Source organism: Micromys minutus (assembly GCF_963924665.1).
Source record: "Micromys minutus genome assembly, chromosome: 3".
Taxonomy (NCBI): domain Eukaryota; kingdom Metazoa; phylum Chordata; class Mammalia; order Rodentia; family Muridae; genus Micromys; species Micromys minutus.
In genome coordinates this window covers 19,411,683-19,483,771 of record NC_137972.1, presented here as the reverse complement: position 1 = coordinate 19,483,771, position 72,089 = coordinate 19,411,683, and the positions used below count along the sequence as shown (strand labels likewise).

At 43.9% G+C, this 72,089-nt stretch overlaps 1 protein-coding gene across 2 annotated transcripts; it reads left to right on the top strand.

Moving 5' to 3' along the window:
* Positions 1-14,477: 14,477 nt before the first annotated feature.
* Positions 14,478-49,792, top strand: PARP11 (poly(ADP-ribose) polymerase family member 11; the record flags this gene model as incomplete). 2 transcript variants are annotated; one of them, XM_080913887.1, is made up of 9 exons in its annotated part: positions 14,478-14,640; positions 29,586-29,706; positions 31,176-31,301; positions 31,992-32,112; positions 34,631-34,706; positions 38,128-38,200; positions 38,287-38,417; positions 47,573-47,724; positions 49,476-49,792. In XM_080913887.1, exons 3-9 carry the CDS (start codon positions 31,176-31,178, stop codon positions 49,790-49,792), a joined length of 996 nt encoding a protein of 331 aa, XP_080770013.1. In that variant the 5' UTR covers positions 14,478-14,640; positions 29,586-29,706. The 2 variants fall into 2 exon arrangements, with proteins under 2 accessions (XP_080770013.1, XP_080770012.1); XM_080913886.1 differs by having other exon boundaries at positions 31,173-31,301.
* Between the last annotated feature and the right edge of the window lie 22,297 nt (positions 49,793-72,089).

Here is a 72,089-nt window from a genome sequence, read left to right as displayed (position 1 = left end):
GCGCAGATCCAGTCATCACCATATATATGACAGTGCGTGCTACTCACATCAGCCTGGTTCTCACCGCTTTTACACCGTCTTGGCTTTCATTCTGCCTCTCTCCACAGTACACATAGGTACTCCCGTGATGTTTCTGTCTTTCCTACCTCTCCACCATGTACTTGTTCGTTCTAGCGGTGCCTGCTGCCTGCGCCATGAAAGCGGGACAGCCTGCATCCCATCCCCTCCCCCATTTTTAAGGGTATATACATTTTATTTAGTTACTTAATTGTGGATGTATTGATTCATGCTTAAGGTTTAGGAGATGGAATTTTAAAGATCAGACACTCAGGGAGAAGATCATTCGTGTCGGAAAACAGATAGTGTTCAATACCTGGCATGTGCCAGTCGTCAGCCCGCATGCTTGGCATGGCTTATCCCCGTTTCTGTAGAAGATAAATTAATATTTGTCAGCTAGATTTTAAAGATAGAGAAATGAAGCCTTAGAAGACGTCATTGACTGGGGACCCAGAACTGGAAAGCGGCGCTGGGTTCAGTCCGAATCTTACCCGTAGATGCCTGTTGCTATGGAGACGGAAGTGTCGGCTGCTGTTTAACGAGGTTGCTGTTTTGTTCTGACTGCCGCTCAGCTTTCTGTCCCTACCACAGACACCTGAGGGAATGAACTCAGAAGGGAGGTGCGTTTTGGCTCACAGTTCTGGGGATGCTTGCTCCTGGTGGCTTCCCTGCTGCTTTGGACCTGCGACGGCACGTTGCGGAAGAATACAGCGCGGAAGAACATATAATGGCATAAAACCTCAGTTGACGGCTGGCGAGTCAGGCTTCATGGCTGGGACTCCACGACCTCCCTCGAGGATTCAGCCCCAACCTCCCTCAAGCTCCCGGATCTAAATATCTCTTACTAGGTCACCCCTTGAAGGTTCCATAGCCTCTCAATAGCTCTGCTGCTAAATGGCCGAATAGGAAACGTCCTCTACAAGTCTGTGTATTTGAGCACTGTGTATTTGAGCACCTCGCTGCTGGTGCCGTGGGTCACTGGAGACAAGCCCCGTATCTATTCTCTATTCTTATACATGGATGGAAGTTCCTGGAATCAAAAGAAGCTGGGTAGGACACACCTCACAGCAACAAATTATTTTTTTTCTTACATTTAGTGGAAGCCAGATCCGGTCATAAAGGATGCAAAAGCTTCCAGAAATGGATGGCCTGTTTACCTGTCTCTTCCCTAACACTGCCAACATTTTGTGTCAAGGTCTGTGGATCTTTACAGTTTTGCTTTGTTTGTTTGTTTTTTTTTTTTTTTTTTTTTTTTTGGTAGATGAATCTTAAAAACATTATTTTATGTGCATGGCTGTTTTGCCTCCACATAGAGCATTAGATTCCCTGAAACTGAGTTACAGATAGTTGTGAGCCACCTCATAGATGCTGGGAATCAAACTAGGGTCCTCTGCAAGATCCCTACCACTGAGCCATCTCTCTAGCCTCCTGTAGCTGATTTTTTTTTTTTTTTTGAAAGACTTTATTTTTTATGCTTGAGAATGTTCTTTGTCTGGTTCTGGGAGCTGGACTCGGGGCCTCACACAGTCAGTCAGAAAAGCACCCTACCACTGAGCAACACGACCAGCTGCACCGTCTCACCCACGGTGCTAAAGTCTTAACCGACCATCAATGCCATATAAGGTCACAGCAGTGGCAGAAACCTGACTGCTCTGTTTAGAAAGTACTTAATGCTCCTGCAGAGTACCCAGGTTTGGTCCCCAGCACTTGCATACAACCATCTGTAACACTAGTTCCAAGAGGTGCAGTGTCGGGCTGGAGAGATGGCTCAGTGGTTAGAGCACTGACTGCTCTTCCAGAGGTCCCGAGTTCAAGTCCCACAGCCACATGGTGTCTCACAACCATCTGTAATGAGATCTGATGCCCTCTTCTGATGTGTCTAAAGACAGTTATATATAATAAATAAATAAATAAAATCTAAAAAAAAAAAAAGAGGGCCAGTGTCTTCTGAACTTTTCAAGCACCACACACAAACACACCTGATATGAATGCAAGCCCGTGTGCATGCAAAACACTACAATCATTTTACAATTAGAAAAAATAAAGCTGACTTATAAGTTATAACTTCATGAATGTTGCGGAGGCAGTGGTCATTTGCCCTTTCTGTGAATTAATATGATTATACTTCCTATGTTTGCTGGGAGTTATACACTGTATAATACAGGACCCTGGAAAGCTACTTCTCCTTGTCAGTAAGTGTAAGTAGGGATTAGGGACACAGCTCATGTGATGGCCTGTTGCTTCAGAATACACGGAGCCTTGGTTAGATCCCAGCACCGTATAAAACTGGTAGTGCATGCCTAGAATCAAAGGATTGTGAGTACAAGGGCATCCTTGGCTACACAATGACTTCATGGGAAGACTGAGATGCATGAGAGACCCTGACTCAAATAACCAACTAAAACACCACTCACTAAGTACAATACACATTTGGCCTCCAATCTACAGATTGAAGCTACTTCAGTGTTAGGTATTCAGCACAGTGGAGATCATGTTTGCTTGATGTGTGCAAGAGTTTGATGCCCAGCTCAGAGGAGAGGGAGGAGGGGGAGAAGATCAACCATTGAGCTGCTTTGACCCTACAGGAAGGGTGATCTGGGTGAACTTACCGTGAGTTAGACTCAATCCCAACCTGCTGATATTTCCACATATTCTGGGACTCTTCTAAGGGTCGCTCTCATAAAGGAGACGGTGACCCAATTCGATATTTGTTTTCCCTTATATACTAAAATCTTTTCCTTATCGTCAAGTAAAATGGTTTTGTTTTGTTTTTTTAATGTTAATTCATCTTGCAATGACTCTACTTCCTATGAACTCCAAGGTGAAAAATACAAAACATTCTATGCATTAATTGCTCAAACATTCTGATTAGGAGAAAAAATCCTAATGGTGCCTTGTTTAAATTCATGCCATGTTCCTCCAAGAATTTATTGAGTGTCACCCAGAACACTAATCATCTCTGAGTAGGGGAAGGGCAGAAAGACAGGTCTCAGAGTTGTGAATCCATAAGGGGGAAATCCTTAGAGCATCTACACCCTAATGGCACAAGGTATTATGATGAGTTATCAGGGAACACAGATATGTAAGGAGACTGCTGCAGGTCAGGATGTCTATAAAATACCTCCTATAGAAGATTAGAATTCAGTGGGGCATGAGCACGGGGCTGGTATCTGATGGAGAGACACAGCTTCTGAGATAGGCCACCTTAGGGAGCTGACCTTAGCAAAAGGCTCCAGAGTACCATTTGTAGGGTCCAAATACTCAGGATGTGATGCAGGGTGTGAAGTTTTTCCTCCAGAGTAATAGAGGATACAATTGTAATGAATCATTGTGTCCAAATGATATGGTCCCCAAGTGCCACATGGGAGTATCTGGATTTTCAATCAAATGGTGTACAGGGTTGTTGAGGTGGATCAGCAGGAGCTTGCTACTAAGCCTGACTATCTAAGTTCAATCCCTGGGCCCACGTGTTGGAAGGAAAGATTGGCTTGCACAAGTTCTCATCTGGCCTCCAAGGCCTTGCTGTGTGGCATGTTAGCACCCACACGTACACATACAAAATAAATACACGAGAGGCCGTAATAGAATGTGTGCTCAAAATAAAAGAGGGGAGGAAAAAAATTCTATTTCGAGAACATCGAGAGCCAAGCTAAGTAAAGAATGTTAGTAGGAAAATGTTTGCTGATGTGGGACATTGAAGCCATTAGACCTTGATGTGACCTTCAACTTCATCTGCTCCAAAAGCCTCATTTCACAGATGGGGCCAAGTCAGACTCAAACAAAATCAAAAGCTGCCCGTGCTCTCTGGACGAGCAAATGGCAAAGCCAGGGCTGGAAACCAGTGTGGCGCGCTTTTCACCCTCTTAATAAATTCAAACCTCCAGACTTAGACAAATCACGTCCCAGGTTGTTCAAAGGACTCCCAGAGCCATTGTCAATAACCTTTGAAAAGGCATGGAGAATGGGGGGACTGTTAGCAGACAAGAGAAGGACAAAGTTGTCCCCGTTTTCAAAAGGGGGGAAGGGGCATATTACAAAAACTATAAGCCAGTCAGCCCGACAATTACCCCTGGCAGAATTCTAGAACAGAATTTTAAAAAGCTATTTACTCCACAAACATTATTATAATAATAGAAACGAAGGGGAAATAACCCACAATTTCGCCACTTCTGACCCATCAACTGAACAGACGATTAAGTAGACTCTTTGTACGTCTTTAGAAAAGCAGAGATCACTCCGAGCCAACCCCAAATCTTTGAAACAAAACATGTCTTCATTTATTCCTTTTTTGATAGGGATATTAGATTGGTAGAGAGAAGAGACATCAAAACTATCCCTGCTTTCAGCCCGGCCTTTGGCAAGACCCATCATAATTGCAGTGTGATATAAGACAGGAACTGGCTGCTGGCCATAAGGACAGGCGAGGCTGGGCTGGGACTTACACCTGCGAGCACTGATTAGTGTATAGAGAAGCCTGAAGGGAGTCTGGGGCCGGGGGTGGGGCAGGAGTTTTCTTTTACACTTTCCAGAGAATTTTTCTTTTCTTTTTCTTTTCTTTTCTTTCTTTTTTAAAAAATTGTCTTAGAGAAGATATAGTCATCAGATTTTCTTATGACACAAAGGAGAACAGCTGCTATGAGGGCTAAGCTGATAGCTAATTACAGAAACAAATGGTTATTGATTATTCACCAGGTGCTATGAATTGTGGGAAATAGACTTTTTCTAAATAATTATTACATATAACTCGCAAGCAACCTATTAAGAAGGTAGCAATAATCTCTCTGTCCATTTTAGAGGAAGCTTGAAGTAATGAAGTCTTTTGTTCAAGATCACACACAGGGCAGGTGTGTGAGGAAGAATGACTTATGTGTGCCAGCGTATCTGGTAGCCGACCCAGCCCTACACAGTCCTCAGTAAGCTGAAAACCTTATGGCAACATCGGGTTTAACTCTTGTATTCTGGTTTTCGAAATGAATCGTGTGGCTTTCGAAACGACTACGTGAGAGAAGCGCTTACTGTGTAAGCCTGAATCTCTGAGTCTGGACCCCAGCATGTGTAAAAGTTGAATGCTGTGTCACAGGTCTGAGGGAAGAGGGTGACTCTGTAGCTCGCTGGCCAGCCTAGCTGAGTCTGTGAACTAAGAAACCCTGTCTCAAAAATAACCTAGAGAACAACAGAGGAATATAGCCAATATTGACCTCTGGCCTCTCTACATACACACACACACACACACACACACACACACACACACACACACAGAGGATTTCATATGCAACAGTGAGAACAGTTCCTGTCAGGACAGGACAGTCACATGAATGACATAAGACTCTTGGTGGACCAACAATTCCAAAGAAAAGTCAGTGTGGCACAATCCTGAAAGCTAATCATATTTTGGCCCCAATCATAGAAACACAGCAATAGACATGCCACCATTGGCAAGACTGTTACATTTTATGGTAAAGCAGCCACACTTTGGCTCTAAGGAAGAATATTCTAGCTCTTGGAAACATCTAGAAACTCAGTGGGATACTTGCTTCTCTGAGTGAGAAGTTTAAATGTTTGAAAGAGTTTAAACAGATTGTGTGTGGGGGGGGAAAGGGGGCTTATAATGTGGAGATTCATGTGAATAAGGGAGGGAGTCTGAGGCCTGGCAAATTCCTTTCTAATCCCAGCCTTGTCCTCAGATGTTAAGTATCAGAACTTGGTTGATGGTTGTAGATCAAACAGTGAACCGTCTATCAAAGAACCTCCAAATGACTCCATTGCACATTAAAGCAATCTTACTACCCGAGTCTATATTGGCATGAAGTGGTTGAGATAAGTCTATGTCAGAATATAAGACTCATCACTTTTGATCATAGTAACCAGCAAATGCTCCTGACCGCCTACCTCTGATTTTGATAGATTGTTTCTGGTCACCTAAACGTTTTGAAGGGACTTCTAATTTAACTTGTTGAATCTTTCCTTTTAAGTACACATTAGAATTATAATTCCCACCATCCTGGATAAAGAAACATTGACAGCAGAGTCCTTTGGACATGGCGTTCACAAAAGCTAGGCTTGTCCTTCCAAAAACACAGGAATTCTCTGGCTTATTAGAAGGGTTGTGTTTGTGGCTTGCCCTTCTCTTCCTCCTCTTCCTATCAGGAAAACCGTTGCCTGTGTGCTAGCGCCATCTTGTGTTGGAAATAAGCAAGCGTTCCAGCCACAGAGCCAAAGAGACTACCCACTCTGTACCCAGAAAAGACAGGTTGGAAGAAACTCCAAATCAAGTGTTGTATGCCCCAAGTCATCTAGGCAAGATTTGTACAACGTCCCTTGCCGAACATGAATGCATTTTTGTCCTTACTCTGAGTAGAAGACCAGATAACTAGAGCGGTGGGAAACAACCTTCAGATAAACGAAAATGAAAGCATTCAATGTGAGAGATCATAGTGATTTTTTTTTTAAGTTTCGATTTCTTAGAACCCCTGACATGTTCAGACAAGAGAGAAAACGAGACTGGAAGCCTTTGGATGTCACCCTGAAGGGCAAGACTGGAGCTGATACAAGGACCAGACTGAAAGCTGTATCAAATACTCTACAGTAGAGGCTAAGGGTTTCGATTTTTCCCTCAGCACAGCACTTTTTGAGAACTGGTTGCCAGGTAGGTTTTGTTCAATGTCATACCAAACTATTCAAATCATGCTTGCTTTATTGGGCTTTGAGTACACTATGATATGCATTTCTATTGCAGCTTTGGTTTTAGTCAGGGTCTAGAATAATGTCAAGAATCGTCTATTAAAGATAATATATTAGGAGTTATGCCAAATCTTACACTTAGGTGGGGCATGGGACGACTTCCAAGATCCTTTCTCTGTGACTTGGGCCCATCCATGAGGTATGTTATGGTGACCTGTCCCAAAGGGTCCAGCAGGTGGTGGGGTAAGAGTATCCAGGCCACTAGATTTACATCAATGTTAAGTTGGTCTGGACCAGAGATCAGCCCATTCATTCCTGCAGCTTCCTGTCTTCTGTCTCGTTAGAGTGGCTTGTGCCTTTGTAAGCCACTTGTGTGGAAACATTTGAGTCTTCTTCTGTCTGTGGAAAGCTCCTCAAAGACAGGAATAAGAACTTTTATATACCTGTGGGAGCCTTGGTAAGAATTTTGTCTGAGCCTTACATCTGATTGTATCTTACTACAGAGTTCAGGACTTGCCAGCAATCTTGATGACCATCACGACCAAAGCATTCATTTTAGACAGAGATGGAAGCTCGAAAGTAGAACTGGGTTGGCTCGATATCATGCTGTTGGACAGGCCAGAATTTCTGGAGGCTTCTGAAATTTTTACTCACGAACAATGCATCCCAATATCTGCCTTGATTTCCCCAGAAGCATCTAGTCACACAAAAGAAAGGGCTTCAAAGTAGGAGGTGAATGTGGCCTTTTGTGTCCCAAGAGACTGGTTTGTTTAAACAGGAAAGGTTAGATGTTTTTTCTTTTTCTAACAAAGAAAATGGGAACTGAAAGTGTAATGAAAATTTCCTACTCCCACCCAAAGCATAAGCTACACACACTTAGTCAACACAGCGTTGTAACTATAGGCGGTACCCGGGATCTGGGAACGGTGGACTGCTTTCAGAGTGGGGCTCTGGAATCCTGAAAGCCCTGGGAAGGAAGAAGGGAACCAGGAGGAAGAAAATGGGAGGAGAAAAGACAAGATTCTAGCTTTTAAAAAGTACTCCTGCCTGTGGGAGGCACGTGACCATTCCCGGCAACCCTGCAGTGTCATGCTCACTAATGGGAGTTGCTGTCCGTTTCTTTTCAAGTCACTGATTTTAGCGATCATTTTCCCAATTTAGTTTTTGACTTGAACATGTCTTAAGTTTTTGTCCTTTTTGATTAGGTAATCCCATGGAAAACTGTTCAGTGCATGTCTTTGCACTAGGATGGTAAAGCAAGAGAAACAGTTGGAGATTTAGAAGATGCCATTCTGTGGTGGAGGGTGTCCTGAAGGTGTCACACCTTGTGTCCTTTGTCAGGTCCTTCATGATTAGAATATCCATACAGATAAGCTGACTTGAATTGCGTTGAGCAATTTTCCCTCTGTCCTGCGTTTTATGCAGGTATTTGCAGTTGGGTTTTCTCTGGCAGAAAGTGGTTTCACTACTGGTATATTAATAAGCACCGATAGGTTTTCATTCCAGCTCCAAGCACCGTGGTTGGATAACATCCCCCTCAACTTTTTATTATCCTTTAAAGATATTGCATCTTCATATTCTTTACTTAGACAGGATCAGTGCTGCTGTAAATACCGGAATGTTTAAGGTTTTAATTTCACTCCAACCACCATCAGGCGCAGTCCCCTATTTTGTTTACTAAAGGGACATAAGCTTTCTCGTGGTGGCTTCAGAGATTTATAAACGTAAATACTCACTTGGCTGGTCTTTACGATGTGTTTAACTGTGAGGCTACTTAAATACTGTGGATGGGACTCGTCATCCAGTGTTATGTTCTTCGTTGTGTTAAAAACTAAGAAAGAGGGAAGCTGCAGTTTCCAGTGTAGGCTCCCTGGCTGGTAAACTCTCCTCATGAGTTCACTGAACTCTCCTTTTTGCCTCTGGGTGTAGTGGGTTCCCAGGCTTTAATTTGCTAAGGTTGTGCATATATTTAAAAAAAAAAAAAAAGATGATTTTAGGAAGATGTGGTGTAGGATTACTGCTTACGTCAGCTCATAAAGCAGTCATGCTCTTAACACTTAAAAGAAGGCTAGCATTGTTTGCACAAAGAAATTGGTGATTTCCCTCCCCTGAATAGTAACGAAATTACTTCTGTTGAGTAAACTTTTTATGTCATCTCATAATAAAAGCTGAAGATGCAAAAAAAAAAAAAAAAGTAATCGTTCAGATTTATTGATGGATAATTCACTCACCCTACAACATGCCTGTTCACAGTGCTCAGTTTATTAACTTCTAGTATGAAGGTACCCAGCCTTGAGAGAAAAGGTTAAAGAGCATTGTAAGCCAGGAGGTGGGGTGGGGAGGGGGGGCACTGCACCCCTTCCCATGTGGTATCAGAAAAATACAGCTTTAAGATGCAGGTCATGCTTTCTGGCCTCCGACCTGATGGTATTATTAACCAACAGAGGCCCCCCCATTGACTGAGGGGTGGGGAGGCCAAAACTCCTCCCATAGACGTGTGCTTGACTTGGCAAGCGAAGGCCTTGGCCACCAAGGATTAGCTAGTAGGAAAGAGTGCCTCTAAGAGCTGAGAGCCAGGAAGAGGAGCAAAGAGCTAGGGTAAGGGTCATAGGCAATACCATAGCAAGCGAGCAAGCGACAGTTTTCTTTGAGGAAAGAAAAGCATATGTCATTCTTGGGAGGATTCCATAAGGGGTTGGCTTTAAATTACACTGAGAGAGCAAGCGATGAGAGTTTGGGGCTGTGGGGTGAAGTGAGGAAGTTAAGCTTCTTTGCTCTTGAGCACAAGAACTTTTCTGTACCTTGGTTTCCTTGAGAGAAGAACAGGAGTGCTATTTCATGAGATTGCTGGGCCTTATACATATGCCCACCTATAAATTCATGGGCCACACACACACACATACACACACACACACACACACACACACACACACACACACACACAACTCCCAAAGTGCTCCCTCCCTCCCTCCCTCCCTCCCTCCCTCCCTCCCTCCCTCCCTCTCTCTCTCTCTCTCTCTCTCTCTCTCTCTCTCTCTCTCTCTCTCTCATTACCTTGTAGGAGTTTTGTATTGACTGCCTCCTCTACTTGGAACTCATCACTAAGATCTCTATTAATCATCTCCTCTGAGCTGTTCCCAAATGTTCCCCTTCCCAGGTCTTTCTTGGGTCATCACAATGCTATTTACCCTGAACTCTGTAACGAACTTATGTATCACACAACATGTTGATAGCTTCCCCTCTGCGCCAGCTCAAGGCCTTCTGAAGCCTCCCATGTAAATAGCACAAAGGTAGGGTTTTGTTTTTTTACTGCTTACTGACCTATGAGAGAGAGAGGGAGAGAGAGAGACAGAGAGAGAGAGAGAGAGAGAGACAGAGAGAGAGAGAGAGAGAGAGAGACAGAGAGAAAGAGAGAGAGAGAGAAAGAGAGAGAGAGAGAGAGAGAGAGAGAGAGAGAGAGAGAGAGAGAGAGAGAGAGAGAGAGAGAGAGAGAGAGAGAGGGAGGGAGAGACTCAAACATGGAAGGCACCCTCATTTGGACAATGAGGAATTGAGGAATAATTCTAACTAGATAATTGACTGCAATCTCTTGATGTCCCTGCGTGTACTCCTAAGCTGAACCCACAGAACTGGAGTGGACTAACTAAGTGTGGGCAGTCTACCTCCATCAGATCTTTTCTTCACCTCTTCAAAGCTTTCTTTCCCTCACCTTCTCAAATGTTTTTCTAGATCCCTTCTCAGGCTAGCTTTGTGTTTGCAAGCTTTCTGTTTTCCATATCAAAGCCTCAGGCACCCTTTCCTGAGTCCTGTGTGCTAGCTCTGCTCTAGTCTTTCCTTTCAAGTCCAAAAAAAAAACGATCCCACGATGTCCTGATGACCAAAACCTGAATGTGGTGTTCATGGAAGGAAAGCCCCAGCCAGGAATGTGGCGGCTCCAGGGTCTTTTCAGAGCGCTGCATCCTCTAATTAGGATAGACACACATCTCAGCTGCTGCTCTTGCCCGCTGCTGTGAGCTGAATGCTGATGTCCATCTTTGTGCTTGGATAATTTCCCCCAGCAGCTAAAGCTAATAATCACTGGTATTTTCAATAGAGTCCTTCCAGTGAGTGTGGGGAGTTACTTAGCACTTCATTTTTTTTTTTTAAAGGTCGAATTTAATTCCTTGTCATGTTTCCTAATTAAAATCTGTGGGGATTGCATTTTGATGTTTTTAAAAGAGAATTCCTTCCCAGGAATGCTTATCTCAGCTTCTGCAAATGTTTCACCTGCTTCTTTCACCTCTTAATTCCTGTTGGCATTGTTAACTGTCAGATTTCAACAGCAGGGCAGACTCTGGGGCCCTGGCCCCATTGTTGGCTCCTTCTCAGACAGAGGCTGGGTCTTTACATTCAGTAGGTGCAAATGCGCTTTCTCCAGAACTCCCTCACTCTTTTGGCCCCTCCTCTTCCCCTTTGAGCCTTCTTCCAGGCCCCTCTTCTCCTTTCTGATACAAGAATCTGTCCCTCATCTCCTTTCCTAGTGCCCCTCAAGTTCTGGCTATGAATGTGGCTGTTAGAAAAGCAACCAGGGGAAGGGGGTGAGACAGGGAAATAGGGGTGAATATAATCAAAGTATGCTACAGGCAGGTGGGAAATGATCACAATAAAATCCAGCTAATGTGTGATGTTAAAGCTATAGTGTTAACACTGGGGAAACTAAATGGTCTGATGGGAGTCCTGTATAGCATGATCAATAGTTTATCTTTAATTCTATCAAATTAAAAAGCATTCTGAGATCCAAAGGCAGGGAGGCTCACTCAAGTGGGAGGCAAATGAAGACACCTACATTTGGAAAAATGTAAAGGGAATGAGGGAAATGAAAGAAGTGAAAATTATGGTAATAATATTAAAATACTATGCAATGTTACATCCTGTCTCTTACCATTTGCTTGGCTCTCTTTTCTCCTTATTGGCTTAGAAGAAATGCACTCCCCTCCCCCATAACTTCAATCTGAGCCTTCGGATTAGTCAGCGCATCTGATAATTTTCATGTTCCTGAGTGGGGTCCCCTCCCTACTCTTTACCTCTGATCCATCCAGCACTTTCTCCTACCCTCCCCGTGGCATTCAAAGACATAAATCATCTTCCAATCATCCAGTAATCCCTAGGCCAGGTTAGGGCTGACTTATGATAGCTCCACCAACACTGGAACCTGAGAGACAGAAAAAACCAGTCTTCTTTAGAACCACGTGATCACACGGTTGTCAGAGCTCTGGCTCTGGATCCACAGTCCAGTGAAACAGAGACGTGTCCCCTGCTGGGTGTTGTGCTACTACATAAGAAGGGAACTGCACACATTACACATGGAAGGTGGTTCCTGGGAAAGCTGTGAGAGGTTGAACACCAATGATTAGCACCCTCCCCCTGCAGAAACTGGGAGACAGTAATGAAGCCGTTCTCCATATTTTAGAAAGTCTAAGATTCATTTCATTCTTTAGCAATGTAAGATGTTAAGTCTTCCTAACTCACGACCCCAAAATACCTGAAAGGGCCCAAGCAGGTCCAGCGAGGAAGAGAACCAATCTGTGAACTTTAATCATAAAATAATGTTGTCTGCAAATAAGATAATATTCTAAAACCTTGGAAAATTTTCAGATTATAGAACAAAATAATATTCATTCAGTTTTAATGTACTCTCTAAGTACACTATTATTTATAAATCAGTTTCTTTCTGTGCCTCGTTTAGTACATGGAAGGCTATTAAGTGCTATCTGTTGTCTCTTCTATTTCATCATTGTATCTGTTTCAAACGGGGTCATCCATATAACGAATCACACGAACAGATTTACTAATCGCCTACCCATCCTCGCATTCCAGAAGTTAACTGTATTTGTCACAGTGTATTAGTTTTCTAAGACTTTCTTAGTTTAACTTATCTTTTACTGATGATTAACATTTATACTGGGGACTATGGCATGTGACTGCAATCTCAGTCTTTGTGGGGTGGGAACTGTGAGGTGACCTTAAGCTACATGAAGAGTTCCTGGTTGCCTTTAAGAAGCTGCAGTATCCGGAGGGTACTAGCCTTGAAAAGGGAGCAGTAACAATTGAAGCAACTTTGGGATTAGTCTTTTTTTTTTTTTTTTTTTGAAGGCCAAGTGGGTCTCTACAAGGTAAGTTAACTATGGAAGTTAGGACAAAATTCTTTTGTGGGTTAGGAGCTGTACTTCATTACCTGGAAGCCTTAGAGTCTCACGGTGGTATGACATGGTAAGTTTACAAAAGTCAACAGCTTTCGTAAGTTAGACCAATGAAAACTATTTCACTTGGGAAAAAAAAACGCTATAAAATATCCAAAACAAACACATAAGGATTGTTGTAGAAATATCTTCAATGTATTTAAAGATATCAGAGACGTAGGCAGTGGAGGCATAGCTCAGTGGTAGAACAGGTGTTTGGCATGTGAGAGGTTCTGGGCTCATATTCCCAGACCACCCCGACTCCCGACACACAACCTGGATACAGGAAGAACTGTGTTCTGGATGGAAATTCATTATTTTGAAAAAACTGAAAAAGGAAATTAGGAGATAGTCTTCTGAAAGAACAAGTACATTGGAAATCTATATATTATAATAGCATGGAATAGCAAAGAAATAAGCAGATGGTTAGAAGACAGATAAGAATGTTCAGAAATATATATATATATATTCAAAGTAGTAAGTAAAAAATAACTATGCTATGCAATACATATTTGGGCAGCTGGTTAACCATTTGGCAACATTTTCTAATTAAACAGTATCATTTTAAGAATAAGTTCCAAAGAGGTTAATGAATAAACGTCTGAACAAAAATAGTGATTATAATAACTTTTGTTACATAGTAATTTGTGTCTGTCACAGATTATTTCAGGTATGTGTAGAACATGCAAACTATGGCACACTATCAGTCTAAAATAGATTCATACATAGGGAATGAAAAAATCATATTAAAAAAAAACAGGTACTAAATCTGTGGGTATTCTCTGACCTGTTATTAGAAACACGCCTATATTCTCACACTACTTCTTTGCCTTTAAGAATATTCGAGCGTCTTAGCTCTCTTTACCCAGGTGACTTCGGTGTAAGAACCAATTTGTGGCCTTAGTTTTCAAGCATGCTAGGTAAACATGCTTGGAGACCTCCATATTTGCCATGCTGTCTAAAATTTCATGTTATATGTTCTTGGGTTTCCAAACTTTTTGCTTTCTTCTCTCGATTCTAAAATTCACGAGGACAGGGATGACATATATAGCTTTCAAGCCCAGTGACGCATGGCCAATAGCTCACATTTATTTTCTAGATGGCAAACACTTAAGTACTTGATTTCAACAAGCTCATTTACACCCTGAGGTAGAACTACCATCATGTCCAATTCAAGGGAGAAGAAAACAAAAGAGAGGATTGAAGCCTAAACCAATTGCCATTGGTCGAACTGGGCTCCTCTGGCCTAGTACTTGGCCAGTAGACTCCGTATAAGGTGATCTTAATAAACGTAGGTTCTGCATGGAGGAAATGCAACCTGCCAACCTTGAGGACCACATGGTGGAAAGCATGGCGGCTTTAAACAGCTTTATCATACAGGTAAAAGGTCCGCCAGCGACGACAAGCGCGGAAGTTCCAAGGGCGCCGAAGGGGCGGGGCGATTTAGTGGTGGGCGGGACCACCACTGATTGGCTGGATCCAAGCGGAAGTCGGGAGGTTCGATGGTCCGAAGACGCCAGCTTGTGACGGGGAGGGGGAGAAGGAAGGCTTCCATAAAGGGTGCCTTTCGGTCCTTTCGCTCCCGGGGACCCTCGGAAAAAGCCCACCATACCGACCCTACGGCTAGCCCCTCCCCCAGGCTCTCTCCGCTCGATTTCGCACCGTTAAGTGGGAAGCGAATCCGGTGAGTAGCCGGCGGGACGGGGCGGGCCCAGTGGGCGGGGTTGCCTGAGAAGGGCGGGAGGCGTTCCCGGGAACTCGCCCCCGCGGTGCCTCAGGCTCAGGGTTTGCGTTCCGGGGTCGTGGGTGTCCCGGGTCGTGGGGCCTACTGTGGGCCGCGGTCTCGCAGTTTTGAGCCATGGCAGCGTTCAGTGGCCGCTTCCACGCTACTACTTTCCTTTCCCGATTGTTGATTTTACTTCCGGGGGCTTCTCCGTCTTCGTTTTTTCCCTCATTTTCTATTTTTGTATTTTGCTTGAAAAGCCAGTTGAAGTTACTAGCTTTCGAATCTGCTAATTCCTTTCGACCTCCGCCTCCTCATTGTCCCTTCCCTTTTTTTGGAGCTACAGAGCTTTGAGGATCCCCGTTATCAGTGTCAGGGGATGACGTTCTTAAATGTTTTCTTTCCGTGGTTAGAACAATGATCTGAAATCCTTCTTTGTTTGGCTTCAGTAGGTCTTATGTCTGCAGGCATTTTTTTTTTTTTTTTTAAATACTGTGCCTTCGTTCGTTCATTCATTCATTAATTCATTCATTCAAACCCCAAGCCCCTCGAATGAGGACTGAGCTCTATTTATCAAGAATATTCAGATCTTGTTACGGAAATGTAGTAGTGAGAAAAATGTACACTGAAGTTAAAACTTCAGAGTTGATGGGCAGAATAGCATTTCAAGAAGTTTGTGGACTTAGTTTGTGACACTAATTCAGAAGCTGAAATAACCATTAACTTGACTTCAGTAACCCTCTAAGTCAGTACTTGACATAACCCTTTTGCTCTCCCTCACAAAACCAGTAATCGACTTCCTACTTAAATGTATTTCCAATTAAGTGTATCAGTAAATTCATTGATTGGGAGTGGGTCCACATTGTGGTTCTTTTCCATTGCATTCCATCATGACAGTCACCAGATATTTTTGATTTTGTACACTAACACTGTAATCAGATCGGAGCAGAGAAAAGAAGGAGTTTGGATGTGATTTTAGCAAGACGTTTACTATTGGGATAAAACTTGCTTATAACTGTTCATACATATACTCTGTCACTGTCAACTACTAAGTATCTTCATTTCCTATCAGTACCCTATGTGTGTATATATTTGTCTTTCCTTCAAGATCACACTTACGTATCTGTACTGTTTATACCCTGGTGAGAATTACTAAGGATCTAGTGAATGTCTCATGTATTTGGTTTGTTATGAAGCCGTTTTCTTGAAAAGAGGAGGCACCCTTCTGTGAAATCATATGTAAGAAAGATTTTTAAGTTTTGTGAAGCAAGACTTTGTTTATCATAGTGAGCACATAGCCATGTGTTCTTTGTCCTGTGCAGTCCTCATATGGCTGAGTGCTATTTTATTATATGCTGGTACTGGTTTGTTTTGTTTTGTTTTGTTTTTGTTTTTTTGTCTTTTTTTGTTTTCATTGTTTTCCCTTTCTTTTCCTGTGAACATCGGAATGTTGTCAATAAACATAGCTTAGTTTTTGAAAAAAATATTTCATTATATGTGTATGGGTGTTTGATTGCCTAAATTTGTGTACCACACTCATGCAGTGCGCTCAGATGCCAGAAGAGGGCATTAAATCCCCTGGAGTGATGTTAGCTGCCATGTGGTGATGGGAATCAAACCCTGGTCTTCTGGAAGAGCAGCCATTGTCTTAACCATGGAACTATCTCTTTAGCTACCACAGCTTAGTTTTGATTTTATCTTGTTTTTTTAAATAAACTTTGCATTCATGGGTTTCACTAACAGTTTGTGAGTTTCTTTTGATAGAAGGGGCATCTTCGAAGTTTGTGTAGGTTTGCCCAGGTAATAAAATTGACAACCTAAGCCATGAACATCTGGGAAGATTTAAAATTCAAGTAGAAAAGCAAAGCAAACCCTTAGCGATATGTACTTTAAATATCAGTGCAGAGAGCATTTGCTTCCTGACCAGATTTTTTTTGTTATCAGAGAAGGTTTTGTTAAATGATTTTGTATGTTTTTCTCTTGTAGTTTTGGTAGTGTGTGTGTGTGTGTGTGTGTGTGTGTGTGTGTGTGTGTAACAAAAAGTTTTGGTATATATAAGACATAGATAAAGAGAACTGAAAAGTAACAGACATTTGTTTAAGACTTGTCTTAGGGTTTTATTGCTGTGAAGAGACAAAGAATCATGGCAGCTCTGAAAGGAAACTCTTTAATTGGTTCTGGCTTAGGAGCTTTAGTCCATTGTTATCACGGTAAAAAGCATGCCAGTACACAGACAACCATGGTGCTGGAGAAGGAGCAGAGAGTTCTACATCCAGGTTGGTAGTCAGCAGAAGAGAGATGTACTGGGTCTGGCTTGAGCATCTGAAACCTCAAAGCCCACCACCAGTGACACACTTCCTCCCAAAAGCCACACCTACTCTAACAAGGCCACACCTCCTCTAATAGTGTTACTCCCTAGGAGCCTATGGTGGCGGTTTTCATTCAGACCACTGTTTATTACACTGACAACGTCTTTATAGAACTTGTTAAATTTCTCCAAAAGTAGTTTCTGTTTATTGACTCATACTGTTAGAATAATCTAAGTTAGAAAATTGTTTTCCCAGGCTCACAGAGCACAGTCCTTTCTGCTCCGAGCTGATCCTTGGTGCAGTGACAGCTTTCTGGTGTTAGTCCCTGCTTTGTCAGCAGAGCCACCCTTTCCACTATTTTATATTCACAGCTGCTTCCCATTTCCTTGGAGCTGTGCTTTTGTTTCATCCTTTCAGGCTGCTTCAAAGACTGATCATATACCTGTCATTTTAGCCATAGTCCTCTCCTGCAAGCTGGCTTCTGCCAACACTGCTTCTAGGAGGTCCCTACGAGTCTTCAAATCACCACATATAGTGGCATCTTAGGTATCTTTGGCTGATTTAGTTTTTCAGCGACTTGGCTGCCAATTACATATTCCCCCTAAACCTTCCCCTTCATTGTTCCTGGAACTGTACACTTATACTTGGGGTTCTTTTGTTTCCCCTTTTTATTTTTATTGCATTTATTTATTTGTTTAATGTGTGTGGGTGTGTGCACACTCACCATGGTACAGTAAAACATCAGGACAGCTGTGGGAGTCAGTTCTCTCCCTCCACCTTGTATGTGGGTTCAGGGGATTCTGCCTTCTGAATTTCTTCTTCCTGAGATTTGTCTTTTAGTTCCAGTTCTGGGCCAAGCTGCCTGACCTCCTGAAACATCTCATCTTTGTTGTTGTTGATTGGTTGGTAGGTTGGTTGATTGTTTTTCCTCAGCACATCCTTTTCTTGTTAAGTTCCACAGCTCTCCTGTGAACAAGCCTGTTAAGGGTCATCTTTAGACTTGGGTTCTCTTACTGCTTGTCCCTCTGATGAAACTGAACCCTTGGTCATTAGTTCATTTTACCCAGCAAGTCATCAGGCAGTGTTTTCTACATACTAAATAAATGTCATTCTGTACTTGAAGATACTGTACAAACAATCAGAGTCTGCCCCATGAGGACCTTCAGGGTATGCAGTGTGACTTGTGGGAAGGAAGTGGTATCTGAGGGAGTCTGGGCTGCTGGGAAGACCTGTTGAACTAAGATACATTTGGGTAAATCATTCTAGATGGAATCATGTGAGAAGGCCAAAGCAAGCAAAATGACCCAAGCCCAAGAAATGGAAAGTGGGTGTCAAGTAAAGAGAAAGTTCAAAGTCTTGTCTGAGATTCATGGCATTCTCTTAATTGTAACCCCGGTAAAATCAAACTCAAAGGAAACCAAGAACTTTAAACGTACAGTGGCATAGGATAAACACCCCTGTTCCAAAAGGGAAGAAACAGAGCATAATGAGGAATGCTGGACCAAAGCAAGACTGAAAGCCAGCAGGACAAACTCTGAATTCTGTCAGTATGACTGATGTCAAAGGGCTCTTCCTTCAGATCTCCAAGTCCTTTCAGCTTTGTTGACTACATCACACCTTTCTGCATTTGGCTGGTTCCACTCTTGGTCTGCAGCTGCTCTTGGCAGGTGTCCCATGGTTCTGGCACCTGCAACATCTTGGTGTCTCCATTGAGATCCCAGCTTCACCTTCACAGTTTCTCTCCGTGACCTCTCTGGGCCTCCCTGCAGAGACACCCTTGACACACACCTGGCCTCAGGGGCTTTCCTTAGCTGAGGAGGGAGATTCCACCACCCCTTTCTGTACTCTTGACTCTAAAGCTAGAACCACACAGCTGAGCCTCTCAAGTTCTGCTGCTCAGTGGGGCTGGTACTTGGCCCCCTCCTTCAGTTACATTTGCGTTAGCTTTCTGTTGGCAGCAATTCCTTCTTTGCTTAATCTTTTCTTTAATCCCTTTTCACAAATTGCAATCTTTCCCTAGTGTCTTTCCCCAGGGTACCTTTCCTTTTAATTCTACTTAGCATCAAACTTTTCTTTAAGCTTTCTATCTCCATGAACACTGGATTTGGCTTTAACAAAACATTCCCCGGTGCTCCTTTTCTCCTGAGACTACATTTTAGATGGTTCCTTGTCCTGCTTGCTTCTTTCCATTATAGATCTGTGGAAGAGTGGTTACTAATAGCCATACAACATGGTCATTACTAGGCTATCTTGAAACCTTCTCTGCCAACACCATTAATCCAAAACTCTTCAGTTTAGCCTCAGGCAGATTTTTAAGATGAGGGCACAAAGCAACCACATTCTTTGCCAAAATATCACAAGAACAGTGTCTAGGGCACTTACCAATGTTCTTCCCCTGAAACCTCTTGAGCTAGGCCCACCTTGCTTTCATCACTACTATCCTCAGTGTTCCTACTAGGCTCATTAAGTCTCAATTAAAGCATTCAGCTGCTTTCCTAATCCAAACTCCCTAAATCTACATTCACATAACAAAAGCATGGTCAAGCCTTTCACAGCTGTATCCCAGTCCCAGCACCAATTTTGTCTTAGTCACTGTTCTGGGCTGTGAAGAGACACCATCACCAGTTTAATTCATAAAAGAAAGCAGTTAATTGGGGCTTGCCTCCACTTTCAGAGGTTAGTCCATTGTCATCCTGGTGGGAAACATGGCAGCATATAGGCAAGTGCTGGAGCAGTGGTTGTGAATTTTGCATCCTGATCTGAAGGAAGAGAGAGGGAAATGCTGGAAAGGAGAGAGACAGAGATAGACCTGGCAAGAGGCCATTAGGCTTTAGAAACCTCAAAGCCCAACAAGGTCACCTACTCCAGCAAGGCCTCACTCCCAAATCCATCTAATTCTTTCAAACAGTACTCTCCCTGGTGACTACATGATCAAATATATGAACCTATGGGGGGCTATTCTTGTTCAAACCAGGACAAGGGATGTGTTGGCATTGGCAACAGACATGTGGGCTCTTTCCCCTGAGTCAGAAAGTACATTTTACACATATACTCACAGGTTGGGGTGAAAATGGGTATCCTGATGGTGTAGCTTGGTCTCCCAGGATTCTAGGAATAACACAGTTGTTTCTGTATTCTTGACATTCTTTATAATTGGTCTTACAATATTTAGTTAAGGTTAGAGGATAGCCTGAATTTGTAGTTGTTAAGAAACAGAAGCCCTGGATCAGGAACATCAAAACAACAATAGAAGAACACTCAACGGCATTGTATAGCTGGTGTCTTGCTACATAGGGTTGCGCTTGGAATATCTAATATTTCGGTTTTGTAAGAATTGTTAATTATCCTGACCTATGTGCATCATTATACCAGGCCCAAAGCCCAGTAAAATTTCTAAGTACCAACCCATGTTTGAAATCGAGAACTTTCTAGTTCTAGAACACTGACTGGTTCCAGAATGTAGGATATTCATTGAGTGGAAAAGGACCTGTGAGGAATACCTTGGGAGTCAGAGGTCAAGGAAGAATTCCTCATTTATAAACAACCCCAGACTTATATGTGGTACAACACTCATGTTTCTAGAACAGTTTTCTAGTGATCTGTTGCATGATCATGAATAGGGAAGTGATGTGTGTGTCTGCAGGGTTGGTGTGGCAGATTCAGAACAGCATCAAAGAGCCTAAGAGTTAGTGTAGGAAGGGTGGCACATTTAGGATGCAGGCTGAAAACTTGGTTTGTGATAGAGATTGGAGCAATGTATAGCCACCTGACTGAGTCTGGCCCACTGGGTCTAAAATTCGAATGCTAAAATCTTTGGTTTATACAATTCACACTCCACGAACTGAATCTTTGTTAAACTAACCAATGCTAGTACTTGCTTATCTTTATATCCAGCGACCAGTTGATTTCGGGGGTTTACCATTGTCGATTAGGGGTTTTTAGTGGGATGTAGAAAGACAGACCTAACATAAATATTCACAGATAAACCCTAAGTCCAATTATTGGGGGAAAAAAACCTATGAAGGAAAAAGAATGGCAGTGTAGAGAGAGCTCAGGGGTGAGCTAGGAAGTCAGGGAGGGCATCTTGTGATTGTGGTGACTTTTAGAGACACTGAGGACTGCTCAAGAGCTACCCAGAGGAAGGGTGTCTGGGAGGTAGAGCCGCAGGGATAGCACATGAGAAGCTCTTGAGGCCGAATGGAACAGGACTGGTGAGAACCAAACAAGTCTTTGAGGCAGGAACACTGGGAAGCAGGAAGTGGGGCTATACATGGCTCTGTGGAACCTGATTAGAACTTTCAACTTCATGGTGAATGGAAATTCAGCAGTTAATCAGTTTTCCCTCAGATAGAATGATGGCAAATCTTGCTTATTAGTTTGACATACTTGGGAAGAGGGAACCTTCATCAAAGAATCTTCTCCATCAGATTGGTCTGTGGGCATTTTTTGATTGCTAATTGACAGAGGAGGACCAGTCCACTATGGACAGTACTGTCCCTGGGCAGGTGGGCCTGGGCTGTGCAATGTGAGTTTGGGGGCAAGCCAGTAAACAGGGTTTCTGCTTCAAACAGGGTTCCATAATTCCTGCTTCAAGCTCTCACTTTGTCTTCCTTCAGTGATGGGCTGTAAGCTGTGAGGTGAACAAACCCCTTCCTTCCCAAGTTGCTTTTGATCGTGGTGTTTATTGAAGAACAGAAACCAAACCAGGGCAAATAGGGAGATTGGCTTGTTTGACTCAGGTGTGGCCTGACGTAATCACAAGGGGCCTTCTAAGTTCAAGACAGGAGCAAAGAAGCACCAGAACATGAACAAGGCAGAGTGACTTAGGAGGTACAGAGGGGCAGCGAGCCAAGGCTGTTTGGCTTACCTTCGGAAACTGGAGAATCTTGTTTTAAGCCATGATGCTTGTGGTAAGCTTTTCCAGGAGCAGCAGAAGAACGTGAACAGGGAGGAGCCAAGAGGCTTTTAGAGATCAGTTCAGAGGCTCTACTATAGGGCAGATTATCAGAGAATCTACCACAGGGAGGAGTTCTAGACAGTCTACCAAAAGTCAGTGTCAGAGGCTATCCACAGGGAGGAGTGTTAGAGACTCTACCATGGGGCAGAGTAGAGGAGAAAATGGTTTGTACTAGGTAGGTAGTGTTGGGGAGACAGAAAGAGAAATGGAGAGATTCAAGCTGCACTTTGATGAATGCCAGATGCTAGGAATTGAATCCAAGGTCTCAGCATACCAGGACAGTGCTCTACCACTGAGCTGTGTCTTTAGCCCAGAAGTTTTAATATGATTTGAATGAAGTCATACTGTGTTCCTTAAGGGTTCATGTGTTAAAAGCGTGGTCCCCTTGGTAATACTATTACTATCCAGGGCAATGGTTTTTAGCCTGTGGGTCAGGACCCCTTTGGGGATCATATAGCAGATATCCTGAATATCAGATATGTACATTACAATTCATAGAAATTATAGTTATGAGGTAACAACAAAATAATTTTATGGCTGGAGGTCACTATAACATGAGGGAACTATATTAAAGGGTTGCAGCATTAGGAAGGGTGAGAACCATTGGTCTAGGGATTGATTGGTTTTTTTTTTTTCCTGCCAGGTAAAGAATTAAAAGCCAAGAAGAATCTGGAGCTCAGCTTGTAGCACAGGGGGAAATCTGACATAACAGAAAGGAGCAGACGCTGCCAGTGGTAAAGAAAAACTTTTATTAGTGGTGAGGAAACATGCAGCAAGCACACTGAAAGATCCCCCACAAATTTGAGGGGCTCCTCAGGAAACCAAAGCCTGTTGTTTAGGACTGGGCTGTTTTAAAGTCCTTGCAGAGTCTTCTTTCATTTGGGATTCATCAGATTTGAAGAGAGGCATGGTGGCTGAGTGACCGACAACAGTGTGTAACATGTCCTGCTGGCCTCGAACTTGTTGAACCAGGCCATCAGCAGGAGCCTATGGTTGGGAGTAGAAGCCAACAGGCTTTTGTCTCTGTTCAGGAGGGTGAGGAAGAAGCCACCATCTTGGAAGTTGTCCATCCTTATTACATTGCTATGGTTCCTCTCCCATTTAAGGAGTCTGTCTCCCAGCTCCTCAAATGCTATTGGGACATAGTGGGTACTTTAAGAGGCAGAACTTAGTAGGAGTTTCTTAGGTCACTGTGGGTATGGAGAAACTTCCATAAGCCCCTTGAAATCTTACAAGAAAGGATCAAGCCTGGTTCCACCTGTCCTTTGTGCTTCTCTTTGGGGATGCTTGCTTGTTCTTGTAGGCGCTTTCATCATTGTCACCTGCCACCACCATGAGCCAAGAGGCTGATGTAGGTGCTGTTCCTTGAACCTTCTGAACCCTGAGCTTGTAGCCATTCAGGTTATATGTGCCCATTTAGTACAAATACTGAAGTCACGAAGGGAGCTGGGAATTGAAATCTGAGCATTAGCCCCTAAGATTATGAGAGTAGGTGAGATCCTGGGAAAAGCATTCTGTAAACTTTTTGCACTCCTGCAAATAACATCATTTTGTATGTATACATGTTACTATTGTTGCCATTTGGTTTTGTTTTGAGAAAAGATCTCTGGAGCACAGGCTGGTCTCAGACTTGTGGCAATCCTCCTGTTTCAGCCTCTCAAGTACTGTGCTTACCTATATCTACTATTCCGTTTGGATTAGATTGCCATTTTTACATTTTAGATAATATTATCTTATATTATATATATATAATATCACTTAATATTTTTATTATTGAAAAAGGCAGTTTTGCAGCCTCTTATAACGTGCTTATATCTAATTTGATTCTGGATAGTCCAAGGTATAGGTTAGACCCAGATGCTTTGATCCCCCCCCCACACACACTGAGTGTTTTACTAAATTAAAAAGTACCATGCCCTAAGTGCCAGTTGTCAAGACTACATTTACTTGCTCTGTGAGGTGTTTTTGATTGAAGATCAAACACAGCTTGAGATGCCGTGGGAAGATTTCTCCCTGAAGACTCTTTCTAGTGTTCTGTCAAACTAAACAGTCTTACAATATTAAACAGCTCTGGGTGTGTTTCAAGCATAGGAGCAAATGGATTCTTCAGTCATCTCTTGGCTGCCTCAGTGTCAGGAAAGAGTAAAAACTGGGTAGGGTCTGGAAAACCCGATCTCTGCCTTCTCAGCATTAAAACTTGGAGTATTAGGGGGCCTGGGGCTGGAGCTCATTGGTAGAGAGAGCGTGCCCGGCATACACAAGGCCCTGGGTCTTCAAAATTACATAAACTGGGCATGGTGGTACTGGCCTGTAATCCTTTGGCTGGCAGGGTGGAGCCAAGAGGATCAGAAGTCCCAGGTTGTCCCTTTACAGTATATACTGAGTTTGAAGCTAGTCTGACCTGCATAAGATCCTGTCTTTAAAAATGGAATATTTGGGTCTTGAAGTTGTAGGTTGGGGTTCTTTAAAACTCTGTATGTACCGTGGGGTGGAAGGGAAGTCACTGTATGCAAGAGGCGATTACAGCTTGTCTCCATCATGGTCTGGAACTTGAGGAAGTGAGCTTTGCAATGTGTGCCTCAAGAGAAGCACAGGAGCATGTCTGAGGCGTGGGCCTCCTTACACCAGTTTGTCCAGATAGTTTATGCCTGGGTGGATTGTCTGCATTCCCTGGAGATGTGGAGCCTCACACAGGTCACCCACATGGGGACTGTGACTCCAGTGATTCTCAGTAGACGTCCTGCCCCTCAGCTCAGGTGACCTCATGACTGCAGTGTTTTCTGAGAAGCAACTGTGTGCTGTGTTCTGGGAAGGGACACTGAGGTTCGCACATGCTTTTGTCTGGACTTTATCTCCTGTGCTTTGTTCCTTTTTTTTTTCTTTTGAGGATATTGTTCCCTATCCTTGTTCCATAATAAATACCTACAACTTCAACAACTTCTGAGTCCTAGAAAATCATTGACCCTGAAGCAGAATGCCTCAGATATGCAGGAGACAGCTGAAAACAAGACCCAGCTGTGTAGCCCAGGCTGGCTCTGAGCTAATCCTCCTACTTCCGGGATCCCTAATGATGAGATTACAGGTAGGTGCTACCATGTGTGGCTCCTTATGTATGCCTCCGTGAAAGACTCAACACTTCTCCTTAAGGTCAAGAACAGGGCAGGGATGCCCAGTCCTTGGGAATTACTTTAGAAGTTCTGAGATAAGAAAGCAAGACAAGGGAAGGAAGAGATACATGACACACAGTGCAGGGCCCACAGATGTTTGCCGGGAGACAGGAGTAAAGCCCACAGTCGGCTTTCTCAACCTGTGTCCCTGCTGTGAGGTGGTACGGCTGTGTACCCATTGCAGAGTACCCGCCCCTCTGTCTGTAGCCCCGCTGAGTCGCTCCTCCTGGTGGCTTCACTCTGTGAGTCAGTCCCTCTAGTAAGTTTTCCATGAGAGCTATTAACCCTTTCCAAATTTCTAGTTTTCATAATTCCCATTGATGATGTATTTCCGAGCTACTCCAAAGCTAGTACTTGAGAGATGAGTTGTTGGGAAAAGAATCAGCTTTATTCGAGGCCAGAACACTAGGAAAGGGGATGAACCTTCAGTTACATGAGCAGATGTTTATAAGGAGGGAAAGGGGCTCAAGAGGTGGTGTTCTTTGCTCTGACCAGATCGCGACAGTCAGCCTTCGTTCTTGGGACCAATTCCAGTAACTCCATAGACAAACACTATTTTCTACAAGTTAAAACTCAGGGCATTTTACATGCTTTGTGTCAGTCCATGCCCAGATGTTATCTGACAGCTACCAGATGTTTTGGGTTCCATAAATCCCAAGAAAGGATTAGTGTTTTAGTTATTTAAGTGTGACTTTTCTTCAGACTTTAGAATGTTAGACAAGGGAGAGGACATGGCCCTACAAAGGGCCATCCCCAAAGGAACGGCTACTGTTACACTATCTCTTTAACTTAAGATAATTAATTGACAGAGTCTCTTTTTGTAGTCCAGGCTAACCAGGAGCATGCTCTGTAGCCCAGGTTGGCCTTAAACTTTCCAACTTTGTGCCTCGGGATCAGAGACTTGCCACCATGTGTAGTCACCATCTCTTTAGGGATGGTCTCTGTTTAGCGAGACATTTTCATCATTAATTGCCTTGTTTTTAGTTACATATTTTATACATTCTTGTGTGTGTGTGTGTGTGTGTGTGTGTGTGTGTGTGTGTGCGCGCATGCGCACGCTCGTGTGCGCGAGCAGGGGCGCTCATGCACACACACATGTAAGTGAAAACCTGGGTATTCAGTGAAAGTAATTTAATTGTTTATTTTGAGACAGAGCCTCCCTATACAACTTGGGCTAGCTTTAAGCTCATGATCTTCCTGCCTCTGCCTCCTGAGTGTTGGGATCACAGGCAAATAACTCCATGTCCGAACACTGTCTTATTTCATCAATTCTGACCTCTCCTAGTGGCCACTGGACTTTGGGCCCCGTCCCCTTGTGTGGGTTGGGTATTTGGCTGAATTAATGTCTGAGTGCAGCCTTCCTCACAGTGCTCTCACCTCCGCCCTAACTGCAGAGTCAGCACTTGCAGGTTAAGGTTGGCTGAAGTCCCCTAGTGTTTACTCGTTATTTTGGTTGTGTGTGGCTGGGAGACTGCTCTTGCGGTTGAGTGTGTATGGGGTACTATATTACTATTTACCCAGGAAGTAGGTTTCCTTTTGGATCACTCCCAAGAGGACCTAATCCTGGGTTTACCTCATGCGTGTGTGAGTGTAAACCCGGGAATTCAGTCTTCCAAACTGGTGAGGGTAACTGAGCTCTATGTTTAATTTTATGAAAATGCCATAATGAAACCTGTTGCTTTGTAAGCTGACTTATAAGATTAACCCTTGGGGATGGCGAGGTGGTCTAAAGAGCTTTGCTGCCACACTTGATGGCCTGAGTGTGATCGCTGGGATCCACATGGTGGGAGGAGAGAAGTGACTCTTGAAAGTTGTCTCTTACCTCCACACATGAGCCATGACACACAAAGGCACACAGATGCATGTAAGTAAATAACAGCAACCAACCCCTGCTGCACAGCCTTTGCCCATGGATCCGAATGGCTCCCTCTGTAGCCAGTGTTTATCTGAGGGATGTGGAAGCCCTTTGCCTACCTTATGTTTCTTCCTTTGTAGATGGGCATAGATGCCATGTAGGAGCATTTTCGGGTTTTCCTAGTATCTCGCTCCATTCTTTCCTAGATGGGCACAAGCCTAGAGCTCTGAGAGTCCTTTGGTTTCATCAGTTACTGACCTGAGAGGGTCCTTTGCTGCTGTCTCCTCTCCTCTGTAGATCTGATGGCTCTATCGCCCTGCTTCGCTCCACACCTCACTTTCCTTAGCTGTCATGAAGCTGTGCAGTTTCTCAGTATTCCCTTAGTCTCGGGGTCTCTACTCTCTCTTCCACACAGAGCTGCCCCTTCAGGCAGGAATGTACACTTCCTTCCTAGAGTTCATTTGCCCCTGGGCCGGGTCCCAATGTCACTGCACCTGCAGCTGAAGGTGGAAGCCTCTTTTGTAAGTGGCATTGTAATCCTCGAAAAGGCACTAGGTGAGGGAGCTAGCAGCCCCTCACCATGTTGGCTTCCTCTTCTTGGCAGGAAGCCAGTCGTACTGGTCAGGGTATAATGTGAGTTCCTGATAGACCTCCCACCATTTGTGTGAACTAGAAAAGGGAGTTTCTCTTTTGTTGTCCCTCTGAAATGGGGCTATCTTGGGGGCTGAGGAGATGATGAGCACCAGCAGCCCAGCCTTCCTCAGTCTGGGGTGCAGGGGCCCCATCCTTGGCTGAGCACAGAAGAGCCAGCAGGGCAGATGAGACTCGTTTCCCTGGAGAACCTCCTAAGCATACTCGCCAGAGTTAAAGGGTTTGAAAACAGTTTTGCTAGTTGAAGAGCTGATCTTTTGGAAAAGGGTCCCCTTCCAGAGGCCCTTATTCTGTTAGTGTGGAAGGTTCACCCCTTACCAGCATTTAGTAGTAGGTTTTGGAAACACATAAATGTGCAGCATGTGCGTACTCTCGAATCTCCCTCCCTCCCTCCCTCTCTCCCTCCCTCTCCTCTCTCCCTCCTTCCCTCCCCCTCTCCCTCTCTCTCTCTCCCTCCCTCTTTCCTGATGACCTGAGTTCCATTCCTGAGACCCACATGGTGAAAACAGAGAACTGACATTAAGTTGTCTAATGACCTCCACGCATGTGTATGTAATGTGAGTGCTGTGGTTCATGAATGTCTACATACACGCAATAAATAAACAAATGTTACTTTGTGTACATACAGGGAGGTACGTGTGCTTTGAGACAGTGTCTCCCAACATACTTGCCTTGAACCTGTCTTTTCCTGTGACATCCCCAAAAGTCCCGGGAATTCAGCTGTGCCGTGATATCAACTCCTGATTAAAAAATATCTTCATCACCAACTGTGACTTCCTCAAGTATGCTTATGCTGATAACATTCTTACTAGAAATGATAAGTCTAGAATGCAGCATTGCCTTCCGGGATATGGACCAGGATTTGACTTGAACTCATCTGCCCTGTTGCTTTATAGTTGCGTAGTTCAGATGGAGTGTACCCAGGTGCTGTGAACGTGGGTGGATGACCCTGCAGACAGGCTCCACCAGTATGCACATTTGAAACCGTGAAAGATGCTTTGCCACTTGATGCTAGCTGTTTCTTCTTTGCAGCCTTCTGCACAGGAAGTGTCATTTTCTCACAGTTAGAAACAGGAAAATCAGGCCAGATGCGGCATTGAAACTGAACTGGCCTGTTCATCTATCATACGTTAAGTGCTGCCTTTGTGTTGGATGGCTTGCATGTGTTCTTTTGATTACCTGTATACATGTCCTAACTAGAGCTGTCGTTACTATGGTGATAGCATATTAAATTATTTTATTTAAGCCAAATCAAATAGCCTTTCCTTTGGAGAGGAAACCCACTGTAAAACATGCTATGGTTTTTTATGGGATGAAATGAATTGCTTGAAAGAAAGCTAACACATCTGTGAAGCTTGGCGGCAGAGGAGTAGAAGACTGGCTGTCAGTTTAAATGAGACTGTGGTGTGGGCACCTGGAGGGAGCCAGAATTCTAGAAGGCCTCAAGGACTTCTTTAATCTTCTCTGTACTGTACATTCTATGATTCTAGACAAAATAATTATATTATTTTCTGTTTTGTATTTTCTCTGATTTTAATTGGAAAATAATGACCTCTCTCTCCTATATATGAAGCTATGGAGGAGAATGTCGTGTGAATTGTAACCAAGAGTTGGCCTAGCCAATTCTATCCTCCTCCTTCTCTTCCCTTCCTCCCTCCCTCCCCTTTTCCCTCCTTCCTGTTTCCCTGTGTTCCTCAGGTTAACCTTGAACTCAGGTCTTAACCCAGCCTTAGTAGGATAAGCTGGCTTGTAGACTGTCCTGCCATGGGAGCTCAGGCAGAGTCATAGGGCAGAGCACACACTGCTGTAGCCATGGAAGAGACCCTTTCTGTCAACCCTGTTCCTTTCCCAGTAGAGGAAGTAATGAACCTGTAAGCCAGTATTATCTTAGGTATTTGCTTCTAGCTTGTGTTTCCAAAAAACTAAACCTGCCCCTGCCCCTGGCTTTCTTTCTCTATCTCCTGCAGTGAAATGGCCACACAGGGAGAACAGTGCTGGAAGAAGAAAACAGAAGTGTGGAATAGCTAACGGGACAGTGGATTTTACATTTTAAGTCATCGTCTTTATTATCTGGTCAAGACACATAAGGTAAATGATTCATTCTAACCTGAAGCCCCCAATTCCAGGCATTCTGTGCTTTCATTTCTTAGGAGCCAATCAACTTTTAAAACACAAAGGAGTAAAAACAAAGACATAATCAGAAAACCATCCTTGGAGAGTGTCTAGGCATGAATAGACACAATCAAAATAAATGAGCTCCTTTCCCAGAGCTCAGGTACTCACAGTAACCACCCAGTGAGTAAGGAACTTGAGTTTCTGCTTTGTGTGGAGAAGTGTAACCTAGACAAAATGAGGAAAACTTATTCTGGTTACACAGCTTCTATATTTTATATAACAACATACAATTTTTTTTTTAGCTTGACAAGCAATACAGATTCTTTGTTAAAAACAACCAAAGGTATAGGAGATCATATTTTGGCATATGACCAGTATAGGTGTATTCATACAAGATTTTACACCACACTCGCACATACACACACCCTCTGAGATACATTATAAAATGGTAGCATTGGCTTACTGTGAAAGAAAGGTAAGAGGATGGCAAAGGTCAAAGTGTGATGGACGGACATACTTGAGCAGAAGTACTCTGAGTTCTTGCAAGGAGGATGTCATGTTATTCGTGCACGTTTATTTGTTTGTTAAATGTATTCATTGGATTCTTGAGGCAGAGTCTTCTATGGAGTCTTGGCTGTCTTAGAACTCTCTAGGTAAACAAGACAGGCCCCGAACTCAGAGATCCACTTGCCTCTGGCTCCTGAGTGCTGAGACAGAAGCATGCACCACTTGGGCCAGAGCCTTTGTTTTGATTTTTCTACACCCCCTTTCTCAGAAGCTACAGAGCTTGTCTGTCATAGTCTAGGCTGGGGTGTTGACGTCCAAGTACTAACAAGGCCTGACCCTACTCACCTTCAGAGATCAGACCCATTCAGGGTGGTACAGCCATAGTTAGGCTACTTGTGCAAATTTAGACCAATAAGTTAAAGACTTTTAAAGAGTGATGAGAAGAAATCATATTCCAAATGAAATTAAATCATTTTTATCAGCCATTGGGTCCCTTTTCTGGTGACTTCATCACAATATCTACCCAAGAATGTTAGTTGGCTTTTTTTTTTCAAAGATTAGGCATGCATCAGTTAATATTCTATCCGGTCCCTCCATGTGTACTCTTTGGTTGGCGGTTTAGTCCCTGGGAGCCCTGGGAGCCCTGGGGGGGCGTCTGGTTGGTTGATAGTGTTGTTCTTATGGGGTTGCAAACCCCTTCAGCTCCCTCAGTCCTTTCTCTAACTCCTCCGTTAGGGACCCATCCTCAGTCCAGCATCTGCAGCCTGATGTGTTTGTTAAGCTGCTTCCAGGGCCAGGATGCAGATAGCTGTCATGTGTCACTGTGGGAAAGATGTTGGAATCTGGCTCTTGGTAATAAAATAGAATGTTCCATAGAAAGTACATTGGTCATTAATGGGTCTTTCCTTCTCCACCTCTCACTGGCTTTCCAGAAGATGTTTCATAAGACAGAGGAGTTCTTTCCCAAGAAGACAGAGACTGATGTGGATGACATGGACACATCGGACACACAGTGGGGCTGGTTCTACCTGGCAGAGTGTGGGAAGTGGCACATGTTTCAGGTACCCTGCCCCGAGCTTACAGGCAAGGGCTCACTGGGATGTAGAGTCGTGCTTGTGGAAAACTGGAAAGAAGCAGCCCTCATGGGAACCAGAGTAGCTGCAGGTCTGTGTCTTCCCCAGGCTGTAACCGCTCAGAAGCAGTGCTGAGCTTAGACAGGGAGCACGCCTGGGTGCTGGACTCTGGCTTCCTGTGGTGGAAAGAGGGAGGGACGAGCCAGTTCGTGCTAAACCCAGGCCCTGGTGTCATGTTAGGCACTGTATCCGTCCTGTGCATCCTCACAGCTGCTCCATCTTCTGTCAAAGAACAGGAACTCAGGAAAGTGGACTTGCTTGTCCCCAGTCATAGAGTGTCTAAGGCTTTAATGCTGAGGCAAGAACTTGTAGTTTGGGTTTTTTGGGTTTTTTTTGTTTGTTTGTTTGTTTGTTTTTTTCCTTCCCATCTTATGGTTACCAGGCTGGTGAAAGGTCTGAGCTTCTTACAGGAACCCTGAGAAATTTGTGAAAAGGCTGTTACAGAGATCATCGCCCCAGTAGGTGTTCCCCCCTTAGTGTGCCTCTCTCTCCCTGTGTGTGTGGGAGGTGGGGCAGCAGGCTGTAGGATTCTCTGTCACAGTGACCTCAGCTCCACCTCTGCGGCCAACCCATTACTGGGAACAGCAGGTAAACGCAACTCTCTGGTTTGTCTTAAAGCCGGATACCAACATTCAGTGCTCAGTCAGCAGTGAAGATATCGAAAAAAGCTTCAAAACAAACCCTTGTGGCTCCGTTTCCTTTACTACTTCCAAATTCAGCTACAAGATAGACTTTGCAGGTATGTTTCCCCTCCTAGTTGTGCATTTCTAGAATATTCTAGACGATCAGCACAGTGCAGTCTGTATCTCTGAAGCTCAGGGTTAGCCCAGATGTCTTGAAGCATGAAGCAAATCCTCCTGTTCTCTGCAGGAGAAGCTCAATAAAAACTGCAGTTAGACTCTGGAGTAGTACTGCCATAAATAAAAGCATGTTCTGTGTTCTTGTGTGCTAACATATATGCTGTTCACCCTGTGTTTTGAGGTCATGTAAAGCTCTTTATAATTATTGTTTCTGTGTTGTTTTGTTTTGTTGAGGTGAGGTCTCCCAGTATTGCTGGGCTGGTCTTAAACTCCCAATCCTCCTGTCTCAGCCTCAGAAGTAGCTAGGTGGCAGACCTATAATGCTGTGCCTGGCTTATAGCTCTTGATTTACTCTGCATCCTAGCAGCCTGAAGATTGCTTAGAGTGGGGAACCTTTTTATCTTAAAGATCAAGCTGGTGATAAAAGAGAAAGTCACTGCTGACTGGTGACTGTCTCAAGGCAAAGTGAAGTCATGTGACCTACCTGTTGGTACTTAGGTCAAATGGCAGCCTCTTCAGTGGCTGCTGCTTGGGGTGGTTCCTCATTCACTGGTTCTTTCATAGATGAGTCCGGCCGATGTGCAGATCGGCTTCCGTTTGGATGCTGCTGCTCTGTATTTCATCCCCATGTGTGGTCACGTTATCAGGTGTCTCATAAAAGCACTGCTGAATTCAGTTCATAAGTCCCAGGCTGCCTTCACTTTTTATGGCTTTGATGGTGAAGGGGGTGCAAGTGGGAAGCTTCTTCATAGTTGTGTATTTAGTCGCTCTACACCTCGGCCTTCTAGCTGATCCTTTTTAGTTGCTGAGCTGTGTCTTTCCAACCATGGTGGTGCTGGTGCTGAGGATGGAGCATAAGACCTGGAATGCTTTCCCAGAAGTGGAACAGGCTTTGGCATGGACAGTGTAGACACATAGCTAAGAAATACCATCCCTACCAACCTGCTTTCCTTGCAGTCGCTGATTAACAAAGCTAAATCAAAGAATAGGTGGATAAATTAAATTAGAAAAGAATGAAAACCATTCTGTTTTTACTTTCAACCAGTATTGACTTTAAAAAACTAGCACTAGGCAAACAGGCTGCCCGTGGAGGCCGCTGACCTTGATGTTTCTGTTCTCGCCTAGGCAGAAGGTGTTTGGCAGCTGTTGCTAGAGTTCTGTACTAGTGTTGTGTACAAGCAGTTTTGGGGGCAAAACAGACACAGTGCGATATGCACAAACTTGAGGCTTCCGAAAGGGGATGCCATTTGTTCAGGTGTGTGGTGGGTGTTCAGCAGGCCATTGTGTTTAGGAATATTCACTGGTGAACTCTACTCCCTGGAAGATTCCCTCCAGGAAATAGAATCTATCCAGAACTCTTTTGTAGACACCCAGAATATACTTTAGTTGGTAGAGTGCTTGCCTAGTATTCATGAAACCCTAGCATGGCGTGAACCAGGCTTGCTAGTACATGCCAGTGATCCCAGAATTTGGGATATGTAGTCAGGAGGGTTAGAAATTCAAGGCCAGTCTTGGCTACATTCTTGCCCACATGAGACTCCCCCCCACCCCCAAATCCTTGGTAAGGTATGACAGCAGTGTGTGGCAGTCAGCAAATAAATGGTGCAGTTTTCTACGTGTTTTTGGGGTTCTCAGCACCAGTCACCCTGCCACTGATGAGCTTCTCTCTTTGAAGGTCATGGAAAGTAAGTTCAAATGGAGACAGCGCCACCACAGGGTTCTGTGTCATGAACTGAGATGACCTTACTTTCCCCCAATGGTGGCAGTGCTCCTGTGCGCTGAATCTAGAACACAGGAGTGGCAGAACACGCTCAGCACCAGCATTTGACAAGTGCAGTGGCATCAAATGCGTACCCTGGCTAATATTATGCTCAGATTTACAGTTTAGCAGGGAGGTGATAAACGTGACCCAGGGAATACTGACATAGCTGAGGTGTAGACAGAAGGCCTGACTAGATAGTGCTTTTCTGTTACTGGGATCTGTGGTCAGGTCTCCCCCACCCCATCCCAAGGTTAGGTGTTCAGTTTAAAGAGATGTAAGGAAACATACACATTTTTGAAATTATGTGTATTGTGCACATGTTATATGGAAACAACCTCTATCTAATTTCCAAATTCTTAGGGAAGCCAGGGTGTACCTCTCCATGAAACAAATCTTTATGTGGTTTTGTTCTATACTCTTAACTGTGTTGCCTTTAGAATCTTGTGTTCTGGTGTCAGTTTATCTGAGGTGTGACACACAGGGTGCACTTGGCATGATGAGTATCTTGGTGTAGGCACTGATCAAGCACTAAAGGAGGGCCCTCCCTCCTTTGCAACATGATAAAAGGGTTAAGTACCAGGCTTCAGCTCGCCCCAAAGCTATGTAACCTTCATGTATGTGGCTACTAATCTGTACAACACTTCAGAGCACCTATGCTTCTGTGGCTAATCTGTTACGTCTGTCTTTGTCTTCAGAAATGAAGCAGATGAATCTTGTCACTGGAAAACAGCGCCTAATAAAGCGGGCTCCTTTCTCCATCAGTGCCTTCAGGTATTGTAAAGGGGTAGGACAAAGGGCGGGGCTTCCCTCTCCCCACTCTTTTGCACTCTTTGGCAGAGCACCAGGTAGATGGCTATTCATGTCATGGTGTGACCTTTGCAGTAGCAAACCCTGCGTCTGCTGATAGAGTAGTCGCTGTCTTCCGTCACTGCCTCCTCTCATTCCTGTCTATCGTGTGTAATTTTCTTCAGTTCTCAGGCTAGTGTGTAAGATGCCACATGTTTTTTGCTTAAGACAGCCTATTGAACTTATGTTTGAATTTAAACTGGACGTATGCTCACAGAATTTTCCAGATATTTGACCATAAATCTTAGCAAACTGCCCCCTTGGTCTGCCCCTGCACTGATGCACATCCCCATTGGCCTCTGCTCGAATATCTGTATCTCCTGCACCTAACACCAGTCCGAAGTGACCAAAGGCCCAGGGAAGCATGTCCACTGTGGGGCAGCAGTGTAGCATCTTCCCTGTTACTGAGGGACATGATTTCCTTTTGGTTCTCTTTGCCATATATAGACTGAAAAAGGAATTGCTAGGAGCCAGAGGCAATACATATTTTATTTGTTACACATGGGAATGAAAAACAAGTGAAAAAAGTTAAGAGTATATCTTCTATTTTCTAGAACAATTCCTCAAGCAAATATTGATTATTTTTTTTCTGTTCAGAGAACTTAAAATGCAGCTCAGACACATGCGAGCGTGTAAACTTTAAGGAGTCCCCTTGTGCTCCTTCCAGGGATTTCTTGGAGAAGTAGAGCAAAGAAAGGAGTTGAAAGAGCTAGAAAGTCAATAAATACGTTTCTTTTGTCATAATTTAAAAGATAATGATAGTTTCCCTGTGTCTGTGGGACACAGAGAATATGTCTTTACCTGCTGCACCATGTATGCATTCCTCAGTGCTAGGAACGGAATCCAACAACCTTATTCTCTAAGGTGTGAAGTCTGGGGGTGAGACAGGATAATAGAAGGTAGTAGTAGGTGTGTTGTTAGATCTGGTATCCCTTTGATGGGGATTAGAGGTACATGCTGAGCCTAGCGTTTTCTTCAGACCCAGACTATACAAACAGTACAACAAAGACAGAAAGGAAGGACTGATGGATGGAGGGTGTGGTGGGTGTTTGGGGTGTGTGTGACAGGAGCTGAGGACAGCAATGGAGGCAGTGATGACAAGGGAGAAGTTAAGTAGGGAAGCCCTGGGGATGATGGTCAGGAGGTGCTGATGCAGAAAGGTTAGCTGCAGGATGGGACTGGGGATTCATTACAAGCCTGGTGAATGTGTGCTTTGTGAAGGCCCTGGGTATATACACGTTATTTAAACCTTCCACTATAGCTGAAAGGCACATTGGACAAAGTGGGAGGAAGATGGGTGTGCTTTCAAAACACAACTCAGTGTTAAATCTAATTTAAATAATAAGTCTTGTAGTATTTGAAGTTTTTCTAGAACTTCCTTAAGAGAATTCGAATGTTTCTACTATCACACTCATAATGAAGAAAAATGCGAGTTTATGCCAGACTCCTTTTTTTAACAGACTGACTGACATGCAAAAGGGACATAGCTACCATGCTTTTCTGGAGAGGTTGCTGGACAATAGGTCCCCCCACATTCCTGCTGAGAAGGCTAATACGTGCAGTGTTCCAAGACTCCATGTGGGCCTTTATTCTTCATAGTTGACAATAAATGCATCCTTTGATTTTGGAGTCCCACTTCAGAGACGTCCTCACTGGGCACATGAAATAACAAATGGGCAGATTTGTTCTTTGCAGCAATCTGAATGTGGTAGCAGAAGTTGAAGTAAATTAAGTTTCACCAGAAGCATGCAGTTAAATAAATTATGGTTCTGTCACCGAGCTCTCCTGTTATTTGGTCCCCAAGTCCTCAGGAACTGCCCACCTTTTCCTGCACCAATGCAGAGCCCCACTGGGCAATCTCTAGGTGACACATCAAGTCCCTAGTGGCTAAAGGAGGCCTAAGGAAGACACTCCACAACAGAAGTGCTTCAGCTCCACTTTTCTGGGCCTGGGATGCATATTTTTTATGTTCCGTCTGGCCATGCGCAGATGGGTGGAATTGTGTGTGGGGGCATGTATTCACTGAGTATTGACCAGGTGCTGGCCATATGTTGCACTTCCCCTTGGTCCTGAGAATGAGGACACTGGGTACAGACTGATAAAGTTCTTGATAAGAATTGATTAAATGAGCAAAAATGGGAGGTTCGTGCTGCCATTTGTGGTGGGTAAAAATTGTCTTTCTGAACCCGAGGAAGCTCTGGAAGGACATTTGGGTCTAAAAACAATGACTTACCTGGCAGCGGTGGCGCAGACCTGTAACCCCAGCACTTGGAAGGCAGGTCAGGTGGATGGATCTCTGTGGGTTTGAAGCCAGCCTTGTCTACAGAGCAAGTTCCAGAACAGCCAGGGTTACACAGAGAAATCTGTGTCAACCAACCAAAAGTGGAACACAGTGAGTGTGTGGAGATGGAGTGAAGCGTAAGGACTGACGAAGATTAGAGTGGAGACAGTGTGACTCTGCCCTTCTTGACACATGTGGAACATTCTGGAATGGTTCCCAGCATCCACACACGTACTTCACAACTGACTGTGACTGCAGCTCTGGGGGATCGGATGCCCTCCTCTGCCTTCTGCAGCCACCCACTCATGTGTAGCACACTTGTACACAGCCTCACACACATACAAATAAAATCTTAATTCTATATGGTATTGGATTTTTTTCTAAAAATTTTATGAAATTTGACATAAGGGAGCTAAAGATAGGTTTGACATTTGTGAATTTCTTCCACTAACTTTTGGTTTCCAAGGAAGGTTGATGTGCCTGTTGACCATTGGCTACTGAACCTCTCACCGTCCACTCTTGTCTGTGTCCTGTGGCATGACGGTATCTGATGGCTTTTAAGATTTGCTTCTGGGCATCAGCACTGAGCAAGTCCAGATGCACTGTCTGTGGAAATATTCAGCAGGGAGGGCTGGGTCAGGTCTTGTGAGACAGAGGAAGGGGAATCTGAGCCATCCTGGAGGACAGCAATGACTTCTGAGTTCTTGATTTCATCCAGTAGGAATATGACGAAACACTTGGACTTATAAAACAAATCAACCAAATTCTTAGAAATCCCTTGTCTTTGGCTAAAATAGTCTCCATATTTTATAAAAATTTCAACAAGATTGAGCTATCTGATTTTAAAATGTTGAAGCTGTGTAGATTATACTTTATAATCCGGCATGTAAAAATTAGGAAACATAGTCATTCAATAAATATTCCTAAGTGAAGCCAAGGGTTAAACTTAATCGCATTTGTCATGATGCCTTGCAAACAGAAGACTCAGCTGTGGAGGAAAGGCTAGACCCCCGACATGGTTATAACTTGATTCTGACGCTCTGTTCTGTCTTTTGCTGTTTGAAGTTACATCTGTGAAAATGAGGCCATCCCCATGCCAACACACTGGGAGAACGTGAATCCTGACGTTCCCTACCAGGTAGGAGCAGGTGGACTGTGGGACAGACGGCCCAGGGCCTGGCAGTGGACAGTCCCCTGCTAAACTGTGTGATCTTCCTCTCCCAGCTGGTTTCCCTGCAGAACCAAACGCATGAGTATAATGAAGTTGCCAGCCTTTTTGGGAAAACAATGGATCGGAACCGTATTAAAAGGATTCAAAGGATTCAAAACTTAGACTTATGGGAGTTCTTTTGCAGGTAAGCTGGTCTCTCATCCCTCCCTTCTCTGTGTCTCCTCTCGTCCGTCTAAGTTGTAGGGACTGCCACACACAGAGGTTAGCTGTGCTGACTTGGAAAGCAAACAGCAAACAGAGAGCTAGACTATTTACTTTTCCTGTAGCCTTTTGCTTGTTTTGTTTGAAAGCTGTTCTTCTCTTGCCGTGTCGTGATTTTACTTTACATTTATTTATCTTTTTTTACGTGTATGACTGTTTTGCCTCCATATATTTCTGTGCACCATGTGCCTGTCTGGTGCCTGAGGAGTTCTGAGAAACATTCTGTGCCCTGGTTCTAGAGTTACAGGCAGTTATGAGCCACCATGTGGGTCCTACAAGAGCCCTAAGTGCTCTTAACCACTGAGCCATCTCTTGCTTCATTCAGAGTTTATGCTGTGGATTTTTAAATCTCTCTTTATTACTAAATCTAAATTAGAAATGAATGTTAGAACCCTCAATGTGCCTCTAACCTAAAAATAAAGCTCATTACATAAAATTAAATTTGTTGCCTAAACTAACCTGTTGTATTGTACTTTTGTAATAAATATTACTTAAAATAAGTGGTTCTCTGAAATATTTTAAATAAACATTTGTAGATGTGATTTGATTTCTGGTATTTTTCTTATAAGCTTTTAAAGATTTATTAAAAAAAATTTCAAATGAACACAGAAGTAGGATTCTACCATCATAAGCACCCTTGTACTTGTGATCTTGTTCAGTGTTTGTTAAGGTTTGCCCTACAAGCCAGATGAGGAGGCAAATCCAGCTAGCTCAGTACACAGAAAGCTGAGACAGAATTGTGAGTTCAAGTGCAACAGAGCAAGTTTGGGACCAGTTCACACTACTACATAGTGATAGAGAGACAATCAAACAAATAAACATTCGCCAAAAACAGACTAAGATTAACCACATAACTGGTTATTTTGTTACTGAAAAATGTTCAAAGCAGTTTCCAGCCTGTTGCCCATTTCATTTGCTTGTACTTGAGAATTAGACTGACTTTTCTTTGGTGATTGTTATAGTTTTGTTTCCTGTTGCTATGGTAAGATACCTGGAACAAAACAGCTTAAGGAAGAACGTTTATTTGGTTTACAGCTCTAGATTACAGTCCCTTTCAGGAAAGTCAAGTGGTAAGGAAGATGTGGATGTTGAAGCAGCCTGTCACATTACACCCACAGTCAAGTTAAAAATGAATGCATGCATGCTAGTGCTTACTTTCTCCACTCTTACCCAGTTCAAAATCTCCTCCCTAAGGAATGGTGCCACCCACAGTGGACCATCCCAGTTAACCTAATCAAGAAAAACCACCAAAGACATGCCCACAGATCAGTGGTATATAGAGTTCTTCTGTGGTCCCAACTCTCTGGGCCTCCGTTTGTTCCAGATATTCTTGTAAGAATTTATAACAACAGTGGGACTTTCAGTGTGTGCTTTTTATAGTCTTGAGTATTTGACCAAACACCTTTTATTTTTGATAGTCACTGACTTTACCTGAATTTAGAGGATTTTATTGAGTTTGTTTAGTGGAAGATAGCCTCTGTTCTCTGTGATTTTATTCTTTCAATGAATAGTTTATTGAAAGTGAGTTGGTGAAACTCTTATATATCCTTTTTTTAAAAATTAGATTTATTGGGCTGGAGAGATGGCTCAGTAGTTAAGAGCACCGACTGCTCTTCCAAAGGTCCTGAGTTCAATTCCCAGCAACCATATGGTGGCTCACAGCCATCTGTAATGAGATTTGATACCCTCTTCTGGTGTGTCTGAAGACAGCTACAATGTACTTACATAATAAATAAATCTTTAAAAATTGGATTTATTTATTTTATGTGTATTGAGTTTTTTCTTGCATGCATATATTGTGTACCACATGCATGAGTAGTGCCCATGGGTGTTAAAAAGGGTGTCAGGTTCCCTGGAGCTAGAGTTACATGTGATTGTGAGCTACAATGTAGATTCTAGGCCCTGACCCAGGTTCTTTGCGAGAGCAACAAGTGACCTTTACTGAACCATTTCTATAGCACCTGCTATATCTTCTTTTTAAAAGTAATTTGTTTTTTTTTTTTTTTTTTTTTTTTTATGTACATTGGTGTTTTGCTACATGTATGCCTGTAAGGATGTGGGATCCTGGAGTTACAGGTATAAGCTGCCAGTTGGGTACTGGGATTTGAACTCAGGACCTCTGGAAGAGCAGTGAGAGCTTTTAACCACTGAGCCACCTCTCTAGCCCCTATTTATCTTAAGTAAGCCTATGAACTGGAGTTCACATTGGTCTCCTTCATATGGCAAAGCTCTCAGTAAAACCACAGCAAATGTAGTGCTGAGTCTACAGCGTTTTATACCAAGAGCTTACTAGAAATTTGCCTTGGTTTATGCCCTTTGTGATCTTCCATAATATCAGCCGACAGACACCTGCCATGACAGTACAAATACTGCTTGTGGTAAAGGCAGCCTGTCACTCTGACATCTCCCTGCAGAACTAAAATAGCCTCAGGGTCTCACTGACATGGAAGCTGTGAGTCACCATGTGGATAGCCAGTCCCTGAGTGAGTCCACTCTGCTGCATTGGACATTACTTTCTTACTTCCCTCCTTCCTTAGCCCCACAGGTAGCCTGATCCACCACCTTCTGTTAGGCAGTATTGTAGGTTCTTGGGATTTGATGGTCTGTAGGTCAAAGAATCAGGCTGCTGTCAACTTGAGATGTATGCATGAGCACAAGTTACCATGGAAACAAAAGGCATCAATTCACCCTTGCCAGTAAAAGGAGGATGTATGTCATAGCATCGGGAGCTCTTGGGAGAATGTCCTAAAGCTGCTGTTATTTACACTATGCTGGGAGAGAAGAGCATCTTAGACCTAAAACTTATATAAAAATGGTCACAGAAAAAATGAGAGATTTTTCAAATAGAAGAGCATTAGGGTGAGTGCATTAAGTAGAGTATGCAGGAGATAATAGTGCCACCGGCTGGCTGCTCATCTTCCCTCTATAGCTTTGAGTCAAATTGATCTAGGCTACAAATTAAAATTAATAGGTTCTTCCATGCAGCACTTTATAAGCCATACTGGTCATGTTTTATTGCTTCTTGTTTTTTTTCCCCCCCGAAACAATGGAAAGGCTGGAGAGAGGGAGGGAGGGAGAAAGAGAAAGAGAGAAGTATGTGTGTATGTATGTATGTATGTATGTATGTATGTATGTACATATGTATGTATTTTTACATATTACAATGATAATTCACCAGTTGACACTGTAGGAAAAGCTTTAAGGTAGTGGCTCCCAGCTGGGAGTGATTTCTCCTACCAGCGACATTTGATAACAAGGAGACATTTTTTATTGTCCTATCATAGAGTGTAGGAGCTATTGGCACAAGGTGGATAAAGTCCAAGAGTGCTAACTACCCTACAATAGGCAGGTCAGTCTCCACAGTAAAGATTTCTCCATCCCCAAGTAGCAGTTCTGCTAATGTGAGCCCTGGAATCACAGCTTGAAGCAGGGGAACCAGTTTAGGAAATAATTCTTAATTAAACAGAGACTTTGGATGGCCTCTCAGCCAAGATGGTGAATGCAGTGTTGGAGCAATGGCAGTGGCTTGGCGGTATTCCAGGTGTAAGATCATAGCGCTTGGTGCATGATTTTGTTGCACACTGGGTGAGTGAGGGAGACTGGCAAGGCCACTTCTAGATGTTAGGTTCTTCGCATTATTTGACAAGAGGAGGATGAGCAGAAGACAGGCTTGGTGTTTGCAGAGATCATGGGAGGGAATAGCAGTGGATACTCAATGCTTGAATCTGGAAGTTGATGTAGACTAGTAGTGAAGGCTAGAAGATACAGGGTACTAGCAACAAGGAATGCTAAGGTGTGTGTATGTGTGGTGTATATGTGGGGTGTGTGTGTGTGTGTGTGTGTGTGTGTGTACACCCCTGTGTGTGAGACCAGACTGGAGAAGATGAGCTGTGGTAGAGCTGCAGAAGCTAATGGAACCAGAGGGATTGTCTTCAGAGCCGATCCTGAAGAGCCAGGGAAGATGAACACTGGCCATGTCCACACATTTGCATCAAACCTTGATGAAAGGGAAGTAATGTTGGATGTTTTGTCGTGTGGATAAGTAAAGGTTGACAACTCCTGTGGGAAGTTTGGCACTGGGGAGGTAGGTGGAGAGGACATAAGTAAAGTGGGCAGGAAGAAGAATGGTTTTGTTTTTTTTAATTCTCATTTCTGTAATAGTTAACATTATAATGGGAAGAAACCTATAAACAAGAGGTGAGAAAATAAAGGGGGAGGGCGGTTGATTGGTTAAACTCTCAAGAAAGCATGATGGGCTGAGATTCAATGACCATGTGCCAAAAAGGAGGTAGACTCGTGTCAAGGGGACAGCCTGGCTAGCCTACATCACTCAAAACGCTTACGGTTTCCAGGGTGAAGTAAGTGAAGTCACCCACATAGAGGGAAGTTCTGGAGATGTGGATAAAGGAAAAGAAAAAGGAGGTGCTTAAGTGGCCATCATAGGAAGTGGGGGGCAGAAGAACTTCAAACCACAGGATTTCTTTTATTTATTTATTTTTTACAACTTTATTTTGTAAAAAAAAAAAAAAAAAAAGATACATGTACAGATTTTTAAAGCATTTTTGCATAAAACTATATGAATATATTTTGTTAGTACTTGATTTTTTTTAAAAGTTTGATAGTATGCATTAAAATCTTACTAGTTACCATAAGCATAAAGTACATGTAAAACAAAACGTAACATGGAAATAGTCAAAGTTTTCTTGGTGTGTATAGATTAAACAAAATGATTTTTAAATACCAAAAATTGTCACAAGGATATCTTCTTAGCTCTCAAGTTATTAATGATTTAAGGTCTAGGTGTACCCCACTCTGAGTACTTTACACTTGTTGTTGTTGTTTTCTAAGAAGGACTAAGGCTTCCACTTTTTGGACTTTCTTTTTTTTGAGCTTCATATGATCTGTGAGTTGTTTCTTAAACTACAGAATTTCTTACACTGAGCATCTGGAAGGCCCTGCAGAAGTTGCTTGGTGACTTAGAAGTACAGTTGGAAGAGCAGCAAGGAGAGATAGCTGGAGCAGTCAGAGTTGCCAGGAAATGAGAGCAGTAAGACCTCTGTCTGGATAAAGATGTGGGTTTTGATCGAGCAGATGATGTCAGACCTGGCTTAGTATCAGAGCCCTCTTTAGGGTTCCTCACCATGTAGAGGATCCATCACCCACTCCAGATCCACTGACTCGGAGCCCTGTTTCTGCCTGCTGTTCGTATCTGTAGAGTTCTATGGTGGTTCGGGTGTTCATCTGAAATGGAAGACAGTGATTCTAAACTCAGATGAACATCCTCAGTCAAGAACAGGCAGTGCTGCTCAGAGACAGTGTGTGGACCAGACACTGGGCTTTTTTGGAACATTGGTCCTCACAGGAAGGGGATATTGAGATATCTTTGAGAGCTGGGTGCTGTTATGGTTTGTATATGCTTGGCCCAAGAAGTGACACTATTAGAAGGTATGGCTTTGTTGGAGTAGGTGTGTCACTGGTTCTGGGCTTTAAGAACCTCATCCTAGCTGCCTGGAAGCCAGTATTTTCCTAGCAGCCTTCAGATGCTAGAACCCTCAGCCCACCTCCACCACCCCCCCTGCCTGGATGCTGCCATGTTTCCACCTTGATGATAATGGACTGAACCTCTGAACCCCAATTAAATGTTGTCCTTATAAGAGTTGCCTTTGTCAGTGGTGTTTGTTCACAGCAGTAAGAGCCTAACTAAGACAGGCACTGTAGTTGTGTAGATTCAGTGGATGTCTGATCCACTGGACAAGGTTGGGAAGCATTTACTGTAATCTTAGGTCTTTCCTTGAAGTTTAACTTGATTCAAGTTTCTGGAAGACCGAAAGCATGGTCTGTGAGCCCACATTTCCTGGTATATTAGTGGAGGTGCAGACCTTAAAGCACCCTGTGTACTCTGGCTCTGCCTGGTATATGCGGCCCCCCATTCCAGTAGCCATTTCGTGTTTCATGCTTAGTGCCAGACTCTTTACTCTATGGTATAATACCTCTGAGAGGCACATTCCAATTCAACGTTCACTTTGGTTCATTAAATTACAGTGCCGAGGACTTGTAGCCGATTGCCCTGTCCAAAATTCACTTTGGGAAGTAAAACAAGTGAGCATCCTTTTAATGTGTGTGTGTATGTTATAAATTTATGCACACCACAGGTATGAGAAGCCCTCAGAAGCCAGGGGGCCTCAGAACTCCTGGACTTGGAGTTACAAGTGATTATGAGCCATCGGCTGGGGTGCTGGGACCTGAACCCAAGTCCTCTGTAAGAGTAGTAAGTGCTTTTAACCTCTGATACCTTGGTTCTTAGAGTGGAATCTAGTCATTACAGCTCATAAAACTCAACCTTAGAAGTGAATGTATTAATCACATGATTGCTTTAACAGAGCAACAACCATGGTATAGATTAATGAAGGCCAAACTTAATAAATTTACCATTATCATATGTGGGAAAGCCCTTTGGATAATTTGACTGGGCCTCTCTAAAGTGGCTGAGAAAATTTCTTATGCTGGGAGCAGTATTTTCCAGGTGGTGGTGCAAAAACAAAGGGTGATAGGCTCTTAGAAGCTCTTTACAAAGACTTGGGTGTCAGACTTGCTTCTTGAGCCCTTCATCTTGTCAGGTACACAGTTGAAAACTCAGGTTGGCTAATCAGGCTCAGGACAGATTCCAAACCAGAACTGGTAGCTTGACTTCTGAGTCAACTTCAAGTCCAGAAGGCGCAGGAAGTTAAAAATGGACCCAAACAAATAGTTTATTCTTTAAAAGCATTCTTTCCCCTTAGCCGGTAAAGGGAAGTGTATGTGCCTTGTTCAAAAACCATGAGACAGTTCTTATACACAGTCCTAGCAAAAGAAAGTTGGTAGAATTTCTTAGTAAAAAATATGCTTTTGTTATGTGGATGAAAGGGTTACTTGCTGTATGCTCTTTTAATATGAGAGTGGTCTGGGAGGACAGTTGCTCTGTGTTAAAGCCCAAATACTGAATTTCTATACATATTACTCAGTGACGCTCGGAGAGTGTGCATTTCACTTCTGACATCATTAGAACGTCTGCCGTGTACTTGCCCGTCATGATTAAATTTGTCCATTTGTTATGTGGGTATTTTATTTTGTTACTTAAATTTTACTTTGTAACATGAAAAAGAGGACTGTTTTGAGAAATCTTGAGAATTTTATTTGGCTACACATACATAGCTCAGGAACTATTTCATGGCATCATTAGCTAAGTCTGGGGATTCTTGTCCCACCAGGGTTTGATGAGAGCTGGGCTGTTTGGTCCTTACCAGTGTTGCTGTGGAGAAGGGTTTGGAAGCCTTGCTAATGTATGCGGGATGGCTGGGGGAAGAGTGCGTGTTTCCTGGAGAACAGAGCTAAGGGGATTGTTCACAGTTTGGGAGTTTTATCTATGTAGTTATTTTATGAAATAAAAGAGCTGCTCTGTGTTTGGAAGAATGTCATAGGACAATCAGTACACACAAAGAGACGAATTCTAGTGCAGTGTTGGGATGGATGGACTGTGCTGGCGTTAACATTACAGGGTGAGCCAGCCCCAAGTCCTCGCCACTGGAATGGAGTGAAGCTCCTGCCTGTCCATTCACTGGTTAGTTACAGACGTATTCTGTGCCCCAACCTTCCCATTGAACCCTGATCTTTACGATTATAAACAACACTTATTGGTATACTCTGGTGTGCTTTTGTATTTACGTGTATTGAGTTTTTAAGGAGAGGCAGAGAGGTCAGAGAGTGCACTATTGTAAATATCTTTTTGTGAAGTATTTCAGAACCCCAGATGCCACGAACAGCTTGCAGACACTGCATGCCCATCATCCGATTTGACACCTCAGTCCTTTACTTGTCACCTGCATCTCTCTGAGAGGCAACAACAGGTTTATTCCATCCCATCCCATTCTTGTTTCCCCTCAAAAGGAGATGTTTTCTTGCCTGTAGATTTATAATTTTATTTCCTGGGTGGGCATGTAGATCTGTATAATTAATACACTGTATCATTTTGAGAAATGCATTGATTCTTTTCCCCACATTCTATTTAGGCTTATTATCTTTTGTATGTACTGTGCACATGGACATAGTTTATTTTAGCTTTTGTTTTTGTGAATCAAGGTCTCACTGTGTAGCTATGTGGCTGGTCTGGAATGCACTATGTAGACCAGGCTGGCCTCAAACTCATGAAGATTTTTATGCTTCTTTCTCCCAAGTCCTGGAATTAAAAATGACTTCCACCATACCTGGCTCCTACTTTTGATTTTTCTATATAAACAGATAAGTATTCATTGTTCTATGAAAGATTTTTAGGCTTTGGTTTTATCTTTTCTGATGCTAATATGACCAACCCTCCGTCCCTGTGCACTGGAGATGTGTTCACTGAGAAGAATGCTGAACTAGAGCTTGATGTTCTGGAAAGTTTAAAATTCAGTCAGCTGATCAGACTTTGGGGATAAAAAGAATAAGATGCAGTTCCAACTCTGAGAAAGAATTCTTCATCTAGGACCTAGGCATTTTGGGTTATTTGTGTATAGTCTCATTTTCAGACATCTGTAATGCCTAGCTGCTTTAGGCCATCAATTCCCTCCCTCCCTCCCCTTTCCTTTTCTTTGTTTCCACAGTGCTGAGGAATGGACCCAGGCTTTTCCCACATGCCAGATTCTTTCTACCACTGAGATACATGCCCACTCTTTTTAATATAATTTTCAGCCTTCAATCACAATGCTTGGTATACATCTTTGAAACTCATGTAACCTAGACTAACTTCAAAATCATTCTTTTAAAATCTGAGGATATCTTTGAAGTCTTAATCCTCCTGTCTCTGTGTCTTGTACCTTGGGATTACAAGCACTAAGTACCATACCTAGCTGATAGCTGTCATATTTGATGAGATGATTTTTATGTATCCAAGAGCATTTGGAATAGTTTCTCTGCTAGAGCTGCTTTGTCCTCTCATTTATATGATTTATATTTTTGTCTCACCCTTTCTACTGAACTTTGCCTTTAATATTTTAAACTAATAAACACTGTTCATTGGTATATCTTTCTGTGCTTTTGTATCTGGATGTTTTGTGATTTTAGGAAAAAGGCTCAGCTCAAGAAAAAGAGAGGTGTCCCTCAGATCAATGAGCAAATGCTGTTTCATGGCACCAGCAGTGAGTTTGTGGAAGCAATTTGCATTCACAACTTCGACTGGAGAATCAATGGTGTGCACGGTGCTGTCTTTGGAAAAGGTAATATCCGAGTCTCAGTCCAGGTTCAGTCAGAGGGGAGAGTTCCCTTCTCTGGAGAAAAATGGTTGCTTTATGATTCAGAGTTGGCAGTAACGAAGCTAAAAGTTACAGTGCTTCTGAGCCACAGAAAAGAGTGTGCTCCACACACAGGGTAGAAGCACAGGAGGCGTGCACATCTGCCATAGTCAGTAGTGAGGTCATCCAGGCGGGATGCCGTGTGTTAGGGAAGCCTTGAGGTATCTGCAGCACTGAGTCAGCTCTTCCCACGGGTGAGCCTGCACACTGCGCTGCAGCCAAGGCACAGAGTGATGGAAACGCAGTCGTTGCTCTCTAGAATAGCTGCTAGTAGTTTCGAGATTTTTGTTTGGCAGGTTTTGCTTGTTAGAAAATGATAGGTCAGCGGGATAGGCAAGAATAGGAGGAAATGGGTGACGCTCCATCTTACTTTTAGCACAGCACAAGTCTCATGACATGACTCAAGCAGATGGGGAAGGGTGGGGACGGCAAGGGGCGGGCATATGCTCTCCCAGGCTGCCCTTTATGCCTTATTTTCAACAAGAGAGCTGACTGCCACCTAGGGTTAGGATTTGAAACAGTGAGTTAATTTAAGAGAAAGTATTGAAAAGCTGCTCACATTAGCAGTAAGAAGTTAGGAAGGTCTGACATCAGTTCCAGCAGTATTGGGGTGGTTATGAGACTTTGCAGTTCGTGTCCCGATTTTTTAAAATTAAGTACGTACTTGATGGTGTCAATTATCCTCAGAGTGGTGACTGCTTTCTTTGACAATAACTGACACTGTCCTGGAATACTCAGGCAGGAATAGATGAGCCTACTAGCTTCCTATTACTATAACAAAACACCCGAGACAGCACAGGAAGAGGAGGGTTTTACTTTGACTCACAGTTCAGAAATTTTAGTCCGCGCTGCATTGGCTCTGTGGAGCCTGTGTTGAGGCAGACCATCCCAGCACGGAGTGTGTGGTATAAGGTGAACTAGCCATGCCTCCTGGCAGTTGGACCATGAGAAGACTGAAGAAGGTCTGTGATCTGTATTCCTCCTTAAAGAGCATATACTGTCTTTCAGCTCCACCTTTTAAAGTCCCTACACCCCTTAGCACCAGGACCCCAGAAAACTAAGCCTTTTAACACATGGGTCCCAGGGAGACTGAAGATCCAAACCACAGCAGTAACTTTATACCATCTCAGAATCCCACTCCTCAGTGAACTCCTGGTTCTAGAATTACTTCTGGATTGCCCCCATGTCGTAGCCAGCAGCCTCTTGGGTTTGAGCTCCTCCGATAGAGCAGTGTTCTGCTGAGCTTGGCTGAATGCTGGGTAAGGGCTGTGGGGAGGGGGCTGAGGAAGGACACAGCTCGGGGGAGGGCTTCAGGTGAAATTCTGATTTGCCACACTTCTCACTAGGGGATGGTTTTGTGTGTGTGTGTGTGTGTGTGTGTGGGTGGGTGTGTAACTAGATTTCCTTGCAAGCCCTTTTTTTGGAAATGCAAGTGTGGCACCTAGTTTTTCAGGGGCACAGGAGGACACTGGCGAGGCCTGGTATACCCACAGTTGCCTCCACCAGATGGGGGTGGGGAGATTATCTCCTCTTCTTCAGTTTGCAGAAGAGGAGGCCCCACATCTGTCCCTGTGGTGTGACTCATGACTGTCAGAATGCTGTTCCCCTGACAGTCAGAACGTTGCCTCCCAGGTTTCATGTTTTCTCCAAAGTAACCTTGCCCCTTTCTGTTAAAGGAACGTATTTCGCTAGAGATGCTGCGTACTCCAGTCGTTTCTGCAAAGACGACATCAAGCACGGGAACACATTCCAGATTCATGGGGTCAGCTTGCAGCAGCGACATCTGTTCAGAACCTATAAATCCATGTTTCTTGCTCGAGTGCTAATTGGTGATTACATAAATGGAGACTCGAAATACATGAGACCTCCTTCCAAAGACGGGAGCTATGTGAATTTGTATGACAGCTGTGTGGATGACACCTGGAACCCAAAGATCTTTGTGGTTTTTGATGCCAACCAGATCTACCCTGAGTACCTGATAGACTTCCACTGACCCTGCCTCCCAGGCTCAGTGGTCAAAGCTTTGCTCTCTCATTGCAGGAGGATTTGCCCCCCCTGTCTTCTAGCCGCTAATATAAATATTGGATACTTTTGAAACAGATGCAGAAAAGAATGCGGCCTCAGTATATAAAGAAGTACTGGCTGTCAGGTTGGTTATATGTTGTTCTGTTTCTGTCTGTCCCGGTTTTGTTAAAGACCGATGCTGTTGCTATCGTAACATACAGGAGAGAGAGACTTCTCCAAACAGAGTAGGTTGAGTCTCATTACCATGGCCAGGCAGTCTTCAGAGTCCACACACATGCGACCAGGTCAAAGGATCTTAGTTTTTGTACCCTATTAGGAGAACTGGCCCTTTATAAATTGAATTTTAGCATTATTAACTATCAGTGAACATGTGACTTTGTTGGTCTTCTGAAGGGGGCATTTCAAAACCCTGAAACGGCCCCTGGTGCTCAGCAAAGTGAGAAACAAGGCCATTGTGTGCTGTGCCAGAACACAAGCTAGCAGAAGAGAAGCAGGACAGAGCCTGCTGCCACTGCTATGGGAAGGTGGTCTGTGGCCCCAGAGCAGTGCACACCATTCTCACACACCTCCAACAGTTGAGCTGACCACTGCTGGAGTCACTAGTTCACAGGCCAACCTCCAGCACCCTATGGTCCCTGTCCCAAGTTATTTATTTTCTTCATTTCCCAAGCCCTGCATTGATCACTTCTAAGAAGCTTTATCGTTCCCCCCACAACCCCTGAGACACACGTAGCCATTCCCTGGTGATTCCCAAGATCCACACATGTTAGTGGTTGGTGTCTTTCTCTTTCAAATGATTGTGGAGAACATGACGTCTGATTTCTTCTTTAGAGTAGTGATTGACAACTTCACGAGCTGCTATGTACAACTTAGAGTTGTACTCATGGCTCTGTGTATCTGTCTCCTTGCCTGCTGTTCTGTCCTGAAGATGAAGTGATCTGTGACTGTTGGTGTTCTAGCAGAGATGAGACAGCACTTAGGCACAATGCTGTCTAGGTGTTCACGTATCATACAGGGAGCTGCCTATATGATTGTTTCCCCAGAGCTGTTTTTTCCATGATTCCTTCTAGGAAAGACCATTCCTCCAGCCATTCACCCAGAACCTTTTCCTAACTTCTCATACTGAATCCTGCCTCTAGTAACCCCATCCAGCTTTGGGTGCAAGGAAGCGAGCACAGTTTAGCTTCTAGTGCCTATGGTGCATTGTTCTCTTCAGCCACTCAAATCAGGAAGCATGTAGAAGTAATTTATGTGTGGAACAGGATCAGGGAGAGTGATTTCTTTTAAGGACAGCAATTTTTTCAGCTTTGCATATCATCAGGTTTTCCTTATAGCCCAGAATGAGAGCAATTGTGCAGCCGAAGTCTATGAAGTGTGCATTCAGGAAAGTGTGTGCACGGTGCTTGTGCACACTGGCAGGAATGATTCCCTAGCTCAGATGTGTAGGTCCACCATTGGTTAAAGAAAGGATAGAAAGGACACATTTCAAAACCAACAGTGGTCCCTGCAGAAGTGCCTGAAGGCAAAGCAAGAGGCTAAACTGCCTGCCGGCTCACAAGAATCAGTGTTAGGGGCATGAGGAGTTCAGGCTGAGCAGTCTTTTTCTAGTTTTTTTCTTCTGTTTTGTTTTGTGTGTTTGCTTGTTTGTTTGTTTGTGTGTGTGTTTGTTTTTCTAGACAGGGTTTCTCTGTGTAGCCCTGCTGTCTTGGAACTCTCTCTGTAGACCAAACTGGCATGCAACGTGTTAAGTCCTTCTTGCGTGGCTGTCTCTCTCGGCCCCGCTCCATGCACACTTCTCTTAATACTTGAATGGAATGACTATTGTAGTTGGGGTTGTTTCTTTTAGACTTGTGTATCTGTGTCAAGGTGACTGAGAATGCAGGCAGTCTGTGCAACCACTCTCCCTTGTTGGCTTGCATGACGAAGGTGGGGGTGTGTCACAGTGGCCACCTTAAGATAGCATTACACTGCTGTTGTTGGAAGGGACTGCCAGCCCCCCTTGAAAAGGAAGAAGTGATTTCAGTATGTGCTTTAAAATATAATAATGTACAATTCATTCGTGTTGCAGTTTTACCATTTTGTCTGTTACATGTATAGAAGAGCACTATTCCCTCTGCTCATCAAATTGAGTGGGAGGGAGAGGGAGCCGTTACAGAATGGTAAACTGAGCCACAAAGCTGGCTGGAGAAACTCCATTGAGTATAAACTTGTCTTTTCTCTGTGGGGAGTCTAGCCTCGGGGTAAAAATAAATGTGTTTATGGGAAAACATTTTCCTAAATCTTTTATCTCCCACCAGGAATGTTTGAGATTAGTGGATTACTTCATTTCTAGACTGGTGGTGGTGGTGAGAATTCTGATATTTAATGTCTGAGTGTATTGTTTCTACAGTTGTTGATTAAAGTTTTCTGTATCAGGTCTTGGCTGCCTGTGTGTTATATCTGTGCTTCTGGTTTCTGGGTCTTGGTTCCAACCTGAATTTTCCTCTCAACATTCGTAGACGGTCAGGGAGTTTTCAGTAGACCTTGCTCTGGGGGCACTTCTTGGTCTTAGTTTTGGTCTTTGTGAGCAGTGGCTCATCAGGTAACCTAGGGGTGAAGACATGTCCTCTGCTCCATTAGGAATTATGAATAGATCAAGGATGCATTGTGGATGCATTGTTCTTCCCTTAAGGGTTCCTGGCTCAGAGGATCAGTTCTAGGGCCAGCCACTCCCACTGCCTGGAACTCCCAGTGCTCTACAATCGGTCAGCCTTGCTAAACAGAACAAAGGGCCAGAAATCCACTCCCAAGACTGTGTCTGTCTAAATGCTCAATGGTAGTAAGCATCACTGTGATAAATTAAGTTGATTTGTGGTTGGTAGTAAGGGTGCCATCTTCATCGGTGCTTCTGACTCAGCGAGAGTCTGAAGGGATCATCTAAGAATCTCCTGCGAAGTGATTTTCTGCTGTCCCTGGTGCCGTGTTTCTCCTCAGCTTTTTTTCTCTCCTTGGAGAAACGGGATCTTTGCTTATTCATCTTTATTTCATTTCTTTCTTTTTTTGAGATAATGTCTTTGAGATAGTCCACGTTGGCCTTGAACTTTGTGCACAGCCCAGACTAGTTAACTCACGGGTCTTCAGATTACTCGATGTGCCACCATGCCCAATCTGCTTCTTACTAATATTACAACTATGTTTGGGAGCCTGGAGAGATGGCTTAGTGGTTAAGAATACCTACTACTCTTCCAGAGGACCTGAGTTTGGGTTCTTACACCAACTTTGGATGGCTCACTGCCATCTGTAACTCCAGCTCCAGGGGCAGTTGGTATTCATACACCTCCATACACACACACACACACACAATGAGAACAAATTAAAGAAATATTTTGGGGACCTGGGGAGATGATTCAGTTGTTAAAGTACTTGCTGCACAGCAGGAAAACCTTCATTTACATTCCTAGAACCTATATGAAAAGCCAGGCACAGTGGTAAATGCCTGTGGTCCCAGGACTGAACAAGTGGAAGCAGGATCCCTGGGATTTGCTGGTTCTATAAACCGAGAACATGACCACTTCATAGTTTGGTTAAGGGGAAGGCTTGTATTGTAGGTCTGAGAGAGAACAGCCAGAGGCATCTGGAAGAGTCCAGAGCAGAGAGAGAAAGCAGTAACTGGACTTGGCCAGCAGACTGGACCAGACCATGAGAACAAAGCAGAGAGATGGAGATGGGAAACCAAGAGATGATGACAGTGTAGGCAAAAGAGGGAGCCCAGCTAGATTAGCAGGGTTACAGAATGAGGAGATGTGGGAGAGAAGCTCCAGGGCTGGAGAGAGGGAGGGGAGGGGAGGAGAGGAGCCAGGGTGCCAGCTTAGACTCTGAAGTGGGTAACGGGCACATGTGATGCTGGCCTCCAGCATGTGTTTTTGCCAGTGGTAGGGGACATGGTTGCTTTTGATAGAAGTGAACCAGCTTCACAAGTTTCCTGAGGAATGCTGGCTTTTGTCTTAACTACCAGAATTGGAGAGCACAGAGTTTCCTTTGGACCTGACGCTGGGCAGCTGCTTTTGCTGAGTCCAGTGAGGTCTAGGTTCAGTAAGAGACCCTGCCTTGAAAAGTAAGGTAGAGTGTGATAGAGGAAGACACCTTGAAGTGTGCCTCTGGAGGGCCTCCAGATATATGCATGTACACAACACACACACACACACACACACAAATACTTTGCTTAATATAGAGATGACTTCTATGTGAAAGTATACTTTCAGATAAATTAAGAGAAAATATAAAAGGTCATGAAAGATAGAAAAGAAAGTAAAACCTTCTTAGAGTCTCACTGTGTTCCTCAGGTATCAACCACCATGTCTTACAAAAATTGTTTTGGTGGGTACTTCAGCAAACTAGCATCACACGTGTGTGTGTGTGTGTGTGTGTGTGTGTGTGTGTGTGTGTGTGTGTGTGTTTTGTGTGTGTGTGATATTTTTATATGTGTGTGTGTGTGTGTGTGAAAGAGAGAGAGATTTTATTTATGTATCTGTGTTGAGTATGTGACACATATTCAGGTGCCCTCCGAGGCCAAACAGTCCCTTAATGTGGGATCTGGGAACTGAACTCAGGTCAGGGTTAGTGTGAGTAATGTAGGCGGCTAGGATCTCAAAAGTCACATTTTATCTTTACTTTTTCCCAAGGTAGTTTCCCTTCTCCCTCCAACCTGCCAGAAGGACGGAGAGCCGCGGGAGTCTAGGCATTCTCCCCCTCTGCCTTGCCTTTTCCTTACTGACCTGTGCTTGCTCCGCTAGGTAGGAAGTACCTAAGGGACTTCTAACTCAGCAGCTTCTCCCCAGACTGATCTAAGTTTCCTGCTGTGAGGTTACACAGTTCTGTCTTAGGCACCCCAGGCTGTGAGGACTTGGCTTTCAGTTAACCCTCACTGTAACTTGGAATGTAGCTGTGGTCTTGCTCCTTTTCAAGTGGCTCCTCATGAGAGCAGAACACAGGTTTTATGCCAAAGACATTAGTCTTTCCTGCAGCTTCTGAGGTTTGCTGTGCCCTCTGTGAGCCATCAGACAGCAGGCTGCTTCTTGCCTGGCTTCTGCTGACTGCACTGTGGTGGTGTAGCTCAGGAGAGTCCCAGCCCAGAATTGAATTCTAATTGCTTTGCAGCACATATCCAGATGGCACGCCTTGGATTTTTCCATCCCCTTTTAGAGACACCTTTTCCTGTGGGTCTTATTACGCCGCATTGTCTCTTAATGCCAGGGAGGCTGCCAGCACAATAAGCCTGCGCTTGATTAGGGCTCTTGGAGTCGGCGGGAAAGCAGTTTCCTCCACTTAGGTCAGGTACCAATTGAGAAGCCAGCTGATCAGAATTTTATTTCTGGCTTTACTGTTTGACTCGGTGTGACCTTGGGTAACTCTCCAGAGGGCCACGGTGAATTTAATGAAAACTCGAACAGAAAAAGGCAAAGGGTCTGAGCCCCCAGCCGGCTTTGGCTAGGTGCTATCTGTCTGACAGGAGAACTTTCCAGTTTGGCTGAAGAAATTTCAGCTGAAAGCATGAAGTGGGCAGGGAAGGAGTGCTTGGTTTTAAATACTGCTGTCTGAGCTTCTGACTTGAGTTCATTCAAAAGTCATTAAATGCATTTTGATTTGGATAGGGACGGAATTTCCAGCAAGCACTGGAGTAGGAAGAAGGAGAGATTTCCCTGGTTCTCGAATTCAGACTGTTCTCCTGTGCCCTTCAGGTTCATAACTCTGGGCTCCTATTTGTGGGGTGCCAGGCAGGGAACCAGTTGAACCTGGTCTCACTGTGCATGTTAGCAGGAAGGGCATGCATCAAAGGGAAAGTCATTGGCCACCTAGAAAACCTAGGACAAAGGTGATCTCTGTGGCCACCAGCACATACATGATTTAACCTTTCCCAGAAAGATCTTTAAAAAAAAAACTCTCTGTGTGTGTGTGTGTGTGTGTCTGTCTGTCTGTCTGTCTGTCTGTGCACACACATCTGTACAGGTTGCCCAATGAGACCAGAAGATGGCGCCAGTGTCAAATCCCTGGAGCTGGAATTACAGGCTGTTAGAATCAGACTTAGGTGCTTGAGTCTTCTGCACGCGCTCCTAATGCCAAGCCTGTGCTCTAGCCCCAAGGAGGACTCTTAAAACTGTCTGCTCACCACTCTTTCTTACCCATGAAAAGTTTAGGCAACCCCAAGTATCTAAATAAATGAAGTAGACAATAAATCAAACATGTACTGATAACCATGAACTTATTGTAAAGTAATTCTGTGGTATGCATACAGTTTTACCACTTATTAAAGACAAAACAAAGATACATACTAACAAAATGCATGTATCTCTTCATTTATTCATAGGGAACTAAATCTGGGCTGAATGCGCAGTACTGCAGGGTGTGGAGTGCCTTCAGTACTATTCCGTTGGTCAATATTTTGATTTTATAAGCACCAGTGCTGAGAATTCCACTTTGCATTGATGGGTAGCACAAAGTAGCAGACATCTGTTTGGGACCATTTCAGAAATTGCTGGAAATTCTGTCTGAATCCAAAGCCAAATGCATTTAATGATTTTTTTTTTTTTTTTTTTTGTGGACTCAGTAACTCAAAAAACAAAATCTAAAATTAAGCATTCTAACCTAACCCAACCCCAAAGCATAGCACTTTGAGCCCTACATGCTGAACAATAGTAACAGGAAAATATTTAATGTATTCTTTATATAAGTTAAGGCATCATGGTTCTGTAAATATGGGCAAACTTTGTGCAACATAATGGGGCATGTGGGAGAGGAGAAGGGATTCTGAAAATGGGGCTGGAGAGATGACTCCATAGTTAAGAACACTGAGTGACCTTCTAAAAGGCCTGGGTTTGGTTCCCAGCACTCATATGGTAGCTCACAACCTTCTCTAACTCCAGCACACACGTGGTACATATGCATATACTCAGGCAAAATACCCATACAGATAAAGTCACTGCCAAAGGAGAGAGAAATGAGCCATGTACTATATACATCTCAAGTGTGAGCCTGTGTGTCAGGTAGTGAGTGCTTGCTAGCATTTCATGGTGCATCAGCTTGCATGTTGCAAAGTGTGGAGAACAGACGGGAGATACCATGACACCAGATGTCACAGCACAGGTGAGCACTGTCCAAAGTGCACAAAGCAGGTTTATCATACATCTGATTTTGAACTTATTTTTTGGTCCTTTCATAAGTTTGGAAACCTTTTATCAAAATTTCCATGACTGTCACATTCACTTATATGACTCTGATCCTCACATTCAGTCACTCAGCCCTAGATAGAGTCCCAGCCACAGGTTCTAAGAAGAGAAAGTGTCCTTGAGGAGTGACATTTGGATGTGAAGATAAGAAGGGACAGGATGGCCCCCCAGTCACACCTACATTGTACATACCCTTGGTAAGTACCAGGGTAAACACCAGAAGGTGTTTGACTCAAAACCCTCAAAGTGTCCCCAAAAGCTCTGGACCTGTTGCAGGATAGTTGATCACACTGTGAACCCTGAGATTGTGTCATTTACTGGGAAGGCCTAGTTCTAGTTGTATCGTGGTTCAACCTTAGCACACCTTTAATCCAAGAGCTTTCTGTCTATTGTAAACAGGATTAAATAAAGTCAACAACCATTGGTCCAGAGGAGAACAAGCAGCCAGTTGATAGGAAGTGAACATAGGATTATTAAGAAAAACAGTTACAGAGAATAAGAATCAGGAGGACCAGTAAATACACAGGAAGTTGAAGAAGGGACATTCGGTTTGAAGGGTTTTTGAGAAGGAGTGGAGGAGAGCTTGCTTTTCTTTTTGTCCGATGGGTGTTTTCTCTGCCTCTCTGAGCTAGCCGCTTCCACCCCAGCTTCTGAGTCTTTACTGGTAAAATCAAATGTTTGATATTTTGTTAGAAAATGTGAACCCAGGGACTCATTCTCCAGGCAGCCTGGCTGCCTGCTGAGGGAGAGCAGAAGGATCCTGCAAATCCCTGCGGGTCAAGGCTGGTGAGTCTGGGGTCAGTCTCCTGCCACCAACCACGCCCCTCTGCTTGGGGCAAGCATGCTTTGTTTGCTTCTGCCTTGCAAATTTTATCAGAACTGAGACTCTGGAGTCACACGTAGGTGGATTCCTGGCCTTGCCATTTCCCAGCTGCCTGGCCTTGAGGAGACTAAACCTCCCCGAGATTCTGTTTCTTTGCAGCATGGCTAACCCCAAAGAGTGGCTGGGAAAACCATACGGTACAGCACCTAGAAGGGCTTGGGAAATGTAATTGGGAGATGCTGGCTGCCAAAGACACTCCTCTTCAGGAAGGATGCTGTACCCACCATGGCCCTCCGACACTCCAACAGCCAGGGCTCCCCTGGGAGTCAGACCGAGCTTGGAGTCAGGGGAAGGCTTTCTACCCCACCCTCACATTTGTCTTTCTAGTGTCTTGTAGCCAGATCCCACCAGGATGGACTGTAAACTAACCCAGTCAGCCTTCCTACTTACCACAGCAAAGGGGCCACACAGCAGGAGCGCTGTGGTTGTTCCAGGGAAGAGAATAAGGAAGCTTTGGGGTTGTGGGTCTTATGCTTGGGTCCTGTTATTTGTGGTTGGTCTAAAGAGCTGAGATTGGAGTTAGGTTGGAGACTATCAGAGAGTGGGATTTGGTGTGTCTTAATCCTCGTCTCTAGACTGGCTCCAGATGAACTGCCATTGTTAAGAGTGGATATTTAATATTTGCATTCAGTGGGTGGCACAGTGACCTCATTTTTGACTTCTTAGACAAAATTAAATGGTGGCCTTGCCTTGTCTCATTTCCTCACGGCTCAGTAACCTTGTCTGACCGGGAGCTTTCTGGTTGAGTGTGTTGAAGAGCTTAGCCGTGAATGCCAGGCCATATCCAAATGTCAGGGCTCTTTAGTTTTTGTCTTTGTTTTTCTTTCTCTACTTATCTTTTATTTCAGCTCTTTTTCTCCCGACATGAAGTCCTATGTGAGTACGCTTATTCACTCCACAAACCACTCTGTCTTCCACATCTAACAGTACAAAATACAGGACACTTCAGTAGAAGCCCTGCTTGGAAGGAACTCTAGTAGAGCAGGCAAGAGAGCCATGCTGCTAGTTCCTTCGCCTTGCTTGGCTTTTCACAGAGAATCTTGTGTCTGGATTCTCCCCAGGACAGAAGCTCCTGCCTGCTGAGGACCACTGAATAAAGTTGATTCCTTTTTGGGTCTGTAGTCTCTTCCCTTGTGACTTCCCAGTTTCCTTCCTGTTACTGTGAGAATACACTGCTCAAAAGAAACTCAGAAAGGAAAGGGTTTATTTCATCTCAACTCTTGGGTCACACTCCATCACTGAGAGAACTCAGGCTAGGAGCTACAGGCAGGCAGACAGGAACCTGGAGGCAGGAGCAGAGGCCTTGGAGAAGTGCTTGCTTACTGGCTTGTTCTAAGGTTAGACCACTTGCTCTTGGGTGGTAGCACCCCTAATGAACTGACCCCTAATCACTGTTAATCAAGAAAATCTCTCACTGACTTGCCACCAGCCAAAGTAATGGAAATCTCCAATTGGCATTTTCTCTTCCCAGGTGACTCTAATTTGTGTTAAGTTGATTAAAACAAAACAGCCCTAACCAGCACGGGTGACAGAGGCCAACTGTGATGTCTTGCCTACTCATATTACAGCTTTCTCAAAAGAACCCTTTATTTTGCTTGAAAGAAACTTTTTTTTCAAACATTTTGCATGTATGCATGTGTGTACACATGCACTTGTGTGTCTTTGGCATGGGGGTTGTGTATGCCATTCATATCCAGGTGTTCCACAAGGCCAGAAGAGACCATCTGAGCACCTGGATGTGGGATTACAGGTGATTGTGAACTACTCACGTTGATAGGTCCCCCTATAGAGTATCAAGGACTCTTAACCACTGAGCCATCTCTCCAACCGGGAAAGGACGTCTTAATTAGGCACACAATTTTATACTAATTACATTTTCTGACTGGCTTTACTGTTTGGGTTCATTTTATTCAGGTGAAACATTAAAGACAGTATCCTGGGAAGTTTTCTTACAGGTCAATGTCCACACCAACAATTCTCTACCTGTGGGTCATAACCCCTTGGGGGTCACATATCAATCATATATTCAAAGTATGTTTCATAACAGCAAAATTACAGTTATGAAGTAGCAATGAAAGAATTTTAAAGTTGTGGGTCACTCAACAAGAGGAACTGTATTAAAGTGTCACAGTATTAGGAAGGTTGAGGACCACTGGTCTTCACAGAAGTGTGTGATGACAGCAGCAACCACTAGGTGGCAGCATCTAACTTGAGGACTGGGTCAGCAAAAATCCCTTTTCATACTTAAATTTTAGGGAAGATGAACGGACTCATCAGAAACCATCTAGTCCGTTCCTGCGGTCCAGCTGCAGAGCCTTGTTTGTTTTGGTTGAGTTGTGTATTCTATTTATAGCAATTCCTGGGGAAAGTAAGCCCCGCCTTAATAATGACCCAGCCTCATAGTTATCAACCTGATGAGTTTTCTTAAACCACCTCACATTCTAAATAACGACTTCACTTGTGTGTTTTCCTCAGGCAAGATGTGACTCAATCCAGAAAAATATTTCTGGCACTTTCTGAGCTGGTGAACACTGGTTGTTGAGTCGTCTGCCCTCCAAGAAACCTTACTCCCTCCCCTCAAACTTAATCCTTAAATCTATTTCCCAGCACTGCTTGTCCTGCCCCTGGTTGGCACATATGGCTCTTAATTTAAAGAGCCTTTTACTTAAAGAGCCTGCAAGCTTTACCATTATCCTAGTGCAAATTAGATAACCAGGTTTCAATTTCCTACTCAGCAGCTCAGAGCACCTGGGCACCCAGAGCACCTGGGCACCCAGAACACCTGGGCACCCAGAACACCTGGGCACCCAGAGCACCTGGGCACCCAGAGCACCTGGGCCCTCAGAGCACCTGGGCCCTCAGGCGAACTTTCCCTGTTCCTTATCCTAAAACTGGAGCCTGTGACATGTCAGCCTCCCTCACTTCCTATCCAGCTTCTCTTGAGGCCTGAGCTGTTGAACATGGTCAAGCTAAAGCCTTTAAAGTTGTAATGTGTATATTGTTCTTACAAAATGGAGGCAAGGCCAGGTAATTTTCCACGATGAAGGACAGTGAAGAACTGAGTGTCTGGTATATCCATGTCAGAGCCAGGCATAGCCCTTTCCCTCTTCTTGTCTCTCCACTGTCTTGCTGTGATCTCCTGAGCATTGCATCTTTCTTGCTCCGCAGCCATGGTGTCCACACTTCATAACAGTTTTGTGTTAGAAAATCCAGGTACCTTAGCCACTGGCATATGTCCACCCTACTTGCAGACCATGGTTTTTGACTATCAGCCATGCAGACATTGACCGGATTCTCAGAGCTGCCGCTCTCTCACCCTTTAGTGTTGCTGAGGGACATCCTGGGGGTGTTTGAGGGTGTGAAAACCCTTGGCATGGGGTCTGATATCTGCTGGCTGCTCAGTACTTAGCTGGGTTAGTCCAAGAGCAGGGGCTCAGCAGAGCCATGGGTAAAGGCCCAGATGGTCTGGAGAAGCTGTGGTCGCAGATCTCCCACCCATCGTTCCTCAAGACGATATTGGGGGTTGGCATACAAGAGAGAAACACTAAACTGGAGAAACACCAGGCAGCAGAAACTGCCCAGTGGACTTGAGGTTCCTCACTGCCCTCATTTCTGACATCCAGGCATACATGTATCTCACCATGCATTCTAGAGAGTAGGCAGCAGGCAGGCAAGGTCACAGACATGAAGTACAGACAACCTTTGCTTCTTCACACAGCCAACAGTGACAGGAAACTACCTTTTTGTCATTGATCTGGAATGTTCAATGTCAATATTCTGTTGAAACTATCCAAGGCCTCAGACATCAGCACTTACATCATGGTTTTACAAATACTTTGCTCAACTTGGAATCTAATACTGCCTCTTCTACTAAGCTGCCAACTCACACCCTTGCCTGAGCCCTGGCTTGACATCTGTGAGATGAGAAGTGGGCTTCATGATCCCTTTCAGATCTAAGTTGCTCTGACACATAGCTTCTTCCCTCTTGACTCCTTTGGTCATTCATAGTGGGAATGAGATATCAACCCCTCGAAGAGGCTATCGTTGACAGACATTCTGGTTTAGGATCGGAGTTAGGCAGTAAAAATGCAGAGCAGTCAGAATACACAAACCTAAAGGGCTCGACGACAGTAATGGGGAAGGCTTCCAGAGTAGGCTCCTGGGTGGTCTGAGAGAACACTGGTTCTCTTGCCAGATGAGTTGGAGAAGTCTATTTCATTCTAATCTGAGAATGATGTCAGTGGGGCCACACTTATGCTTGCTCCCACTGTGTCCATGTGGGCCTCAGCCTTTAATATCTGAGCCATTTCTCCAGAAGATTAGGTTACCACAGGCAGAAAATAGCCACAGAAGTATTTGGATTTCAAGACAATGTCCCAAAATGGTGGTCAACACAGCAGAAGTTGTAGTTGACATTGTTTCCTGGGGAAAAAGAAATGCCCATGGGGATACTGCATGAGTCTCCTAGGAGGTGAGCATCATGCCAACATTGTCCCTGTGAAACCCATGAGGGAGGCTGAGACAAGGACAGTCATTTTTAAAACATCATGTGCAAAAGGCTGCCAATCTGGGAGGTGGGAGGGATCTGCTGTAACCTTCTCCTCCTCCTCCTCCTCCTCCTCCTCCTTCTTGCTGGTTCTAGGTATCCTGAGGCTGCATCAACTTTGTGGTGCTCTGGCTACTATGAGTCAATACATCATTCTTTCTAGAATGAGGGCTGTGCTGCAGACCTGTAGCTCTAGAGGCTGAGGCAGGAAGTTTATGAGTTCAAGGCTAACTGGACTATATATTTCTAAAGCAGCTTCAGAGTTATATTGAGACTCCCTTGCCCAAGTTTGGTTTTCTGACACATTCAACCAAAGTCCTGACCAAAAGAGCAGAAAGACAACTATGATTTTGATATATTGCATTTTAAAAAGACTCCCCTAACTCAACCTGATAATTGAATACAACAGAAAAGCCAGAAAGACTTAATAATGTGTCCTTTCTTTTGTTTCTGGTTCTAGGTTTTACATAAATATTTAATATCATGTAAGTATGTCATGAGCATAGAGATGTAACTCTATAGAGAAACAAAAGAGGAGAGTGTGCTCAACATTCAATGTGTGTGTGTGTGTGTGTGTGTGTGTGTGTGTGATAACCATGTGTGTTAACACCAATAGAGGGAACAGAGTGTAGAGAGGAAAACGGGGTGGTGGTGAAAGGCCAAGGACCAGGTGAAGAACAGCAGAGTGTGAAGAGGGGGTGGGAGCAGTTGGTGGGCACCCCAGCCCTTCAAACTTCACGCTTCTCAGCCAGAGCAGATTGTATGTTGAAGCCCATTGGATCATCACCAGTGGAGTTTAACGGCTGTAGGTCACATGCTCTGTGATCCGCCTCATAAAGTTTTCAGGGCTGTCAGGGATGTGGACCAGGTCCCATCTCTATTACTCAGCTATCAGCTATCCCTCACAGCTTCCTGTCCCCCAGAAATCCTTCTTGTGGTTAGAACCTAAAACCTCATGACCTCAGGTCTAAATCTCTTCTTCGGGGTGAAATCTCACCTGTCCAGCTGTCCGTCATCTGATGACCATGCTTTGGCTTCTGAAACTCTCCTAAGATCTGCCCACATATCCTGTGGAAGGTGGTGTCAGTGCAGACACGGTGCCACGCTCTTGACACGGCGATCAGGGTGGGAAGACCAGCCATCCCTTCAGCTAAGTACAGCACTGGCTTCCCCAATGTGAAAACAGGAACAAAATCCCAGATTTCTTAAAAAATTGAAGAAAGCCTACAAGCATACAATATGTAATTATACCGTTGTGATTTTTAATTTAAAATTTGTGTGTGAGTGAATGAGTGTGTGTGTGTGTGTGTGTGTGTGTGTGTGTGTGTGTGTGTGCACTCTTGCCTGTGGAAACTCAGAAGGGGTAGCAAATATCCTGGAGCTGGAGCCACATGCTGTAGTGATCCACCTCACACAATACACCAGGAACCAAACTCGGGTCCTCTGGAAGAACGGCCAGTGCTCTCAACTGCTGAACCATCTCTACAGCAGCTATGGTTGCATATTTAAGCCTAAACAAAGGCTTTACGTTTGGCTCAAATTTATTTCTGTTTACACAAAAGAAGGATCGTTGTAGCACAGCACATGGTGAGTCACTGGAGACATACCAGCCCCCAGAAGGAGAAATGTTAACTATCTTATAATCCATATATGACACTGTCTCATGTGCTTATGAAAATGATCTTCCTGAGAAATTTTTGATGTCGTGGCAGTATGCTTATGGTGTAATGTTAGAGAAAATGAGGAGCTCGAGGTACATATAACAGAAGCTCCAAATTCTTTCCACAAGCAGAGGGATGGGGTATTACTATTACATTTTATCTGATTTGGATTGACTCACAATTCCATCTTGAAGAATTACTTTTTCACCTTAATTCAATTGCTCTGCCACCAGCCATTTTTCATGCTGTTGTGTCAATCAGAAATTGGTACGTCATACAGGACATAAAAGTGGTTGAGCCATTGGGCAGATAGAGAGGTGTTGGGGATGCCTTGGGTTTGGAGTCAGAGTAACCCAGACCTACCTGCAAGTGTTATTGAGTGACTGATTATTCTACTCTATTACAGTGTATTGCTCGGAAAGACACCCAGGCTGAAAGCCTCTTTAGGGATTACATCAAGGGCTTTAAAGTCAATGGTCGTGTTTGCTAAGCATGTGCAAACCACCATTGGCCAGACTTGGTGCTGGAAGCTGAGAAATGGACTTGTGAGATCTAGTGTCTGGTGAGGGTCTGCACCCAGATTCTCCATGACGGCTAAAAAGGACACTGCTGTCATTCATGAATATTCTTCATGACCGCATGACCACCCCAAAGTATCGCCCTCATGGGAAAATAGGTTTTCAACATAGAAAATTGGGGACATGGGCTGGAGAGATGGTTCAGCAGTTAAGAGCACTGACTGCTCTTCCAGAGTTCAAATCCCAACAACCACATGGTGGCTCACACCCATCTGTAATGGAATCTAATGTCCTCTTCTGGTGTGTCCGAAGACAGCTACAGTGTACTCTTATATAATAAATAAATAAATCTTAAAAAAAAAAAAAAAGAAAAGAAAATTGGGGACAACAGTGATCAGGCCATAAAGAGCGTTTTTGCCCTGTTCTGATTGCTTGTACTCCAGTGTATGATTTCAACCAAGACCTGTAACCTAGCTACTGTCTCCCTCTACAAAATGGGACTTTCTTTCCGTGAGGGCTCTGGTGTCTGTTTGGTCTTTGGAGAGAAGTGCAGTACAAATTAGATACTTGAATTCTGCTGCTAGAGAAGACAAGTGGATTAGAGTAAAGCTCTTTCATCTTACAAGCACAGAGCCCTGGGAGAGCCTCAGATGGGAATTAGGCCCCGACAGCACGATGTGAAAAATAAGGAGGAGGAGAGAGAGGAGGGCGGGCCTTCTGACAGATGGAGGTGCACAGCATCTGCAGATGCCCTCTGTGTTGATGGCGGTGAAAGAATGATCTGTTTACATGTCGTGCAAACATCCTTTGTCCTCAACAAGTCATTTATTTTCATGGAGTTCTTGAAGACAGAAGATATCCACATGTCTGCAGAGCATCAGTCAAGGAACAGCTAAGCCAGTGACATTAATACTGCTTGAAGGCTTCCGGAGGACAGCTTGTTAAAATCTAAGGATACTTAATGGTAAATATTTTTAAAGCATAGCATTTTTCTTCCTTCCTTCCTTTTCTTTCTTCCTTCCTTCCCTTTCTTCCTTCCTTCCCTTTCTTCCTTCCTTCCTTCCCTTTCTTCCTTCCTTCCCTTTCTTTCTTCCTTCTTTCCTTCCCTTCCTTCCTTCCCGTTCTTTCTTCCTTCCTTCCTTCCTTCCCTTTCTTCCTTCCTTCCTTCCCTTTCTTTCTTTCTTTCTTCCTTCCTTCCTTCCTTCCTTCCTTTCTTTCTTTCTTTTTTTCTTTCTTCAGTTTCTCTTTGTAGCCCTGGTTGTCCTGGAACTCACTATATACACCAGACTGGTCTTGAACTCAGAGATCCTCCTGCTTCTCTCTCCTGGGTACTGGGATTAAAGGCATGTGCCACTATGACAGCAAGGCATTTCTTGCCTTGAAATTACTACTCTAGCAACTGATATTCTTGTCCAACAACATATAGATTAAAATGCTGACCACCCAAGACATTTTATTCAAGTTACTTGAGAGATAGTGAATCACTGTGAGCTTTTACTCAGTTCTATAGTTTGTTTCCTCCAAAGTCCATGCGTCAAAAGCTTAATCTGCTGCAGTGATGGGAGGTAACACCTAAAGGGAGGTAACACCTAAAGGGAGGTATTCAGGTCACCAGGTGTCATTATGAAAGGATTTTTGAGAACGGGTTCACTCCTCCTGCTTTCTTTTGTGTGAGGGAGGACACAGCAAAAAAAAGACTTTCATCAGAGTTTGCCAACATCTTGCCTTTGGAATTGTGAAAAACAAAGACCTTTACTTAAAAATCACTCAGCCTTGGGCATTTTGCTATAGCCATTGAGAGAGGATTTAAAGGTCAACATGAGCCAAGAGAAGAGGATGCCATGCATGTTCGATTGTAACCTTTATTGCAGTTTTCTGGGGGGAAGAAGGGATAGTAAAGGTAAGAGGGACAAAATAAAGACTTTGAGCAAGTATGGGATTGGGAAGTTTGAATTTCATTCAAGCTCTGGGGTAGGAAAGTGGCTTCTGCTGTCTGGTATCCAATCCTATAGTGATTTTGGACAGGGGAGGTGTTGTCTAACTGTATGTCAGTTAAAGGGGGTAACTGAGATGGGCTTTGGCATAGCTCAGTTTGCATATGGAAGGCAAGCTCAAGGGAGCCTTTGCTTTTCCAGGAAACAGCTTTGGGAAGGGCAGTATCTCTGGCCAGCAAGGTTCCCAGGATGTCAGAGCACCATCAAATACAGCAAACAAAAAGCATGGCTGGTGGGTTAGTCTCTGTAAGCCCCCATGGGCCCTGGATAGTCGACTCTACAGGTCTTCCTATGCTGCTCTTGACCCCTCTGATTCCCTCAGTCCTTCCCCCCCACTCTTCCACAAGTCTCCCTGACTGTGCCTAATGTTTGGCTGTGTGTCTTTCCATCCATCGGCTTCTGGATGAAACCTCTCAGAGGACAATTATGCTAGGCTCTGTCAACAAGCATAGTGAAGTATCATGAATAGTATCAGGGGTTGGGCTCTGTCCCATGGGGTAGGTCTCAGCTTGGACCAGTCATGGCTTGACCACTCCCTCAGTCTCTGCTCTGTCTTTATCCCTGCACATCTTGTAGGCACGACAAATTTTAGGTCGAAGGTTTTATGGGTGGGTATATGCCCAGAAGTGGTATAGCTGGGTCTTGAGGTAGAACTATTTTTAACTTTCTGAGAAACTGCCAAATTGATTTCCAAAGGAACACATGAACAAGACAGTAGGAAGTATGTATTTACTAGCCAGTGAGTATAGAGAGAATCTCTTATAAGTACCATCTATCAATTAAAAAAAAAAAAAGCGAATGACCAATAAACTGAGGCAGGAAATAGGGGGTGAGACATTGGCAGGAAGAAAGAGGATTCTGGGAAATGGCAGGATGAGATGAGAGGCAAGTCGGGGGATGACTGAGGAGAAAGAGGTAAACCAACAGATAGAGGAACTTGGAGAAACACTGAGGAGATGAGAAAAAAAAAAAGCAGGCAGGAACTGAAGGAGAGGTAACCAGTGGTAGCTAGTCAGAAAATAAGCCAATGCTTATGGCCTAGTGATTTCATAATAACTAACTGGTCTCAAAGTTGTCATTCTGGGAGCAGAGGCTGGAAAAAAATTAAAATTTAAAAATTATTTTTATAAGTGGACTACCAGGAAGCTTGCCTAAATTGTGTTCTTGGCTTACTATTCTTGGCTTTCTATGCACAAAACCCATATTCTGATAGGCACACTTCAATTAGCAAGAACAGTTAGCAATAAACAGAGCTACAGAAGCCAAAAGGCAAGACTAATACACTTTGGACTTTCCCAGAATCATAGGCTCTGATAAATCAGGTTTTTGTTCTCATTTTAGCAGGTACTAGGGGTTTGTGTGCTCAACTCTCAGGTCAGAATGGCACTGTCATACCTTCTAGTATTACATCAGTTGTTCTAAGGCCTGGGATTCTTTACAGTAGGTGATTACATGGTAGAAAATGATGGCCGGTGGTGACCACATTCAAGAATATCAGAGAAGTTACCATTAACCATGGTCTTCCATTCCTCCTCAGGGTACGTGTTCTGGGGCCCTTAGTGGGTTTTGCTAACAGATCAAAGGCAAGCTAACCACCATCAGGAGAGCATGTTTCTTGCTCATGTCTCCAGCCCACAAGCTTGATGTTTATTTTTTCCTCTGCTGCACATACGACATTCTGTGACAGTTGCTTGTCATCTGAGAAACAACAGAAACATTACCATGAACTCTTGCAGGGTTATATTTTTCAAAACTTAGTTTAATAAGTGTACTTAAGTTCTTTAACCTCCCTTCTAGCCCACCACCCAGCAGAGGTAGTGGAAAGGAAAGGTTAGTAGGGCAAAGGAGGATGTGGACCTGGTTAGAAATAGTTCTTTGGGGTAGTTCCAATATGTGTTGTCAGGATATCAGCAATTCAGTTCACAAGACTTCAGCTAGATCCACTTGCAAACAACATACACAGGTCAGCAATGGCAGTTTGATCCAGAAGAAACCAGGAGTCCCGAGTCTACAGAAGTGACAGGAAGCTGCCAAAACATCACCAGAAGTTCTTTGGTGCATTTCTCTCTACAAAGTCATGACAAATAATGACCAGCAAAGAGTAGCAAGGTGAACCAATACCACACAGCATCATCCACTGTCTGTTGGGTTATTCTTACACTCTTCCCAAACATCATGTCTTCTCTTTGGCATCCACTCTAGTAAAACATCACATACCCATTTTCCAGGCAGCTTCCAAAAACAACAACAACAACAACAACAACACATGTCTCTTCTCAGAAAAACATCATCTCATATGTCTACCTCAGCAAAAACATCCTCTCATAGGAAAGTTTCCAGAAAAACATGACACAACTGAGTCTCTAAAGAAACCAGAACTTTTCACTTCAAATTTCTTTTTCCTTCTTCACAGTTTCATAGATAGGAGTCTCATTCCTACAGTCCACTTCACCTGTGATCATTTCCCTCTTCTTCGTGGCACATCTGGAGCCTTCCACCTTTTCCTTGAAGCTGTTTAGAGCTTCTCTTTGGCTACACTTTGGGGTCACTCTTATTGTAATATAAAAGTTCTTTGAACAATTTGGTAACACACACCTATACTCCCAGCACTTGGAAGATAAAGATGGAAGGATGAGAGGTCAAGGCCATCCTCAACTACACAGTAAGTTTCAAACCAGTTCTGGCTAAAAGAGACCTAAACACATGTGAGTGGGCACACTCAAGCCCACACACATGCACATACGCATACATATACACAGAGACACAGACTCGTGCACACACATACATGCTTTCACATGCACACACATGCACAAACACATGAATGCACACACACACAAATAAAGGAAAAATTGCTTAAACAAAAATGTTGTGATACTGTGAGTCACTCTTATAATCAGGCCAGCTACTAGGTAACTCCCATGTAGGTGGCAAATATGACAGGTATTCACTCACACATTCCAGGCAAGGCAGAGAAGGGCATTGTAAGGATTCCTTGGCCATCTCAGGAATGTTCATGAATTATTTGTGAAACATTTAATCCATTTCCAAATATTTCATCTTAATATTTCCCATAGCGTGGCTGACTGCAAGTTATGGGAAACATGGGGAATCACAGATAACAGTGACAGAAGACCACTTTGCAGCACAAGATGTTTTAGTTGGACTCCAGAAAGGAAAGCCTGCTATAGCTTTAGACATGGAGATGGTGGCCAGAGGAAACCTTGTAATCGATTGGATAAATTCAACAGCAAAAGAAAAAAAAAAAAAAAAAAAAAAAAAAAAAAAGCAGGCTAGTGCTAAGGCAGCCTGCTAGGGCCGGTGTGCAGCAGAAGGCACCCGTGTTGGTATCCTCTCGGGTACACCCATGCTTGTTCTTAGATAAGCTTTTTATTTTTTCAAGAGACTTCTGCAAGGTGGCTTCATACCTTACTGCCCTAACCAGCTCGTAACCTTGTACACAGTAGACTCAAAAGGAGAGGTATTTAGAGTGTGGTCTTCCCGAGCCCCCCTACCTTACCTTTCTTTTTTCACTCTAAGAACCTTCCTACGAAGGGCAACCCAGAAGACCTCTGCCACTTCAGACGTTGAAATTCCCTGCTCAGCTCATGTTGTCAAACCCTGTTGCTCTTCTGTGGAAATGTGCATTTTAAAAATCACTCCTGAAGAAGAATTCTGTCCTGTACTAGTGGGATAGTAATCTCTAGTCTCTCCCCAACTATCTCCCCTCACCCCGGCCACGCATTCATGTCATCACATGAACACAGCAAGCAAATAAGAGCTTAGAATGTGCTAAGTTCAAGGTCAAAAAGTTAAGAATGAGGTAAGTCTGCCTCTTCCCAGAGCCCAGCACCTGTGATCGCTCTCACGCAGGAGCCTCTATACACATGAAGAGCGGGAAGAGAGGAAACCAGGCACATAACTCTCCAAGGGGCTTGTAAGCTCTGTGGACTAGAATAAAAGAGACAGAAATTGATGTGTGAAGAGCTGAACATTCCCCCTACAAAGACCTCAGTCCTGGGGACTGGAGAGATACCTCAGTGCTTAGGAGAGTTTGCTCCTTGTACAGAGGACCAGAGTCCCGTTCCAGTGCCCACATCAGACACCTCATAGTAATGCTGGCTCCAGGGGATCCAACACCTTCTTTGGGGAGTACATGTGTGTGTGCACTCTCACACACACACACACACACACACACACAAATATCTTTGGTTTTTTGTCTGTTTGTTTGTTTGGTGTACTGTTGCTCATGACTGTCTTATTCCTGGCTACAGTTTACAGCTCTCAGAGCGCAAAGTGGTCCCCCATTGTCTACTAGGGTGCACACTGCCGGGTTCCAGAAGCTTCAGTTGGGCTCAGGAGCTGTAACTGCTTTTCACTTATTCAAAGAGTTCATTCTCATCCCCTTTCTGGCGTATGAGCAGCAGGGAGTGGGAGCTCTCTGTCATCACCGCACGCTTGACAAGCCATTTCCCCTCCTCCTGTTGCTGTTTGCTCTTACCTTAAATCATCAACAGCCCCCTCCCCTCATGGGGGGATTTTGATCAGACACAAGAGGTCACAGAGGATGCTGTAGTGTTCTGAGCTGCTGTAACAGAACCGGCAATACTTCAACACAAAGTGCACAGTGCTCAGGGCCTTCAGTGATGAGTTCTGCCCGTGAATCTCCTGCCTTCCCCCTCCAACACGAGGTTGCTTTTTATAGAAAGTAGTCCGTTCTCTCCGTAAAGGTGTGGTGTCATTCACTGGGAAAGGAGGCTGTAATTTGTGTATTATTTCCTTGGTTCCAATAACACCGAGGCAATCTTCAGCTGAAGTTTGGTTATGACAAAGCCTGAGAATATCATCCCATTATTCCTCAGAGTGGGCAGTGGGGATGGGAAATGACAACGCAGCTTGATTATGGCCCTACTCATCCCTCCCCTGTAGCAGGATAGAACGGCGGAAACTAAGTGAACATGAGAAGGAAAAGAAGCCTCTTGCCCTGGGATCGAGCTTGCCTGTCTTACTGAGAGTTTAATACAACTAATAAAGCCAAAATTGCTTACAGAGGTAATGCGTGTTTTTTTGTTTTTTTGTTTTTTTTTAATGTGCCTTTATAACGACATCTCAAGCAAGGATGCTGAGGACAAGCAACCTGTGTTTCTGTGGGCAAACTGTGTCATCTTGAGTCTTACCATGTTAGGGCTCCTCTATCCATCCTAAACCCAGTGTGCCTCATCAAGCCACCTAAACATTTCTGTTCACAAAAGAAAATTTAAAGATTAAAAATATAAGTCAGAGGCTGGAGACATGGTTCAGGAGTTAGGAGCACTAAATGGTCTTCCAGAGGACCCAAATTCGACTCCCAGCATCCACAGGGCTCACCATCTGTTAATTCCAGTGTCAGGGCATCTAACGCCCTCTTCTGGTCTCCATGGGCATTGCATGAATGTGGTACACAGCCGTACATGCGGGCACAATA